At 34.3% G+C, this 71,546-nt stretch overlaps 6 protein-coding genes across 10 annotated transcripts; 2 read left to right on the top strand and 4 right to left on the bottom strand.

Moving 5' to 3' along the window:
• Window positions 1-1,648: 1,648 nt before the first annotated feature.
• Window positions 1,649-10,233, bottom strand: LOC145581603 (MACPF domain-containing protein At1g14780-like). The gene is made up of 8 exons (XM_081638616.1): window positions 9,871-10,233; window positions 9,249-9,490; window positions 4,397-4,598; window positions 4,212-4,286; window positions 3,207-3,390; window positions 2,719-2,888; window positions 2,546-2,610; window positions 1,649-2,456 (listed from the first exon to the last, which is right to left on the bottom strand). Exons 1-8 carry the CDS (start codon window positions 10,165-10,167, stop codon window positions 1,844-1,846), a joined length of 1,848 nt encoding a protein of 615 aa, XP_081494742.1. The 5' UTR covers window positions 10,168-10,233; the 3' UTR covers window positions 1,649-1,843.
• A 5,253-nt stretch (window positions 10,234-15,486) lies between these two features.
• LOC145582692 (uncharacterized) lies at window positions 15,487-25,395 on the top strand. Of its 4 annotated transcripts, none has more exons than XM_081639686.1 (11): window positions 15,487-15,765; window positions 16,398-16,454; window positions 16,565-16,638; window positions 17,162-17,989; window positions 18,181-18,274; window positions 18,362-18,472; window positions 18,574-19,284; window positions 19,387-21,621; window positions 21,703-21,769; window positions 23,402-23,550; window positions 24,505-25,395. In XM_081639686.1, exons 1-11 carry the CDS (start codon window positions 15,711-15,713, stop codon window positions 24,816-24,818), a joined length of 4,695 nt encoding a protein of 1,564 aa, XP_081495812.1. In that variant the 5' UTR covers window positions 15,487-15,710; the 3' UTR covers window positions 24,819-25,395. The 4 variants fall into 4 exon arrangements, with proteins under 4 accessions (XP_081495812.1, XP_081495813.1, XP_081495814.1 ...); XM_081639687.1 differs by having other exon boundaries at window positions 16,407-16,454; XM_081639688.1 differs by lacking the exon at window positions 16,398-16,454.
• Window positions 25,396-29,670: 4,275 nt separating this feature from the next.
• On the bottom strand, window positions 29,671-31,503 carry LOC145581604 (uncharacterized). The gene has a single exon (XM_081638617.1). It carries the CDS (start codon window positions 31,437-31,439, stop codon window positions 30,006-30,008), a length of 1,434 nt encoding a protein of 477 aa, XP_081494743.1. The 5' UTR covers window positions 31,440-31,503; the 3' UTR covers window positions 29,671-30,005.
• Window positions 31,504-32,179: 676 nt separating this feature from the next.
• On the bottom strand, window positions 32,180-35,540 carry LOC145581605 (uncharacterized). The gene is made up of 10 exons (XM_081638618.1): window positions 35,343-35,540; window positions 35,120-35,191; window positions 34,591-34,670; window positions 34,153-34,252; window positions 34,003-34,056; window positions 33,753-33,830; window positions 33,481-33,578; window positions 33,315-33,372; window positions 32,715-32,836; window positions 32,180-32,623 (listed from the first exon to the last, which is right to left on the bottom strand). The coding sequence occupies exons 1-10, from the start codon at window positions 35,409-35,411 to the stop codon at window positions 32,467-32,469; spliced, it is 888 nt and encodes a 295-aa protein (XP_081494744.1). The 5' UTR covers window positions 35,412-35,540; the 3' UTR covers window positions 32,180-32,466.
• Window positions 35,541-36,506: 966 nt separating this feature from the next.
• On the top strand, window positions 36,507-44,919 carry LOC145581607 (photosynthetic NDH subunit of lumenal location 5, chloroplastic-like). The gene is made up of 7 exons (XM_081638619.1): window positions 36,507-36,664; window positions 36,745-36,948; window positions 37,452-37,602; window positions 37,701-37,789; window positions 41,445-41,499; window positions 41,665-41,750; window positions 44,419-44,919. Exons 1-7 carry the CDS (start codon window positions 36,641-36,643, stop codon window positions 44,569-44,571), a joined length of 762 nt encoding a protein of 253 aa, XP_081494745.1. The 5' UTR covers window positions 36,507-36,640; the 3' UTR covers window positions 44,572-44,919.
• A 10,990-nt stretch (window positions 44,920-55,909) lies between these two features.
• Window positions 55,910-59,858, bottom strand: LOC145582693 (ACT domain-containing protein ACR4-like). Of its 2 annotated transcripts, XM_081639691.1 has the most exons (8): window positions 59,644-59,858; window positions 59,508-59,554; window positions 59,132-59,177; window positions 58,921-59,035; window positions 58,728-58,795; window positions 56,886-57,488; window positions 56,682-56,786; window positions 55,910-56,582 (listed from the first exon to the last, which is right to left on the bottom strand). In XM_081639691.1, exons 2-8 carry the CDS (start codon window positions 59,519-59,521, stop codon window positions 56,238-56,240), a joined length of 1,296 nt encoding a protein of 431 aa, XP_081495817.1. In that variant the 5' UTR covers window positions 59,522-59,554; window positions 59,644-59,858; the 3' UTR covers window positions 55,910-56,237. The 2 variants fall into 2 exon arrangements, with proteins under 2 accessions (XP_081495817.1, XP_081495816.1); XM_081639690.1 differs by lacking the exon at window positions 59,644-59,858 and having other exon boundaries at window positions 59,508-59,639.
• Between the last annotated feature and the right edge of the window lie 11,688 nt (window positions 59,859-71,546).

A 71,546-nucleotide genomic window follows, 5' to 3' on the forward strand; every position in this document is an offset into this window, starting at 1 on the left:
AAAACCCCTTTAATCCTTTATCACTCCCTCACAAAATCACAAGAAAAAACCAAAATCCTTTGAAAAAAACAAATAAAAAAAAAATCTAACCTTTTTGAAAAAAAATCCAAAAAAAAATTGATGATGGAACCTCCGTTCTTCAATGTTCACTACCAAACTCATACGCCACCGCAATTCCGCCGTGTTCCGGTGAATATGCGGCCAACCGCCGCCGCCCAAACGACGCCGTCTCGGCCGCGTAAGGTGATTTCTATCCCTATTCACGACGAGAATTCCTTGAGAAAAAGGTCCGATTCTGCAATCACGATCCAGAAAGTGTTTCGCGGGTTTCGGGTCAGGAAACCAGTCAAGAAGATTCTAGAACTGAAGGGAGAGGTTGATGCCGTGGAAAAGAAGCTTCAGGAGAGAGAAACTATGGCGGCGATTAAGAGGGATAGGATGGAGAGGTTGAAGGTTAATGAGAGTTTGATGGTTTTGTTGTTTAAGCTTGATTCTGTTCGAGGGTTTAATGATGAAATTAGGGTTTTAAGGAAGATGGTGATTCGGAAGGCGATTAGGTTGCAGGAATTGATTGATTCGGCAGTTGATGAAATTGCTGATGATAATTGTAAGGAAGATGGTGAGATTGTTGAGAAATCTGATGAAATTGTTGAGAAATCTGATGATGTTGTTGAGGATACGACGGAGATTCTCGATGATTCGAATGTGATGAATGTTGAAACTTCGCCGAGAGTAATCGATGAAACCCTAGAAAAATCCGAGGAAGTTTTTGAAGATGCTGATGATTTCACTGAGAGTTTGAGTAAAATGCAAGTTGAAGATTCGGAGAAATTGGAGGAAAATTCTGAGGTTGCTGTTGATGCAATGCAGGTTGAAACTGTTTCTGGTTCTGATGAGACTTGGGAATGTGTTTCTGGAGAAACAGAGGAGCATAAGTCGGGCGTTATCGAGGTGGGGAAAGAAGATGATCATGGAGATGTTAAGGAGGATTGCGAAGATGGGTGCAATTTGGCCGTGGTAGAGAAGGGAACGCCGCCTCCGAAGGAGGATTGGTTCGTTGTTAATGGTGATGAGGAGGAGAAAAGGAAGAAAGATAAGTTACTGGAGAAAATGGCAGCGGATAATGAGAGATTGGTGGCAATGGTGGCTGATTTGTGTCAGAAAAACGTCGTTCAAAGTCGATTGATCTGTTCATTGTCGCAGAGGGTTGAGCAATTGGAGAAGGCTATGAGTGAGAGGTTGAGGAAGAAGAAAAAGAAGAGTAATGCTACTACTCAAATTTAAGCTATTTTGTTGATACTAGGTCTAGTTTAACTATTAAGTGGATTATTGGAATGACTTTTTAATTGTTTAGTTAATTTTTTTTGCCAAGATTTAAGATAGTTTTTGCAAATTTGGGGTGATTGTTAGGTAGTGGTATGAACAATATTTGGTGGATGATTGAATGAATGAAAGAATTTGGTTTTTAGTTCAATTTCTTTTGTGCAATTGTGAATGAATTGTTGAAGTAGAATTTGATCTTAAGATTGATTTTTGCAATATATCAAAAGAAATAAACAATATAAGTATGTGGGGAAATCATCCCATTACAATGTTTAATTACTACTAAAAGAATACAATAGTGAATGACCTATATACAAAATATGTACAATTAAAAAAATCAATAGTATTTCCAAGTCTTGAATTATCTTTTGTACAAGTGAACTTTGCCATATTAATTGTGTATCTGCCGCAGAAGATTTGTTTTCCGACTCTCTTTCTTCAATAATAGATTTATATGTACGGAATACTATTTTAGAATGTCCTGAATAATGGCTTGTGTATGCCAGAATCCTTTCCTCAATCATGAGCATTTATTTAACAATGAAAACTTTACCTGCAAACTTATCTTGTTCTTCACCAAACCTAACCTAGCACCGGTAGCAATCCAATAACCGGGATTATCTTGAGGCCCTCTATATGTTTGAGTAGTATCTACAAACCGGAGACACTTCTGGTTTTGAACAGGAACTGGTGGTCCGGTGGGATAAAGGCTAGAATCGACAATTACCATTTGCTCTTTTTCTGCCTCTAAGCTCCCTGAACTTGATGGACTACTATACCTCATCAACTTTTGTGAAGTTGATTCTGAAGAACCTTGACACCACTCTGACTGAACTATCTCGAAATTCAACACCTTGGAGAATAGAAGTCGGAGATGGAGAACTTGCTTTGAGCCATGCTTTTTAGTATGAAGCTGAGCTCCGGTGACAATAAATACCACTTTTTCCTGCTCACTGATCCAGGATGGATCGTACTTAACAGGTGCTGTGCATACGTGTGAGAACTTTTTATGAACTGGTTCAGAATACCTATTATCTGCTATCTCATCTGATCCTCTCCAAAATAAGCCACTGTCAATTTTGTTTTGTAGCATCAGTGGCATGCTTGATAGATGTTGAAGATGTATTGCCAACCTGAAATGTTTCAGCTTTATGAATATAGTTTCCAAAGCTTAGCTAACAATCCTATTAGTCCACTATTAACATGCTAATTTCAGGCTAACCTGTCGCATTTCATGCCCTCAAGGTATAATCGCATTCCTGTAACAGGTTTGTTCTCAACATTGACCTGGTAAATTTCAATACCATTAATCAAAATGATCATAATGTACATGTCATACAAAAATTATATCTTCTTAAGTAGCAAATGTTAGCTGCAACATCATTAAGTTTATACCTTTGATGTATTTACGTGCAATTTTGGACCCATGATGTTGAAATGAAGAGTAGATGATGGAAGCGAAATATTTGTTGTTGGGGCTAATGGGAGATCGCTGTGTAAAGGCGCCCATATCCTGGCTGATTGGAAGTCCAGAAAATACTGTAAATCAGCAATTGGGGGTTTATCTGCACAAATTAAACCATATAAGTTCATAATAAATCAGGAAAGGATTGCTAGATCAAAATTATAAGGCATAAGTGTCTTTTTCTGATTTAAACTATAGTAAAATAACGAGTATAAAACGATAAAGAGATTGATCTTCCTGTCTTTTTGTCTAATATTGCGTTTTCAAGCATTTGCTTCTATTACTATCTCCAATTATCCAAGGATTTGAGTCAATAGCTAGACATCAAATCTTTGGTACTTTGAATTCAAAATAAAAGTATGTGTTGATTAAGAAACGGGGAAGAAATCCTGTGTGATCAGTTCAGAAATCGACTTACAACGAAGGTATAGATTGATAGCATGTGACAGGAAACCTTTCCCAGAAACACTTTTAAGTAGCGAAGTTATAGGGATAAAGCTAAAGTTAATTGCATCAGGCATTAATGGAACTGTTGGAAGCCATTCAATATGGCTGCTGAATGATGGATCACCCCCTCTTTTAGCACATATCACACTGATACCCTGCAATGGATGAGGCAAGGGTTATTCCTTTCCAAGACAAATCAAACAAAGTTTTTAAGTGAGTACGACCAAAAGTTCCTGTCAAGAGGATAGAAAATTGATGATTTGAGATGCATGTATTTTGAATAAAGTTATGCCCCATAAGTCAGAGACAAGGCTAAGAACCAAAGAAGGTGCGAAAGAAGGAGCAGGGGAGGCCATGCTTGAGGCCACAATTATGCTGAGGTTAAGTAGCAATATGTTAGAGATAATATCGGAAAATATATGTGTTATATATTTTCCGTATTGATCTTATTAGGAGAATAATATATTTAGGTTTATTATATGTTAAGATATTATTTAAGTATATCTTTTAGGAAGATTGTTTCCTATCTTATGTTCTTAGGTTTTGTATAAATACTCTACCTATTGATGAATAATGATCAAGCCATTCTATTCACTCTTCTCTATTAATTTGTCACAATAAGTCACTGGGAACGCAACAACACAGGTAGAAGCTAGCGCTTTCAAGCAATTCATGCCACCAGGCTTTAACCAATTCAACCAGTACCAGCAGCACAAACCTGCCTTGCTCGTTTTTGACAGAAAACTGTCAGGATTCTGCTACCCATGTTATTGTAAACTTACAGATTATTAGACGTAATTATCAGGAAAATTACCAATTTGGAATTAATTTTGTACTGTGATACTAATGAAAGAGCTCTTCCATTAAGAAATTGTTGTGACATTATTTTACCACAGTTACTTTTTCCATTGTAACAACTTAGCATAAAAGGAGTATGTAGTACTCATAAATAAATGGCTCCACAAACTTTACTTACATCTTTTGAGGTAATAGCTGAAAGGCTATCAGAAAGAGCTGCCTGCTGCTGATAGATATTGAATGCTGACGGTACCTGTAAATCAAAACTAACAAATCTGGTAAGAACATGATCGATTATGATGTAAACGAACTAACATGTCATTGGTAGTTTTAAGAATTAGAAAAAGATTGAAAATGGTTAACCTTTCTTCTTAGCACTTTAGTTTTGCGGTTATTAGGAGCAATGGGGCAAGTGCCTGTAAACAGCTGGTCTCCGAGCTCATACAAGTGCTTCCTGAGTTCTGATGATTCAAGCTTCGATGTTTTATCTTGCTTCACCAAAACCATGTCCTGCCCACCAATGCTTATTCCCACAATGACATGAGTCCCATACTTTTCAATAAATCTGCTTAAGGCCAAAGTTTATTACAATACATTATTGACTCAGCAAAAAAAATGAACAGAAGGAGCTTACCATTTATCAGGAGTATAGGAAAATGTATTATCTTGATATAGTTTTCCATACATATTACTTCATATAAGACAGCATTTAGGAAATTAGTACATCATAATAATATTCCAAGATAGAATTATGTTGAGCTGTATAGTTATTCAATGTTTTCTAATTGTCATATTATTTTACTACGAAAGGTTTTGTGAGCTTGTATAAATATGCTTATGATACGATCATCAATAACAAGAACACCCATCTCTTTTTTCTCTGTTGCTCGAGTTTTCTATTGAAGCAATTTTTGAGATGATAATGATGAGATAGCAAATGACAGTGAGAAGAACTAAAACTTTCAGAAGATGCCAGAAAGTCTGCAGATGTGTTGACAAAAAGTAATTTAACTGAAGACTCGAGCAAGGAAGATTGCGAGCAAATTGCCTTGCAGATTCAGACTTCAATCAGCTGTCAGATTCAGGGTGAAGAAACCAGTTCAAAAACCAGATCACGACGACAAAGAGCTTAGTGGTGGACTCCAGTCACTTTGTCCATATGACAGTGATGAAGACAATGATTAAGCGCGAAACTATGAGAACAGCTTACTTAATTAGTGATTTTAGGAAGCTTAGTTAGTTTCCTAATTGTAACAACTAACAAGCTAAGCATTATTATGTTGTACCCTTACCCTAAAGTTATCACAATCAAATCAGATAAGATCTTTGGGTCATATTTCAAAGATAAAGTCATAGCAGTATAGTACATATATGTATGCATCAAGCATCATCATGCACATGATAGGCTCAACTAATTCATTAATCTAGTTCATGAAATTAGTTGCATTATCAACATCAACTATTATGACAAGTCTCATCGTTCACTTTCTTCTCACCAATGATTGTAACACAACAGCCGCCGATAATAAAACAATAATCCATCCAATATTATGTATTTATGTGTTTCTTTTTCCCCCTCTTCTATTTGGATAGGAAAACCCCGAAATAATATTACTATGCGCGTAAGGAGATCGGATTTTTTTTGCTAATATCGGGTTAAACACACTTACCATCCCTATTATATACAAGTATAACATGTAACAGATTATAAAAGCATGAAACATGTTTATTATAAAAATGGTGACCAAGTCAATCCTTTTTGGTGATCTTCATTATTCTGATTTTATAAATAGTTTGACGTTAAGCAAAAATTGGCAAATATTGAAAGTCAATACACTGCACTCCAATTACATTAACCATATTCCTTTCTAACTTGAAGTATTTATAAAAGCTTCAATATAATATACCACACCAAAAAGATGACCAAGCCAAGAAGTAGCATGAAATTATTTTTATTGGTAAAAGTCCTTGAATCATTCTGTCTTCCTTAATACAGTACAGATTATTGCCTGGACTATTTTTTTCCAATTATATATTGAATAATAAAAATTATATGTTGTGTGAAGTTTGTTCCAATACAACGGCTTTGGTCAACTTTAACTTCTTAATCAAACCAAATAAAAAAATCTTGATTAATTGTAGACTAAACACTTCTTGCAAGTTAATTGAACAAATAATTAGATGTTACTCTATACTCCAGTCATTTTTGTTTGTATCACTCTAACTATTTTTGTCTCACGTTTATTTTATTATGAAATTGGAGAATCTATTATTACATACGAGTACTTCTTTTGGGGTTATTAATACTCCCTACGTCCTTTTATTAGAGTTCCTTTTCTCTTTATTATGTGAATAATAAATGTATAAATGTTAGATATGAGACTCTAATAAAAGGACGGAGGGAGTAACATATACATATAAAGTGCTTATAAGCCTTCAATATTCATAACTTATCTACCTTTTGTTTTTTTTTAAAAAAAATCAGATCTTGAAAAAAAAAATGGCCTTTTTAGACAGGAAGACAAATTCAGGAGTACTAATTGTCAAAAGTTACTTTAATTTTCACCAAAAACAGACTGAAAATAACATTTTAAAGGCTGTCAATTATTCACCAGATGTCCAAATGTATACAGCTAAATGACCAAAATCTAGGACAGAGTCAAATCAGTTAGGTTATTTTTAAAATAAAAATGATAGAAATCCATATGCTGTTTATGACTTTTCGATCAATACTACATGTTACTTAGCATTATTTATTGGAATTGAATAATAATGTAATTAATAAACATTTAACAATATTTCCTCTGTTTTTTTTATACTTGCAACACACCTTTTATTACGGTTATCGATGAGGTGATTAAACTAGGTAAACGAATGAATTAAGCTATGAAATTTAAACCGTAGCAACTTATCCCTTTCTTCTTATAGGTGTTAAAATTTTGTAAATTAATTTATTCATTTACCTAGTCTAATATCTTCCTTAACATGCGTGCCAAATGGGTGTGTTGCAACTAAATAAAAACGGAGGAAGTACATGATTACAGTCAAGCTGCCAAAAGCCGTATTTAACCTTCTATTAAAAACCGTCAAACCAAAATGCTTACTCTATATAAATAGCTAGTTACACATCTTAAATCAATATCAATATATACATTAAAACTCAATGGCAAGGACTGTAATCTTACCATGTGTCACCAATCTCGCCATGTGTCATTATGGCTTGACAAATCACGTGGTACACCAATGACATAACTTATGATACTTCATAATAAATTTGCATTTTAATTTAAATGAGTTATTCATGTTCATAAATTCTAAAATTTTAATTGTCAACTTATATGTGCATATTTTAACAACAATATGATTACAAAATTAAATTCATTTCTTTCAATTTATATAGGTTACATGTATTTAGAATATGTAATTAAAATGCATAGTAATTTTAAAGGTTTTTTCTTTTAACCACAAGATAGGTTTACTTTCTTCTTAAAAAAATACATATATGTTTACTTACTTTAATTGAAGGAATTTTTATGACAAATGAAAAATAATCTAATACTAAGCATAAATTTAGGTTGCTACATAATGAATAATGAATTTTAATGTATACTAATATTAGCAAAAATAAACAAGTGATCATTTCTATTGTACTTTATTTTATTATAATTTTTTATTTACAAACAATGACCCGAGACATCGTACGAGCCAAAAACTAGTTACATTTCTTAGAAGTTACACATTTTTTTTACATTGGTATTGAAAACAGACAAATTTCACTAGATGATAGCCCCTGCTTCATTATATAGTATCGTCAATAATCATCAATTAACTTCATATATACCCTACTATTATGTGTCAATTTGAAAAATCATCGCACTACGCATCATTATTCTACCTATCTCTTGCATCATTTATACATGAAAGACAATTCTCATAAATAAGTTAATAACGTTGTTATATAGTTTAACTAATATTTCTTTTTCTTTCGAATATTCCTAACTTTTAACTAACATGTTATAATCACCAAAATAAACTCAATTTGAAAAATACAAATAGTCGCTATCAGATCATTTTATATACTCATTACACTTTGCAACACGTAAATTAAAAAAATTATAGAATAGTATTAGTCATTGAAGACGCTAATTCATGGTACACATTGTAACACATAGTAATTTCATTATTTCAGGTTGATCCATGATTGAATTTTCTGACAGTATGTACTGATTATTAGAAAAATCCCATTTCTTTTCACATTATAATTTGACAGCCCTAACCACGCAAACAATTAAAAATTGAAAAAGACTAGCTGATTTCGGCCTAAAGACTACGTGTTTCCAAAGGAACATTTTCACATTGTAGATTTGTAATCGTTTTTTTTTTTTTTTTTGTCGTTGAGCAAATATCATATTCGTGGAACACACACCTGAAATTATTAATCAAGTTGTGAATGCTTTTTTTTTTTTGAGAAATTGTGAATGCATTATTAGTTAAGTCTTTGCTACAGAGATTTCGATATTCTGCCCCTAGTGATAAGCTGGGGCCTGGCCAAAATTCGTAACAGAATCGGGATTGTTTTGTATGTAATGAGAATATATACATATATATATATATATATATATATATATACACAATTAGAGTTGATCACTATTATGGTGACAATTTTTATCCGCAATATAAATAGCTAATATCATCCGTACACTATAGTATAAATGTTCTTTTAGTTCAAAATTAATGTCATAACTCTCTTAATTCCAACTCATTATAATAAATTTTACATTAAAAAAAAAAAAAAAAAAAAAACCTCAATAATAGTTAAGGGTTCGTTTGGCAGCTCTAAGCAACTAATTATTTCTTTTTTTTTTTTTTTTTGAAGGAAGCAACTAATTATTTCATCGTCATTCATAACTTATTTTATGTAATCGTATATTAGAAAATTTTTATCATAATCCATCACTAAAATACTATCAATTTTGGAACAAGATGCATGTGCGTAATTTATTAGCTTCTCTACCTTAATATAAGGATTAATAATTTAAGCTCAACCAAGCAAATTATGGTAATTTAAACTTATGTTTCTTTTATAAGGACATCTATATTAAACGGATAATTAATCAATTAAACATAACCAACATAGACCAAAAATTTGCTCCACCAGAACAGAAAGTGAGTAGAACTTAGGAAAACAGAGAGAGTATATACGAAAAACTCAAACCTTGCAATGGCAGGAGGATCCCAAGTAGAAGGGACATCATTGAGGACTTCATCAGAGAGTTGCAAAGGATAACGATCGATATGCATTTCGAACAAAACTATAGAGTAACCATCAAGCCCGAGAAGCTTTACATTAGCTGCATTTTTAGCCCATGAACTACTTTCGAACATGAACATTGAATTGAACAAACCCGATGGGATCTTCCCAGAAATCGCCGATATCCTGTTGAAGAACTCCGACATCTGCAATTGCATTCAACACAACTAAGCTAGCTAGTTATCGGACAATGATACATTGACACTAAACACTGTCGTAGCATTAAAATGTTACCTACCTTAGACGGTAAGTAAAAGTGTGTAACCCTCAGTGACAATCAAACACTTTTTATAATAGGTAAAAAAAACTAACAATAATCTCTATTCTCGAACATGAAATTTGACTTAGTAACCAAGTCATGTTTTACTTGAATCTTACCCCGTTTTCGATTATAAATAGTGTAAAAAGTCAAAGTAATGCATCTATTTAAAAAACAAAGATATAGATATAATCGACTTGAACTCAACTAGTATGCTCTACAAACATCTTCAACTAGAGATACGAAACAGAGATAATCTATATATACCTGATTGAAGTCAAGGATATCGGATTGATGGCGAGTATGATCACCCTTATCACATTTGATGTCAATGGAAACGGGTTGTTTTAAAGTGCCAAAACCAGGGACAAAAAGCTGCTTCTTTTGCTCTTCATTGAGTAAAACAATCCTTTGATTTCCTTTGCAATATTTGAGACGAAAATCTGATGTTAAATCAAAGCCTTTTCCAAGACTAGCTATTGATTTGTCTATAATACCCCCATCAGTCATTATATGCATCCTTAAACTCTCTATATTTGAGCTATTATTATTATTTTCTATCATTTTGTAATAAATTTAACTTAAGATTTATGAATATGGGTGTTTTTAGTTGGGATGAGGAGAGAGAAAAATAAATGAATGAATGAAGATGTCAAATAATTGAATAATTTATCAGGGTATAAATAGTCTCTTGATACCATGAATTTTTCAATTAATCTTAATTTTTATTTTTTAATAAGAGTTGAATTTTGTTGGTATAGTTGACCAAATATAAAGAAGCTAACAGGTTGTTTCTTGATATTTCTTACTTGTATTTCCTTTTTTTTTTTTTTTTTTTGTTTTAGAATTTAGGTTGTTATATATTTTGAATGTTTCTGGTTCTTTGGAAGTTTGTAGAGAGTCATGGTCATGGTCAAGTCCTCTAATCTCACTCCTCATTGATGAATGATGCTTGTTACTTAATGTTATGTATGAAATAATAGTACGTACCTTTACCAAGTTCATCAAGGTAAGGATGCAAAAATTCTTTAAAAAAAAAAATATTTCATCAATATATACATTTTATAAAAATATACTCTGTACTTCGTATTATACTTAATATGGGTTGTTAAAAGGACTACCAATATGATTTAAAGATCAAGTGTCAAGTTACGTTATTAAACCTTGTATCATCTTGTAAGACTTGATCTTTGATTCTTCATATATCGTCATTTATATCATTTATACATAATTCATTTTTGTACATAGTGATATATAGAATTAGAATTAAGAGGGAGAGAATTAATTAAAGGGTTAAGAGAAAGAGATTGCATAAGAAGGTATGACGAATTGGTGATATTGATTACTGATGCATGCAAACAGGTAAATAAGTTGTTAGCACCCTATTGCTTTGGGCCAATAGTAGCGGAATGCCTCTATAATGTAATTAATTTATGCAAAACTAATTAAACAACAAGTATTTTCAAAGATAAATCGAAGTTGAGGAAGAAGAAGATCATATCATTAACATTCAAGCAACTCAAAGGCAACACACAAAGTAAGATTTATGTATATTAATTAGATAAGTTCAAAGCAGATAATTTAGGGAGTGGATATAGAAATTATCACCTCCATCATAGACAAATTCCAATTGGAGCCAATAACAATTCAACATATATAACTTTCTTTATATCATTAAATTAGTATAACCATGCATTAAATTAAACTAATCTAAATCTATATGGTACAAGCTAGAGAGTAAAATCCTTTAAAAAAAAAAAAAAAAAAAAAAAAAAAAATAGCTTAGAGCTAAAGACTGAGCATTAAAGTTAACTAGGTTAGTTAAACCCAATGCATCCCAATGCATGCATGGCAATGCACCATTTTCAATTAATTACAATATTAATAAAATATGATGTCAAAAAAAAAAAAAAAAAAAAAAACAATATTAATAAAATTATAAAACACAATTTCCACTAACTCACCCTATATGCAAGTATTTACTTACAAAATAAAAAATTTGCAAGTATTAAAGTCGCTCGTGTCTTTTGGCCATATTTGCTACTAGTGCATAAGGCACCATGATCATTATCTAAGTCTCTTTTTTTATGGGGCAACATTGTGAAAAGTTTTACAACCCAAAATTTTAACATGTACGTACTTATATAGCAAGTGATGAATGAAGATGGTAGTGACTTGGGGTGGTCGTGATCAAGGGGTGAAAGTGATCAAAATTCTCACAAATGACATGATGAAAAAAAAAAAAAAAAAAAAAAATCCTCCCTTAAGTGCATCGATTTGACACACATATTTTAGGTCTTTTCAGGATGTGAGTTGAATGGTGTATATTTTGTATAAGTGGAGTTTAATTTATTGAAAATTAAATTTAATAGTGCTTAGGCTAGTCATACCTCACACCAACCATAAATTTAAATATGTTGTCACCTTCGTATGATAACTAGAATGCACTCGTGCCAGATGCACGAACGTATTAATTTGCAAAAGGGAACAATATTTTAATTTCTTTATTATTTCAATTGTACTCTTGTAAATATATCTTGTTGCTTAATTGGTGTAATTAAAGATAAAATTTTCTTTTTCATACTTGATTGTTATGTATGTTATCAAAAGTGTAAATATAATTTTGTATTCTAAATAATTATATAGATTTATTGCAGGAAATCTATGTCATAATTGTCATTAGTATGCTCATCAAAAACTTTCCGTGATGATGCTAAGGCTAGTCACACCGGCCGTAGTTTTCCGTATGCTCACAAACTCTAGTGATGTTGCTTAGACCAATCACACACTCAATGAGGAAGAAGAGGAGAAATAATGGATGACGATGAACGAAGAAATACAACACTTAAATTAATTTTTGGAGCTGAGAATGCACATCTTAAAACAAATTAAAGATTTTCTATTTATAGAGTGTCCTATTTGAATGGCAACAAGAAATTGACAGAGAAGAAAAGCATAAACTAATGTATTTAAGAAATATTGTAAATAATTTAATTTGTGCGGAAATTAGTGTTAGTAAAATTTGCATTCATTGTCAAGTTCGAACTATTACATATTTACATACACATTGATTAAATACCACTAGCAAAGTGCCTTAAAAAAAAACTACTACTAGCAAAGTAGCTTAGGGCCTGTTCTGTTCAGCTTAATTTCATTTCAGTTCAGTTCGGTTCAGTTCAGCTCCAATCAGTTCAGTTCACTTATTTTGCTAATTAATTTGTTTTATATGATTTAGCTAATGATATTGTTAATGACAATTTAGTTTAGGCATGCCTTTGGACCGATCTTTTTAAGTTCATCTTTATGTCTAATGATAATTAAAGCTAAATTTCATACTTTTTAATATATAATACAACATCAACAACAACAACATCAACAATAATAATGATAATAATAATAATAATATTCATTGTTCAAATGGTTATAATTTCACAGGCATTAATTAATATGATAATAAAAAATTTAAACAAACAAAAAAAATATTAGTGGATTCATTTTATTTTTCATAATTATTAGTGGATTAATATCATTAATGATCCATAGTTAAAAATCATTAATCCATCGTCAAATATTTCAGTTCAATTCAGTTCCGTTCAGTTCAGCTTCAATCAATTCAGTTCAATCCCAATCAGTTTAGCTCAGTTTTAATCAATTCAGTTCAGTTCAGTTTAGTTGTTTTCAGTAAATCGGAACATGCCCTTAGTCATTGTACATAGTGGCATATTTATGGTCGATTATGCTATGTCCATAATTCTTATGTCCGACTTGAATAGAAAAAATAAAGCCTGAAACATTACTCCTTATCGTCTTTAAACATTGTGAATATTCGTAATTATGTTACATGATCTCCATGATTAATGCATTTTGGGAAATTCTCAATGGTAACCCCCAACTTCTGTAACACTGAAATAGTAACCCTCTTTATTTTTAATTATACAAAATGACCCTCATTAAGAAATTTATCCTACTTATAACATTAATGAGTCTTATTTGGTTAAAAAATTAAACCATGGTTATATTTTTTTTTTTTTAAAAAAAAAAGAAAAACCAAAAAAAACCACCCAACCTACCACCTCCAGCAACCTTCACCATCAGCCTCTCCCATCCACCACCTCCATCCTCAGCCTCACCCAGTCGCCGCCTCAGAGCCACCAACCCCTCACCCCAACCCGACAACCCCACCAGACCCACGACACTTCCTCTTCTCCTTCGACCCATGACCCATAGTATGGTCACTCACCGGCTCGCCGTACCTCCATCTCTCTTTGTTGACGAGCCACCCGAATTCGAACACCCTCCCCAAACCCAGACCCGAAACCAAATCCCTCCTAACCCGAAACCGAATCCATCCTAACCCGAAATCGAAACCACCACCTTCAATCGAAATCGTGTCGGTGTTTGAACTGGTGTGCGGTGGTGGGTTTCGGTGTTGTCAGAGGACAGAGAGGGAGAGGCGGTGGTCGGGAAGCGTTCATGGGTCCTGGGTTAGGGTCGCCGGTAGTGAAGGAGGGTGGTGGTGGCTGGCAGGTTTAATTTGAAGGTGGTGGTGTGCGTGTGGGAGGGTGATTGGTGGGTTAATTTTTTTTTAAAGTTCTTTTTAAAAAAAACCTAACCATAGTTTAGTTTAAATTAACCATTTAGTGAAATAAGGTTATAAGTGAGAATAAATTTTTAATTAAGGTCATTTTGTACAATTAAAAAAAAATAGGGTCACCATTTCAGTGTTACACAAATTGGGGGTTACCATTGAGAATTTCCCATGCATTTTTTTACGAAGAAAAAGGAAATACTTATTAATTATAGTGGCTAAAATAGTCGATTAATATACGCTATAAATTTACATATCAATTGTAATGCCCCCTCAAATAACTTACAATATTATGCTTTAGGAGTTCCCCTTGTGAGAAGGGTATCCTAATGCCTTACCTTTATTTTTTTTTAAAAAAAATTAAAAATAAAAAAAAACCTTACAATACTAGGTTGGTCTTAAGCTTGCTTATTCAATAAAATGTAGCTCAAGTGTATTAAGGGCCTGTTCTCTTCGGCTTAATTTTAGTTCAATTTAGTTCAGTTCCTAATATCCTAATTTCCTTCTCTCATAAACAATTTATTTCAATTCAGTTCAGTTCAGTAAATCAGAACAAACCCTAATTATGTATTATAAGCACGCCAGTTTCACATATATGTTCTATGTGTAGAATGTTATTACTTTGTTACGCAATCACAATCCTAGTCTATCTCCTTTTAGAAATTTTATCATGCACGTATAGTCGGATACTCCCTCCGTTTCGTAATAATTGCAACACTTTAATTTTTGCACTATTCATATGTTTACTTTGTCTCTATTTTTATCAATTTATAAAAAAAACATGTATATTACCATGTAATATATTTTTGGATTAGTTTTTAGGTACATTTTCATTAGATCAAATTTTTGTGGACAAAGTTACACATCAGCATATGTGTCGGTCAAAGTGTTGTGATTATTATGAAACAAAAAGAGTACTACACTTAGTTATTATACTTTGAAAAAAGTATAATCGGGACTTCATTATTTGATTTCAAAAAAAAAAAAAAAATATCTATCAACACTTTCCACGCTTAGAAGGTGGAGATGAATAGATGATGACCACCTTGTTGGGCTTTAGTGACTAGCAACGATGATAGATAGATATAATCGGGCTAGCTAAATTTATGCGGTGGATTGGTCCAAAATTCTATGACTAGTAGACTACAAACAACAATAACAATGATATCATGAAAATCTTATTAAAAAAAAAAAAAAACCTTCAACAAAATCAAAATTATCGATTAGTAGCAAAGCAAGTAATTTTCGATTTTTGATTTGGCCGTTCTGACCACCCATACCCCTCTCTCGTCTCCTCACCCCTTTCTCGTCCTCTCTCTCTCCTCTCTTCCTTTGCGCTCTTCGTTCTTTCTCTCTCCTCTGCAAACAAACGCTCTCAACACTCTTCGAAACCCTAATCTCTCTCCTTCTTCCCTTCCTTCTCTCAAATCTTCTTCGCATATTTCTCTCCTCGAATCTCTCTGGTATTACCTCGAATTTATCGAATCTCAGCTTTCGATTTCGATCCCAATCCCTAACTATGGCCGACCGTAAGATTGATCTGCCTGACGATCTCCTTTTACCGACTCCCAAAGGTAAACCCTAACATTCCCCTCTTTTCATCGTCAATTTTGATTTTCGATGTTTTCTAGATTTGATTTTTGTTTTCGTTTCGAGTTTGTATTATATAATGTTAAATTAGGGCTTATCGATCTGAAAAACAATGAAATTTTCCTTTTTTCTTTGATTTTTGTTTCATTGCTATAGTTTTGGATCAGATTTTTCTTTTATTATCGCGCTAATGTTGCATAAATATACTAGTATGTTAATCCTTCTTTTTTTGTAATCTATCTGATTCCATGCTTTTTATTTTTTGTTTTATTATTGCTTTGCCAAAAGGTGCTTGTTTAGCTGAATGCTGTTGCTTGTGTAAGCATGTGTATTCCGTGGATTTCTATTAGTAGCTTTGAAATTTCTGGATTTGTTTCACTTAACAGTGTTTCGTATTCGATTTGTTTCCGAAACTTGTATATATGTAACTCAATTTACTTTATTGTAGAATGCAGTATGAAGTTAGCTAATATTGTAATGATTGCTTATATGTTTGTTGTGTGAAGTTAATGATTTATATTTGATACACCAAGCAAATTTGCCAGCTGGGTTTTCGGGTGATTGTGTGATTTTATGAGTTTTAACGTGTCTAATATGCTTACCATGTGTCTTGAAGCCTCTCTAGAATATGATGATGAAAAGGTCTCTATGGGATTCCTTGATGAGGTTAAAGGTATAGTTCATGGTAGTGATGGGTTTGGATTTAATTTACTCGCGATTAAGCTTCTTTTTCATTTTTTTTCAGTACCTTGTGTTTTAAGTAGTGTTTTTGAAATCATGCAGATCAAGCAGCGTCCGATAACAGCATTCCTTTGTCCCCACAATGGCTTTATGCTAAACCCAGCGATGCCAAGCCGGTATGGTTTTTGTTTATCATAAAGATCCAAGTTTTCCTCATTTCTTGTTTGAAAAGGGCATTGTGGGCCTTTGTGGCATCTCTATGTTTTGTCATAGAGGCATTTTGTTTCATTGCAGGATTAAGTGATTTATGCAAATCATGGATTTGTTTCTGTCCTATGGCTCAAATTATTCTCAATTTAATTGAATCCATTTTTTTAAAAGTTGACTTGTATTGTTGTTTTGTTGGTGTAATGTTTTTTTCTTGTCTTTGATTGGGTACTTAAGTTTACTTTACTTATCTGAGAACAAGATACACCTTTGTCATGTAGGGTTACGAAGTTTGCCTTATCAATGAGTTTATCTTACAACCTTTTGTGGCTGGCATTGCCTAGTCCTAGATACTGGGTATTCTTACTGGTTTAGGATCAAAAAGTTGCTAGGCTGTTGGTTGTTGGTGTAGTACTTTGCTATGGGAAAGACTAGTTTTGGTCAATTTTGATTGGGTTAACAGGAATATGTTGTTTCATCTACTTTTAACAGGATATCCGTGGCCCAAACACTCTGTCTCTTGGAAACTCCATGGATCCATCTCAGAAGGATAGTGACAAGAAGGACTGGAGGAAACTTGCTGCTGAGAATGAAAGCACTAGGCGTTGGCGTGAGGAAGAAAGGGAAACTGGGTTACTTGGTAGAAGGGATCGCAGGAAAACTGATCGCCGCGTTGAAAATGTTTCTGTGAGGGAAAATTCAGAGGCAAGAAACTCACCCTCTTCTGAGCGTTGGCATGATGCGGCCAATCGCAATTCTGCCCATGACACAAGGCGTGATAGCAAATGGTCTTCTAGGTGGGGCCCTGATGACAAGGAGAAGGATTCACGACCAGAGAGGAAAACAGATATTGAAAAGGAAGACACTCATAATGATGGTCAATCCACTGGGAGTGGCAATCGGGATGCTGAATCGCGTGATAAGTGGAGGCCTCGCCATAGAATGGAGCCTTCTTCTAATGCACCAACTCCATTCCGTGCTGCTCCTGGATTTGGTCCTGATAAAGGAAAGGTGGATGGTGCTAACATGGGATTTACTGTTGGAAGAGGGAGGTCAAATGGTGTACCTATTGTGAAGCCTGCACTGGGAAGTACAAGTGGCACTGTCAAAGTTGATAAGAATGAGCACATTCTTGGGAAACCAAATCTTGTGCCAGAGCAGTTTCATTACCCCAGGGCTAAACTTCTTGATATTTACCGGTCACAAAAGCTCAGTGGAACTTCTTTTTCCAAGCCTGATTCCATGGAAGAAGTGCCCTCCTTAACTCAGGGAGAGGCTGTTGAGCCATTGGCTTTTGTTGCACCAGATGCTGAGGAAGAGGTGAGAACTATAATTTATTTCTTTTAAATCCTTTAATGAATTATGGCATTTATTCCATTCATGGGTTATTATTCTATGCTGTTTATTATAACAGTCCCTTCTCATGAGAATTGTATGCATAGGTTTTTTTAGGAGTCTTGAATACGTCATACTGCTGGATGCTATTATTGATATTATTTGCTTAAACACAGGCACTACTTAAAGATATATGGAAGGGAAAAGTTACTGGCAGTGGGGCTTCATACAATCCATACAGACAGGGCAAGTTTTCTGAAGTTGCAACAGGTAATTCATTCACAATAACTTTGATTGTTATGAAAAAGGAACTGCATGAACTATCTTTTCCTGATGGTAGTAATATGTTTTTCCCAGGTATTGGCAACATGGATGCTCTTGATGAAGACCAGGATGCCCCTCCTCCAATTGCTGGGGAGGCTATCAGTTTCCATGATTCAGCAAGTGGTAAACCTCGGCAGGCTGATGGTGAGGATCCTCACTTTCATCTTCGTGTTATGACTTTATGTATCTTTCAAAAGAATATTGTTTGAATGTCATTTCTAATTAAATATTGCTACATGTTTCAGGGAAAAATGCTCAATATGCTGTAGAATTCAAAGGCTGGAGCATGGAATCCGAGGGACCAATGTCAACAGTCTCGAAAATTGCTGATGCAGCACAGACTGATGATGAAAATTACCAAATCACTCCCCTCAAAGCTGCTGAGATTGACCGTGCTACTTTTGATATTAGTTCTAACCTTCCCGATGATTCCAACTCATTGTTTTTGTCAGAATCTCTTGAAGATAGTCGGGGTAACAGTTTGTATGCCCAGAGTGAGAGAAATGGTAATCGCGTCAGTGATGGTGTACCACCTGAGGAGTTAAGCTTATATTACCGTGATCCTCAGGGAGAGATACAGGGTCCATTTCTTGGTGTTGACATCATCTCATGGTTTGAACAAGGATTTTTCGGCCTTGACTTACCAGTTCGCTTGGCAGATGCTTCAGAACATGCCCCCTTTCATGAGTTGGGTGATGTAATGCCACATTTGAATGCTCAGGAAGGGCTTGGTATCAATTCAGATTTAAGTTCTAAGATTGATAACCCTGGAGGGTCCACATCCACCTCAGAGATGAATGATGTGTCCGCTTTAAATAACCAAACTTGGCGGTTGTCAGAGTTGGACAATTATTCAAATCAACCAGCTCACACTCGAATGTTTGAGCATGATGTTTTAGCACAACATGCTTTTTCTGAAGGGAAAGGTTTCCATGATTCTTCTGCTCAAGATGAAGGTATTGTTTTAAGAATCGTCTTTCTGTGTTTAGTTGTTTATCACGTGTTTGTTGGTGAATGTGACTTTAAATGTTAACACCATCTCTTTGCTTGTGCTGCAGAGATTGTATTTCCTGGAAGACCTGGGACGGCTGGGAGTGGCGGTAACCCTGTTGGGAGACGTTTGAGAAGTGCCGATGGGCCTGTGACAAATCATGTTGGTTATCATACACATCCAAATGAAGCAAAAGAAACTGGCATGCCAATTCAGAAAGATGATAAGCTGCACCCTTTTGGATTGTTGTGGTCTGAACTTGAAAGTAATTCAAACAGGCAAGCCCAACCTTCAAGTATGCCCTCTACCATGGGTATGCCTGGTCATCTTATGGGTCATTCTCCTGGGAGGAATGCTCCTTTTGGCAGCCTTTCTGATCAAAATATTGAGGAATCGTGGCCTAATTTCTATGATAAAGGTCCTATTTCTAATTCAAACATGTTTGGGGACGCATTGGAGACCCAACATTTTTCTCACCTTGATCAAGAATCCAATCACCGTGAATTAGCTGAGCAGTTAATGTCGAGACAGCTTCAGCAGCAGCATATCCAACAGAGAAATATCTTGTCTCAACGGAATCACTTAAATGAGTCACCTCTAGAACAAGTCCCTGGCCGAGGATCACTTCATCACCAGTTGTCAAATCAATCTTTGTCTGAGGTTGAGCACATCTTGGCTCTCCAGCAACAGCGGCAGCTGGAGCTCCAACAACGGCAGCTGGAGATCCAACAACATCAAAGTCATCAATTGCAGCCACAGCAGCAGCAACAACAACAGCTTCAGCAAATTCTTTTGCAGGAGCAGCAGTCCCAGGCTAGGCAACTAATCCTTGAGCAGTTTATTCATGGTCGTGAGCCTGGCTTTGCTCAATCTCATATGGATCCTAGTTCAGGCTTGGATCAGATGTTGCTGAAGCAGCATCTTCTACGTGATTCCCAAACCCATTTGCATCAGCCTTCAAGGCACAATGATCCTTACTTGGAACAACTAATACAGGCGAAGTTAGGCCAAGTAACACATCATGATCGCCAGGCTGATCTCTTAGAACTGATGCAGCACACACGGCATGAACAATTTCGGTCTCAACAATTGCTGCAGCAGGAGCAATTACAGGCTCGGCAGATGTCAATTGGCCTCAGGCAGCAACTGGAACTGGGGGAGGGAAGATCAATTGGCTCAGTTTGGCCAGTGGAAGAAGCAGAGCAATTTCTTCGCAACCCTGTGGCCTCTCAACGAGCTCATTCTGCTGCGTTCAGCCCACCTCCGTTTAGCCCTCTAGACATGTTGCAGCAGCAGCAGCGAAGGGCACAGCAGGAGGAGCAGCAGCTAAGAGAAATGGAACGGAACATTCAAATGCAGGAGCGATTGAAAAGAGGGTTATATGATCCTGGGACATTACAATACGAACGTGCAATGTCTTTGCAAGGTGGAGGTCCTGGTGTTAACATGGAAATGGCTAATGCTATGGCTCGACTGCAGGGTTTGGATATTCAAGATCCTAACAATCATGTACGCTCTGCAGGTCAACTGGGCTCATTAGGTTCTGGCACCCATTCTCATCATCCTCATCACTCTTTTGTTCCTAATGAATTTAATGCTTCTCATTTTGATGGCGAGGGCCGCTGGCCTGACAGTGATAACCGTGTGTCAAATGATTGGATGGAATCCCATATCCAACAGCTGCATCTTAATGCTGAACAACAGAAGAGGGAGCAACAACTTGATGAAGATAACTCAAAGAGATTGCTCATGGAACTGCTGCATCAGAAATCTAACAATCAACCAACACAACCCCTAAGTTTGAATGAAGGTCCACCTTTGGAGAGAAGAACTCCTGCATTTTTTTCTGGGCCTAGCTCTAATGATCATTTGTTTAACCTTGCCCATGAGCGTGATGTTGGTTTAGCCAATCCTGCTGCTGTTCCATCCTTTGTCAATATGGCAGCTGAACAATCTCAGCTCCGACTAGCTGATGAGCAGGCTGGTGTTTTTGACAATAGTGGGAGATTGACTGGTCGATCTAACTCTGGAATAGTTATGGATGGAGATGCTTTATACACTGGAATCAGTAGAAGTTCTTCGCTGATGTACCCTAATTCTGATATGGGTGGCAACACTTATATTGATCGTGAATTCTCTGAGGTGGAGGGGAAGAAGTGGGATCCCAAAATTGAAGATATGGTGAAGGGTTCAATGATGGAGAATCCTGAGAATATTTCAAAGCAGCATGGAGTTACAGCATTGGATGGGAGGGAGATACCATCCAGTTCCATCAACAGGCAGAACTCAATTGGGGTTGCTGGTAAATTTTCTGAGATTTACTTCTACTAATGGTTGCAAAATTTTCGGAGTTGGAAATAATTGTGGTTTCTGTTGCTTGCAGCTGGACAAGGAGGATTCTACAATGATAAAATTGGGCGATCTAATTCCTTTACTGAGGAGGTTGATAGGTAATGAATCTGAATGGTTATTGTTACTGTTAGATGCTGGTGGAATTGTAATCACTGGATTTTTATGTATATATTGTTTTTGACGAAGATGGGAAGTAGATTACCAGGATCGCTATCATGATGCACTATGTGCCAGTCTTGGATCTGTGTTTTGGTTGGATTGCCATCCATGTTGTGAATGTGGTCACTTTGATGAATATTATGGTGTTCTCTTCAGAATTCTGCTTGGCCTGAACTCAGATGTTTAGGTGACACATTGGTAGTGATTGCTTAAAGAGGAGGGATACAATCTTGGATAATTTGTAGGGAAAACAATCCTTTTTTAAGTCAGTTTGCTTCATTAACATTACCACTACCATTTGACTGTTTTAGAGACCTAAAACATGAGGTAAAATCTGGAAATTCAGCCCCATTAGTGTGGGATGGAAAAGGGAAGGAAGTGTGTCTTTGGGGCTATTAATGGCGCCTGGGGAAATCATTAAATTGTAATATTTGTAAATAATTTTGTTAAAAAGATGGTTGCTAAAGAAATATTTAATATGTCGTTGTTTGTCGAAAGTGAGATGTGAATGGTGGTTACCCACAATTTTTCCTAAATTAAATAATCAAAGTTTGTTGCCATAGGAGAAGGTATGCAGAGCAAGGTCTTGCTCTGAAGTACAATTTGCTGGTTTAACTGTATATGACAAGGCAAGAGCTAAGAGGACACCAGAAGAGCTGATAATATTCAGGTGCTTTGGTAGATAAATATACAAATCAAATTGCTAATTAGGTTACCATGTGGTTTAGTTGGCAGTTGACCACAATGGAATCTACTGCATTAGTTTGTATCTTACAGTGAAGGGCATGTTAAACATACTGAAACTGTGTACATTTAAATGAGATTAGAGAAAAGAAATTGAAATAAGACTTTCATCTTCTGTTCTTTTGTCGTAAGAGCTTTCAACTGAATTTGCCTTTTCCTCTTGATGCTCTTAGCGTGCTTGATTCCTTTCATCCTCTTGCTCTTATATCTACTATTGCCATCTATAAGTTGCCTTTTCTATCTCTTTGTAACCTTAGTTCTAGCCCACATTTTGTTGTTTGGTTTTAGCAACCCTTGGATATCATTTTGATGTTTAGCTGACAAAAAATCATGGTGGCAAGTTGATTTCCATGATGCTTACCCCCCTATAGATGTTTACATAAGATTATCTAACTTAGAAGGGAAAAACTGTTTGGGGTCATGGTGGTGAGTTGAGCACAAAAATCTCTAATTCTCTAGGGTATGTGCAGCAATTATTTTATGGTCCTGGGCCCATACAACCTCTGTATTGGATCAGTAAAGTTCAGAGTTGTATTGCACTAGCTCCCCTTAACATTCCCAGACTGAATTTTCTTCCGAAAATGCTTTATTTCCCCTGAGACACACATATCCATTTATATGTGTTTCTGTGTGCAATCTTTGGGACCAGAAAAATGCTGTTTAGGGTTTTTGTATAATATTGATGTCTTTTTATGGTGTTATAGAAAAGAGGACTTGATTAATTGCTCTGCTTTTTAGTCAATCTGATTGTTTCTTTGTTCTATTAAACTCCTTTTAGCACTTAATGTTGAAGGTTTTTCCCCCTTAAATATGTATTTGTGATGCAGGATACCTACTGTTCTTTCCAGAGGTTCAGAAAATGTCTTGTTTAAACGTCCACCTGTATCTCGTCCTTTGTCATCTCAGGAGGGGATCTCTGATCTAACAATCGATGCTCCCACTAAAGGAATGAGCTCATCTATTGGAAATCCTGATGGTATGTATACTGTTGCACTTAATTAAGTTAATGAATTGGAATCTTGGAGATCTGTTTGAGTGGCTATGGTTTCCATGTTTGCTAATATTCTCTTTTGGCCTAAAACAGAGTATAAGCTTTTTATTAATCTTTCCTGGAATTTGGTTGGATGTTTAGGAGTTGTGCATGGGTAGAACAAGCAATTACAAGTGTTATCCTTTTGGGTTGGTGAGAATACTTTGGCAATTGTGTTCTTGGGTGCCCTTTTAATATTAAATTGGTTTTTTTTTTTTTTTTTTTTTCCTTTTTTTTTCCTTTTTTTTTTACACGAATTGACTTTTATGCCTCTCAAAGCACAACTGTTGACCATCAATATCATAAATTACATACAAGTATCACTAAAATTTATATATAGTTAACATTTTGAAACTATGCATTGAGACCAATTGAACAAAAGCTCACATGACTCCAATTGTCCTTGCAAAACCACAAAAGAAAGTGAAAGGAGAGTTTGTGAATAGTGTAAAATTACAAGGTGTGTAAACTAATAAAACGGATAATTATTTTAATTAAATGTGTGGGTGTCAACTAGATTAATTGGTAAAAAGCTTTGGGGGGTGGTACTCGTATCTTTGATTGATTATGATACACCAAAATCAAACTTTTAAAAGGAATGTTAGCGGGTACGTAGTACTCATATGCTGTATCCATTCACATCATTCTTTATAGGACATAGCAGATAAGTTCGAATAAATATTAGAGTACTTGTCTGTTTTCTTCCTCTCTAGTGTAGACAGTTAATTACTCCAGCTACAAACCAGAGCTTGATCAATACCCTGCTGATCATTTTATAATCCTGAGGATACATTTTCAGGTTATAGATGTTTATATTGAAGACACTGCATGGAGGATCTCTGTGCTTTTCTTTTTCTTTGTGTTAGTTTATACTGTGATGCTGATACATAGACATTTTAGGTGGAAGACGGGAAAACGCAGCTGCACAAGCTCCTGATACCTCTATCAAGAAGGATATGCGTTTCAGACGAACTAATTCTTGTAGCGACTCTGATGTTTCAGAGACATCATTCATAGACATGTTAAAGAGTAATGCTAAGAAGCTGCCTCAGCCTGATTCTCATGTGACAGGTGCCTCAGAATTGGCTGATGCCCAGGGTAAGAGTGGGAAGAAGAAAGGGAAAAAAGGAAGGCAGATTGATCCAGCACTTCTAGGCTTCAAGGTTACTAGCAACCGTATCATGATGGGCGAGATTCAAAGGATAGATGATTAGGTTTTTTTTTTTTTTTTTTTATGAATTCATTGCTGTACCTAATTTTTTTTTTCTTTAGGTCTTTTAAGAGGTGTACAGTTTTTTTTTGTAAAGCCCTTTTCCCTCTTATTGGGAATTCATTGATTTTCAGGCCAATTACCCTGTTTTACCTGTTCATGGAAGGGTTGATAGAAGAACTGATATAGTGTTTAGGCAAGCTTATGTATCTCGTGTAGTGTTCTTGTACATACTGAGCTGAGCTTTTTAAATGAATAGCAGTTGCAGAAAGAAAATTTATCAATTAGAAATCTTGGTTTTGGGATTCATGCATCCGCATCTCCCATCGACTAAGGGTGTTCAAACTACCTGTCCCTTTTGATTTGGCCTGTTGACCCGATTCAATTAGTCGGGTACTTCGCAAGTTTTGAAAAATATTTATCATGTCAATTGGTATGTGTTCGTTATTTCACTATTAGAAATTTGTTGAAATCGGGTCATGGGCTGGCAGTCGGGTACCTGAATCCTGGTATTTTTTTCTTTTTTCTTTTTTCTTTTTTTTTTTTTCAATTGTTTGCGATTCTTTAAGTGGGAATTGCATTTATACACATACCTCTGATGTTCATCAGCCGAATAATTAAATTCAAGTGTTTAATAATGATATCAATGGAAATTTCCTACTCCGTATTGATTATTAAAAATATCGTTCACATTAACATGTGTGCCGATCAAACCGAGTTACGTAAATAAAAACTCGACAATGGAATTTTTCGGATTGACTCATCTCAACTAATTCTTGTGTAGGATGACTTCAACATATAGACTAGACTGCACAATTGCACCATTATGAATGAACAAAATATGGTAAGTTTTTCTTGGTTTTTCAGGCTCCGATATAATACGTATCAAGCAAGGCATTGTTTGAGTTCTCAGTCACTTCAGTTGTCCTCCAATGGTGGTCATTGCAAGCCGTGTTTATGGGATGGATTATGCGTCTTGCCTCAGCTACAGTTCATAAGTTTTTCCTTTGGTTGTTTATGTATGTGGTTTGATGTAGTTGACTGTAATGTAGTGTTGTTTAGCTCTTATAGATTGTAATTTCTGCCTTTCATTATATGTACTCACTGTCAAAAAAAAAAAATCTCGCATCAACAAAATTAAATTGAGGCCCTTTATAGTTTACCTTGACGAGCTTCATCTGAACCTTATATCTGATAATATAAAGGGGAGAAGAGGAACTGCAAACTGTTAAAATAATTATGCAGTAAAATAAACTAAGGTACTAATACCATATACCAATGTAACGCACCTAAAATCATTAGAAGATAAGCCCTAAACAACACTTAATTATTTTTGACGGGAACGAAACTAACACTGTCACTCTTAAACAATAAAATAAGTTCTACTCTACCTCAAATTTTTGTAGATGAGTGTGAAAATAAGAGATAAACCTAAAGAAACGAAGGAAGCAAGGAAGAAAATCCCCCAATCCTTGTCAACCCCAACTTCCGACTCCGCGATGATTGTAAAGATGATTTTGTCAACCGTTAGGAAGACGTAGAACCACCAAAATGTCCAGAACTCCATGATCGAGAATGAGACTAATAGCAGTGATTAGAGTGTTAGAGAGAGAAAGAGATGAGAGCAAAATGGAAGGGAAGGGAGTTGTATTTCACTGAATTAATAATAACATCATTACAATGTCAGGCTAAATAAATAGCTCTCTTAATTACAACTCAGCAAATTAGTTACTCCGTACTCCCTCATATATTCCCTTTGCCCACTGCCCAAAATAACCAACTAAAGGCGTCAACAAAAGAAATACAGTAGTCCATAAAATAAAATAATAATTAAAAAAAAAAAACAAGGGTACTTTCTTTCATAAAAATTTTAAACTTTCACCGACATATAATTTTAGATAACTTAATACTTTCTTTTTTAAATACTTGCTCCACTTTTCTTTTTCGTTCGTTTTTAAATACTTGTTCCATTTTCTTATTTGGAAAACTTTTACAATATTTAATTAATTTCTCTCACTTAGTGAACCCAACATAAATCATATTTTATTAATTTCATATTCTCTTTCATCCAATTCTCTGCACTACATTAGCTTTATATAATTTTTTATTCTTCCACCAACCCCACTACATCCATATTTTATTACTTTCTTCAATTTCTTCTAAAACTCCACGCATGGAGAAATGGAACAAGTATTTAAAAACGGAGGGAGTAGTAATGTTAAGCGCTGCATATAAGCATTTAATATACTTCATTTTTTTAGTATTAAAGTTGGGAATTTATCAACAATTCACGAGTAAATCGGTGTAATAAATGTTTATTTATTGTCAATTCTTCCAATTTTTAACTTCTTATATACAACCCTATATTTTTTTCCTTAATTTACATCTTTATTATATAAGTGAATAAGTGAAGGGAGAAGAAAGACTAAAATATTGGTGTCCAATTTAAAGATAACCCAAATTACCCCTTTACTTTATGTTAATATTAATTTATTTAAAACAGGGATTATAATTGATACTTCCTCCGTTATTTTCACTTGATCTGTTTCTTTTATTATCCTTTTCAATGCAAAATTTTAACAATCAATCACTTTAATTCTCAATAAGTAAAAATTATATATTATGATAGTACTTATTGAGACTAATGTAAAAAGATCTCACATAAATATGTTTTTTCTTAGATATTATTCATAAAAGACGGTAAAAAAAAGATGGTGAATAATGTAATAGTTAAAGCGGGTCAAGTAAAAAAGAACGGAAAAAGTATTAGTTAAACAAAGACCCAAAAGCATAGTAATTCGTATCCACCTATTATACAAGAATACAAAGTAAAGCCAAGTTTCAAATAGAGTTTTGTTTTGAATAGAAAGCACATAAGCGTACAACGGACCACAAATTGATTAAGTTTATCATACTTTGAGTTAATAATAAGTACTCGTAATTAATATCCTAGACAAGACGTTTAATTGGGCATTCATTAGCTTCAATTCATTTGGCATACATTAATGCAGTGGAGGTTAATAGACCTCTTAACAACCTCAACTCTTACACACTTTCTAAAAAGAACTCCTATTGTTTCTGAAAACAGAATACTCCTCGGGTTATTAGGGTAATAATATCAAGATGTCTTAGATGCTAAATCCAATAGATGTCCAAATGTCCTTCGGCTCCGCCTAGCAAGGGTATGTCCGAGGGCTCTTCCTTGATGTCCGAAAGCTCGCCCTGCACAAGAGAGAAGGTTAGCTGCCCCGGGAGTGTGACCCAGGAAAGCCCCTCCGATGCTTATGTCAGCAAACGTACTTTTTAGAGAGAGAAAGTAGAGAGAGAATACTTAGAGAGAGAAGAGGACAGAATTAGGAAAAAGTTACCATCATTAATGATTGAAGAGCTATTTATAGTTGTAATTTCTAGTGGTAGAAGTTGTACTTAATTGGACTGATTAAGGGAAAATATGTACTTTGCAATGATTGATGATGGGCTGAATCATAGAAGGGTATTTCGTAATTTTAGGTCACTGGATTTAGGACAATGGACTTGGCCCAAACACCTACTAATAATTCTAGAGTCAAAGTAAGGAAATTACATAAGAATCATCATTTGAGCATTATCCTTGGACAAATTTTTATATATTCTTTTTTTTTTTCATTTAAAAAAAAATATGTAAAGAAAATAAAATGCATGAATTTCCAAATGCACATCTTTATATATGATCAAATTCAAGCATCAAACTAAAAAATGAGTTTTTTTTTTTTTTTTTTGGACCCAAAAATCTCTTCCAAATAGCTCCTAAGTTTTTTACAAGGATCAAACAACTATTTTTGCTTCTTGCTTCTCAGTGGTTTATGCGGGGTCAACAAGCTCAGGATTTCCACAACCGTCCTTTCTCGGGGGATCTTCGGCCTAGGATACCTAGTTCAGGTATGGTGGCCACTCTTTGTGGGGAGATTGCTTCAGAATTTGATATCTGTTTGATTTTTGATGGGGTTTGGTCGTCCTTGGACAATTCGGCTGGTGCGGGTTGGATTTTTCGAGATTGTGATTCGCCTGTAGTGCGAGGAGGGGGTGCCCGTGCTTCTTTCTCCTCTTCAGCTCTCCATTCTGAGTTACAGGCTTGTTACTGGGGGTTAAGACATGTATGCGCAAGGGGTTTTCGTAGAATCCTCATTTTCTCTGATTGCGAATCTCTTTGTATGACGTTGGCCCGGAAACAACGTGACGACATTTCTCTCTGCTAGTTAATTCAGGATATTCGGGCTCTTTTGGCTACTGTTGAGGCCTGCAAGATTCAGAAAGTTCCAAGGCAATGGGTATCTCCAGCGCATTGGTTGGCTGGGAAGGCTCGTGTTCGGGAGTTTCTTTTTTGGTCTTTTTAAGTTGTTTGTTTTTCCTTTCTTAGTTCTTACTGTCAAAAAAAAAAAAACAACTATTTTTGCTCCAAAAACTCCTAATTAAACACCCCTATAGCTCTTTAGTTGTTTATATTCTATCCATTTCTTAATAATCGCAATACTTTGACTGACACACATGCAAATACTCATATTTGACCAATAATATTTATAATTATGTGTAATTAAAAAGTATATAAGGTTAATATAATGAAAACATACATCAAAACTAATCTAAAAATATTTTACATGACTTTTATTTTATTTTATAATATTGGTAAAATGTATAGTCAAAATAAGCATATGAATAGTGTAAAGATCAAACTGTTGTGATTATGATGAAACGGAGGAAGTACTTTATAAACAACTAATGACTATTTACCTAACACTTTTACATAAATAGTTAATTACGATTAGCTAGTTAAAAACTTAAAACAACCAATGTAGCATAATGCCAAATATGACCTTTAGCTTTTTGGTTATTTTATACACTAAAAGAACTTTAACTAGGAACTACTAAACACTTTTACACAAACATTTAATTACAATCAGCTAAATACTAGAAGAGCTTTATGGTTATTTACTAAACACTTTTACACAAATATTTAATTACAATCAGCTAGTCAAAATAGTCAATGCAAACAACTAACTTGTCACAACAAATAGGACTTAAGGTATAGCTTTGGAAAAATGAGAATTACTGGGGTGTTAGCGTGTTACACAAGTACCAAACAAGGCCAATGGCCAATGAATCGACATTGTTTCTTTGTATCCTCACCTAGAAGGTTTGCACACGAAATTAAAACTTAAGCTTTCTTATAATTTTCTTGTATCTTTTTTACCAAATACTCCTCCAAAGCAGCTCCCGCCTCAATTATCTTTGTATGAGGTTTTATATCAACCTTAACCACCTCATCCAACAATCCATCCAATCTTTCCATCTCCTCTGCCTGAGCAATTCGCGGTATGACTTCTTGCCAAGTACCACTATATGGTGCTTCACCATGTTTAAGAAGCTCTCCAAGCACCTCAAAAGCCTCTTCTATCCTACCGACATTACACAAACCTTTAATCAAAGAATGTGTGATTGAAAAATGTGGAGAACAACCTTTCGAGATCATTTCCTCCAAGTACTTCTTCGCTTCATCATACATCCCTTGATCAACCAAACCACCAACCAATGTTCGATAGGACACCAAATTTGGCAAACATCCATTCGAATACATATCATCCAAAATCTTGATGGCCTCGTGTGCACGCCCCTCTCTACACAAACCCAACATAACCGTGTTATAATGTATTATATTTGGATTACACCCTTTAACTTTCATCCTACATAGCAACTTATAAGCCTCCTTAAGCTTCTTCTTCCTACACAAACTATTCAACAAACTAGTATAGCTCAAAGTATCGGGCACGAAACCCTTATTAAGCATATCATCCAACAAATCCATAGCTTTAGTCACCTGACTCTTCCTACACAATGCCTGCATCAAAATCCTGTAAGATTCAACATCAGGCAAAACTTCTCTCTTAAGCATTTCATTGAACAGCTTATAGGCAACACTTAATTCATCATTACCACAAAATGCCCTCATCAAAATGTTGTAAGATTTCACATTTGGGGTCACTTCATACTTACTTGCAATCCTAAAAAGATCAAAAGCAGGCCTAAGAAAATTCCTTTGTGATACAAGAATAGCAAGAACATGATTTAGGTGTTTCGAGGTCGGCTGACAATCATACTCTACGATGCTATAGAACATCTTAAGGGCCTTTTCAGGCATCTGGGCATCGCCATAAATGCAAATTAAGCTCGAAAATAAACCTGGGGTAGTGGGATAACGAAGGCGTTTGAGCTCAAGAAGAAGCTTTTCCATGAGAGAGAATTGGCGGGCATTTCCTAATTTGAGAATTAGAGTGTGATAAGTGGAGTAAGAATGACAAAAATTGGGTTGACGAGAAGCTAAATCGAAGATTTCTTTGGCTAAAAGAGGGTCTGATTGAGAGGAAATTAGCTTTTGGACTCGACTTGGGGAAGCAATTAGGGTTCTTGAGAATAATTGTATGGCATTTTGGGTTTCTGGGTTGTTTCTTATTTGTTTCTGTTGTTGTAATGATTGTGGTTTTTGTGGATTGATTGAAGAAGAAGAGTAGAAGAAGAGATTATTGAGAAGAGAGAGATTACCAGTGTTGCGTAAAACAGAGTTGCATGATGATTGCAGAGTAGAACGATGCATTTTTTTGGGGAGCTTAATTTTAATTTCTGTTGCTGGGCGATCTACAAGTAATTCATAATCCTATATTGAGTTTGTTTTCGGGACAATTATGAGTGGTTTGAGGGACCGTAACGGGTGGTTTATTTGATAAATAGACGCGTAGTAGATATAGATTAAAAATCTTGGATTGTTCGGTTAAACTAGGATATTGGCACTTTTTTGTAAAGGTGTCAAAAGCACACCCAATTCGACCCGAAACTGATCCGTAAAATATCTGATTCAAAATTAGAATCGCGTGAACATAACAATTTAGTATGACTTATCTTTAAAAATAGACCCGACCCGACCTGACCATATCAGACCCGATCAATTCATCCGAATTGACACCCCTACTTCTTTGTAGCCCTTTTCGGTGAGAAATTTAAAATAAGTTCATTTTAGATGTAATTTAAAAACAAGTTTCAATAAAGGTCCAAAAAGTTTAAAGATAGTGAAAAGATGAATGAAGGTTCGAACACAATATTATCTTCAATAGTTTAAGCATCAAACGAGCGAAATACTTTATTTTAATGTATTCATTTGACATTAAACAAGCAAAATTCAAAATAAAATAAATTTGGCTCTTAGCTCCTTTTTTTTTAAGATTTTGCTCGATTTAACTCATTTTGTGATTTTGGATTGTTGGAATTCAATAAAAACAGCTCGACTATTAAATAGGCGGAACTCGAAATCAATTGAATTTAGCTCAAACAAGCAGAACTCGAAATCCATTGAATATGGCTCATGATCTACAAAGTACTCTCATCATAATTAATGTTTTACACGGCTTATATTCAATCCTTGAGAGTCTAAACATTTCGCATAATTTCAAGAACATATAAGCTAATAATAGCAAATCCTAACAGTGCTGATTGAAAACACTACTAAAGAGCGGAGTAAAAGCAACAATAATATCAAGCTGAGCTTGATCTTGAACTTCAAACCTAGCATTCAGGGATTTTAAGCCCTCTGTAGCTCCAAGAAAACGTATAGACACCTTGACTAAGCTTTAGGAAGAAATCCAATGGCCTGGGAACAGCTTCATGATTGTTCCACCCATTATCCAATTCAACTCCGAAGCTGTCATGTTTGTTTGCTTAGCAATTAGAGTCACGGCTTCTCTTGCTTCTTTGTAACCACATTCGGAAACCACAAATGGAAAATCACTGCAATTGATAAATTGTTACTGAAACTTAGACTGCTTTGATGGTTTCTAACCGCATCCATTTATCTAGCATGATCAGAAACAGATTATACCTGCCCCACATAATTCTATTAGCACCAAAGCTCGAGATGATTTGAGAGAATGGAGAAGACAAGTCCTGGTATGGAAATGCCTCTCTCGAAATCCTGAACAAGACACTGAATTTTACATGAACCTGATAATTTGACAAATTTCAGACTGAAGAGTCAAACAAATAATTATGAGCAATGAAAATGCCATATGTTTATCACTCCATACATTTCAACAATCAGAACAAACTTTTCATTGAAATCACTAGAATGTCAACAGAGAATATTAGAATCTGAGCAATTTTTGTAGTGGTTAACTAGCAGATGATGGTTGTGTTAGTATGCTTCTTGATCTAGAATGAAGTGCAATTTTTGTGTTAACAGTAAAGCTATGTTAACCTCGCTTGCTCGTGTCCAAGTGTCAGACTTGAGTGTTATAAAAATAATTCAATATTGTTGGTTTGGAATGAAGTGCAAGTTTCCATATATAAGATCTAAATTTAATTATTGGGGTATGATGGGTACTTGAGGTGAAATGAAAGTTTAAGTAACATAACAAAACACCTATGTATTGTTTAAGAACATAGTAGACCATATTTTCATATAAAACTACCCAAATTTCACCTGGGGAAATTGAGATAACTTCAACAGATTTGAGAAGGCCAAACTTTCATCGTCATTACTGCAATACAAACACAAAAAGTCCAGGTTTTAGCAAGCAAAAAAAAAAAAAAAAAGGAAAAAGAAAAAAAAGGAAGATAGTTGTGAAGAAATGTATCGATAACTTTACGTTGGTGGCTTGCAGAAACCCATATGATCTATTAGCACAGGAGTTGTGGGGTATTCTGTACACAATTCCTCAATCTCAGAAAAATGCAGATTTAGACCCTGAAAGATCAACATTGAGTAAATAGATGTCAGTATGTCACAAATTTTAAATAAGTTCATATCTTGCTGTTGCAAATAAAGACAACTATGTCCACAAAGATGTGAAGTAGCATGAGGATGATGAGATTAATGACAAAGGGAGAAAAAAGGGAATTAAAAGTCGAGTAGTAAGACCTTCATACACATGAAGCCTACTGGTACACCAAGCTCTCCAGCCTTTGAAAACAGTGCCTTTCCTATCTTGTTTGTCATCTGCAGAACAGCAGAAGTCAGCAATTAAAACATCTCATATTATGATTCATGTAACATAGATATTACTAAGTACTTTCGTACTACATAGTAGTAAAGGAATCAAACTGATAAGTACTCAAGTACAGGGAAAAACATCAAAGATAATGATATGATAAGCTGAGAAGACGGATACCTTCTGACCAGATGGCCATAGATAAGGATTGAAACGAACTGCACAATATCCATCCTGACAAAGAAATGGCATTTTGTAAAAGGGGCAACCGGACAACTAAAAGTTTAAACCATGGTACAGCACTATCAGATCATCAGGTAGATCAGTCACCTTGGAAACAAGATTCTCGAGTTGTTCAATCCCACTTCCGTCATCTGCAGGATTTGCAAGGCAACAGCCAGCAAATTTGGTGGGGTATTTCTTCAAAATGCTGAACAAAAGTTAGCAAAACGCTGGTCAATGAGAGGAAAATGAAAATAGAGTAATAACAGCCATTCCATTGGTTAAACTTAACTAAATCATATCAATACAAGTTTGGTACTTGGTTGAAATGACAAGATTATGCTGCATATACAGAAGTTTTCTAATCCTCAGAATTTTTATAATCTCACTCATTATAGGACTTTGTTACTCTACTGGTTATGCTAGATTGCTAATTAGTATTCACTATGCTGCATCAATGAATGCCTGAAGTTGCAATTTTAGGCTTCAATTTTCAATCCGATCATCCTAAGCTGATGTTTAACATCTAAATAGATTTACACAGACCTTGTAACATAAGAATGATCAAATTTGTGGTTAATTGGCTGCACAATCAAAGCACCATCTACAACTGCTTCATCCATACACTGTCAAAACCAAAGTATAAAATCTGTCACCACTTTCATCTAAACAAACAACTAAAAAAAGAAAAAGGGGTATGCAACAACTCTTGCTTAACAATTTAAAGAAGCTAAATTTTAGCAAAGGCGTGAAATTGAATAGACTAGGTCTAATTTATGTAACACAATTTACTGATAAGTGGGGTGACATTTCCTATATGAGACAGTCTCATACAAGAATTTGCTTCCCACAATTTTACCAAAATCTCAAAACTTTCATAATCTACATTCTTTGCAAATATTATACCCACTCAAAGGATAAGCTATGATCAAAATATTGTATGGATGTCAACTAGCTTAGTTGGTTATAATCTTCGGGATGGTACCAAAACCCGAAATTGAATTGATCAAAACGACAAAACATCACAAATTATGTAAGCAGTCATTGATTGAAGTACATAACCTGGGAATTGTACCTCAAGCAAGAATTGAGCATGTCCAGGTAAGGTGGGTTCTTGGCCTGGGAAATAAGGGTATTTCTCTGCAGCCTTTTTCAGTAAAGAAATTATATACAATTAATAAAAAAAAATTTTTAAAAAAAAAAAAAAAAAAAAAAAAAAAAAACATTAAGATTAAACCATTGAAATTATCTGAAAAATAATGAAGAAAATTCAGGACAATTAAAAAAAAGAGATTGACCTCTTGTGGAGAAGCCCAAACATGAAGGTGGGAATCAATGATTTTAGGAACATGAGCAACAGAGGACATTTTGGCTGCAAATACTTGAAAATGACAAGAATTGGGAAGTGAGTGAGGTCTTAGTTTTGAGGTGAGGCCAATTGAGTTTGATTTTGTTGCTTGAATGTATTAAAATACAAGGTTGCAGTCTCAATGCCATTTTTAAGTGTTATAAGAGTATTTGATATTGCTGGTCGTTGATAAGGGCATGTAAAGTGACCAACGGCCTCAAAATTTGATACGGAGTATTCATTTCGTGTTTAGTCACACTCTTTATGCTTTACCGATTGTTAACTTGTGAAAGCCACCATTAAATGTTACTCCGTATTATAGAGTATGATACTTAATGAAATACATTTTATAAGTGAAATTATGCAACTTTTTACTCAAAATAAGGATACTTAATCACTATGTCATAACTTTTTAATTGTAACTATTAAACATTGTATTACTTTTAACCAATAACTTAGAAAAATTAAGGGAGGTCGGGCCTCAACCCGCTGCAATGAAGGTTCGCCCTTGAGCACAGGACCTCCAAAAGGTTTAGATGGAGTTCAAAATACATATTTAGAAAGTAGCACATTAACTCTTGTTAGGAACCTTTTCATTTTTGGAGAGCAAGACATGAGTTGTAGGCTTGAACATTTTAGTGCGCTTATTTTTTTTTTTTTTCTCACCCACTTCCCAATTTTTGTACTCATTTTCCATCACATTTTATAAATAAAATTATGTAAGTACGAGTAAATTTGTATCAATAAAGCCAAATGTTCTTTAGTTAAAATAAAAACTACTAGTATTTTATTCTACAAAATCAATAACTTCATACACCAATAACCCTCATAGAGTCATAATGATTAAAATCAACAATAATACTTCGTAATTATAATTTCAAATACGTAAAATTCGAGTGAATTGAAATAATCGACAACCCTTGATTAGGGTTTGTTTCGATTTATTTAACTGAATAGAGATGAAATTAATTGTTTATGAGAGAAGGAAATTAAAAACTTAATTGGACTGAATTGAATAAGAGCTAATTAAACAGAACAGGCAAATATTGTTCCATAATCTAGTATTAAATCTCCCTCCGATTCGGAAGATATTTTTCAGAAGGAACAAACTACTTTAGTCCTCAACATTGCCATTTGCCGTTACCATTACACCCTTACCAAATCTCTCCTTTTCTCTCTCCTCCTCTTCGTCACTGTTTTACTCGCACTGTCTAAATCCCATTTTCATACCTCGAGCTTCATCCATCAATGGCGGCTTCTTTCGCAATCCAAGTATAAACCCTAGAAATTTCTTGTTCTTCTTTCCGATGATTAATTTAAATTTCTCATTGATTGATTCTTGATTTTTTCAGGCAAATGTTACTTCAATCTCCGGCAAAAGAGACCTAGTTCCGATTAATTCCGCCGTCAATTCCGTCGTTCGGAGTTCTCTCAAACTCCCAAGAATTTCTCTGTCGTCTTCTAACTCCATCGGTCACGTGTCCCTCACATGCTCTTCTCCTCCTTCTCTTCGCCGGAAACCTGCTTTTCTTACCACTGTTCGAGCTTCTGCTGAGGTGAGCTTCTTCTTTTTATTCTTTTGTCGTAATGTTCTTCTTCAATTGATGAATTTCTTGAGAGTTGGTTGAATTTATTTAGGTTAAATTATGATTGTTTTAGTGTTTCATATCGTCAAGAATTAATAGTCACATATACTATTTGAATTAATAGTCACATATACTATTTCGAGATGTTTGTAACAAAAATTGTTGCGTCGTGTTCTTGATAATCAATACATTCATCGGTTTCAAAATGTGAGTGGTTCTAAACAATTTTTCTAATAATGTAATTTTAATTGAAATGAATTCTTACTATTTGCAGTGGAAGAGGTAATGTTTTATGATTGATTTCCCAATAATTTCCCTACATTGATTTGAAAATGGCGAAACTGCGAAAGTATATACTACAGTGTCTTACAGTAAAATCATGATATATGGTTGATATGAGGTTTTGGAAAATGCGGCAAATAGGAGAATTTAATTGTTTATGAGATGATGTTATATGATACTCTAATTTGCAGGAGACTCCATTGCAATCAAATGTGACGAATAAATTGTATTTCGATATCAGCATTGGGAATCCAGTAGGGAAGTTGGTTGGTAGGATTGTGATTGGTCTCTTTGGTGAAGATGTGCCTCAAACTACTGAGAATTTCAGAGCTCTTTGCACAGGTGCATCTTTTGAAGCAGATCCTTGAATTACATTTGGTTGGTTGAGATTAAAACTTAGTGTGTTTAAAACTTAGTAATTGTGTTTCTTTGTCTTTCAGGTGAGAAGGGCTTTGGTTACAAGGGTTCCTCGTTTCACCGTGTTATCAAGGATTTCATGATTCAGGGAGGAGATTTTGATAAAGGAAATGTATGTAAAGTTGTAAACTTAATCTCAGCTTCCACGATTTTATAATCTTCCATGGCTTTTCTTCACATGCTCTGCACATAACAGAAATCTATTTTTAGAATAAGGATTTATTTGGTATTATTGTGATATGGTCATCTCTGCTAATGGGGGGATTATGGGGTCGACAGTTGTTCTATATAATATGCATATCTATGGTGGTCTGCAATATTACTTAAGTATGAAATTTATTTACTGGAGGAAGAAAAAAAAAATCTAAATTAGTAATTGAACCTTCCATTATAGCCTCTTAGCTGCATATTCAGAATCTTAGAAAATTATTGCCCACTTCTTCATAGCACATGAGCAAGTAGCACCTTCAGATGTGAGCTAATTTTGATGGAATAAAAAAGAGTAATAAACAGGTTTTGTTGATTGACATCATAAAGCTTTAAGGTTAATAGGTTTTGGTATAACTTTAGACATTACTGTGAACTTTTTCAAGGGAAGCAGTGTACTTGTGGTCTTCAAGGATTTGAAGATCAAGACAGTTTCTAGAGCTCTAATATAGGGACTTTTGAAATCTGTAAATTTGGCATAATTCTCTGGAACTATAACAATATGTCCTTCCTCTTTACAAGTATAACCACAATCACGTGCTTGCTCTCTCCATTAGAGATGATATTTGTCATGCAAAACAAAGGAAGCCCTTCTTGAGAGTGATGCTGCCACTGGTCCAATGCTATGGCATTTCCTGGTGTTATTTGTGGCAATGAATAAACTAGTTGCTGGAAGGTTCATGATTGAAGTAGTATGGTGTTCTGGTACAAAGACCCAAATAATTGCGGTTCATAAAAAACCTGTAGGTCCTCTTTAAGGGGCTCTTATTTTGGGAGGCTTGATTAATATTGTTGTCAAGATTTGTCACAATGGTTGTGGACTTTGTAGCCATTGGGCCATAGCTTCCTAAGCGGAAGAGGATCTACATATTTCTCTGAGTCTAGTTTATAGTCAGGTAGGCTCTGTTTTCTGGTAATTAGTTTTGCCAAGGATTTCATGGGCATGGTTTCAAGGCTTGTAGACACTGCATAGCTAATAATCTTCTTTGGTTGTGCGTAGCTAATAATCTTTTCTTCTCAAAGTGCCTTAAATTTATGTGCTCATGTGCTCTTATTAATTGTTTGTTAGAGAATGGCTTCTACAGCTCTGCAATAATCTGATTGTTCTAAGGGATAATATATGTAAAAAGGACTTCTGATTGTTCTAAACCTAATACTCTCTCATTCCTTTTATATCATGAAGCAATATATGTACAAAATCTTTTCTCACTTGTATCTTTTTTTAGTGTAATAACTAATACGAAATAAATGTTAGTTTATTGTTTTCTTTGATCACATGTACTGTTGGACAAACAAAAAAATAAGAAACTACCAATGTTTTATAGGGTATAACTTCCCTTCATCAATGTTTCAATTCCTTATTTAGACCTTTGTATAGCTAAAGGCCTAACGTTTAGTACATCTTCCGGTGTTATCTATGATCTTGTGTATTGTTGGATGAACAAGAATAAAAGAAATCTCCAAGGGTCTTTAGGGCATAGCTTCCCCTCATCAATGTTTCAATTCCTTATTAGACCTTTGTATAGCTGAAGTTTTGTACTTCTTTCGTTCCTATTTATTTGTCCCATTTCCTTTTTAATTAATTTTTCTCTACTTTATCTCGAGTTGGGTCCCACACTCATCTACTCATTATTATCCTCTTTACCTTTTTACTCACCTAAAATCTTGTATTCTTATGTAAAATTTAATGGCATATGTATAAAGGGAGAGAGTGAGTTTTAGGTTTAGAACAATACATGATGCTTCTTGTTTTTTGTGCATATATTGCTTCATGATAGCTTGAAGGCACCCATTATTTGTCCCTGTCCCTTTTTTACTTTTGGGTGACACCCCTATGTGTCATTTTAATAAAATAAAATAAAAGAGAGAACATTATGGAGTATTATGGACTTCAAGCAACCAAAGTGGTCATGGTGATTAAGATTTCTTGTCCAATTATATTTTCCTAAAATTAATCTGCTTAAAATGTGATGTGTAACTTTAGAAATGGATCTTTTGGAAGCTTGAAGCCTGTTCAAGTCATTGTGTAACTTATGGCCCAGGACTCCCGAAATCCGCAGAGTACTTGGGCTGTTGTAGAAGTCCTCATGAACTTGGTTTACGGAGTATTATTGTCACAGACTTGTTTTTTTTCAAAGGCTTAAAGTCTTATATGGGCTCACAGTTGCAGGCAACTTCTAGGATGCATTGTATCACTAGAAACTTTTTGTCAGATATCTATCTTGACATTTGCAGAGATCTAACTGACATTTATGAGAATGATCAGTAGGTTCTTAAGAGATATGCTTGGGATACTTCAGTTTATGTTGAGACAAATATGAAGTATCTACCCCTTGTCACCCAAGCGGAGGGGATCTGACAAGTTGGGGAATCAAGATTCTAAGCTCCCTTCATCCCTTTTAGTTAGCTATGTTTAACTATCACTTTGCTATTGATATGGGTTATGTATATAGTCTATTGATACGGGTAGACTGACCAGATATTAGTTGGATTTAAACCATGTTCAATTAGTGGCCAATCCCTTATGTAGAGTTGATTGTTGAGAAGAAGCAATTATGTGGGCATATAGCTCTGCCAATCAACCTATTGAATCATATTTTTGTGTACCTTCACGCATGCTGGTGCACTACAACTGCGGTATAGTTAAATTTTTCTGTAGATTAGCTGCGGGTTTTCACCTGAAACCTGAAGTCCCTTGCCTTACTACATTGTTAAGATTTCAGGATAATCGGTAGGTGTGTAAGGATATATAAGAGTATTGGAAGGATTGTGAATTGACTCCTCACTGGAAATTGTGTGGAGGAATGAATTGAAACCTTATTTTTGGGAGACAAGAACTTGAAACTCACCTCTTGAACTGCTAGACCTTTTCATATTTACCACTGGACCAACCCATCTAATGATCTTGACTGTAGGTGGCCAATAATCCCTTCCCCCCCCCCCCCCCCCCCCCCCCGGTTAACCAATAATCCTTTGGGTACCTTGCTTGGTATATTGAGTGAAACTTTGATGTTTTGAGCGTTTTTGTCATTGAATGCATTTTTTAAGGAGATGTAGACCTCGTCATACAGTATGGAAGAATAGCCTTCCCCCCTTGGACTCAGGAGCGCAAAGTAATAATATTGACATTACTTAATTTTACATTGTAATGTTGCTCTAACAACCAATATTTTTGTAGAGGTGGATTGATGCGATGGCTGAGGGACATCTCGTTCATATTTTACTTCACCGTATACTTTCTTAGTAACTTTAAGTTGGCAGTCACCTATCATAAAGTAATGATGCTTTCTATCATGAGGACTAAATTACAGCTTTATAAGTAAGCGTATCTTAGTTCATGATGACCCACTTTATGGCTGAATGCTTACTGTAAGAGATCTTTGTTCAATTGTTCTCTTTATTATTTGCATGGCACTATTGCAGTATAGCCTATATTTCCTCTGTATGGAGCCTACTGAGAATAGTTTGTGGTTAATTATTAGCAGTCATTCGTTTTTCTGCATGAACTCTGAATGTGGATCTATTTATTTATATATTTTTATATATTAATTTTATTGCAGGGAACTGGAGGTAAAAGCATCTATGGCCGTACATTTAAGGATGAAAACTTCAAGCGTAAGTTGACAGTGGTTTAGGACTATAATTTTGAAGTATTTCTTGATTTAAGCTGTAGTGCTGTACGGGAAATTCTCAGCTTTTACAAGTTATGGTTTTGAAGTTCTTGCTGTGCTATGTCATATCTCATGAATATGTTGTGATTTGTTTTTGGAATTTCTGCAGTGTCTCACACTGGTCCTGGAATTGTTAGCATGGCCAATGCAGGCCCCAATACTAATGGCAGCCAATTTTTTATATGCACTGCTAAGGTACTATATACCTTTGATATTTACATATTAAAATTTTTTGATCCAGCAATCTCTTTTGGCTACTAATAACATGGTTATTAACAAAAAATAATTTCAATCACCTCATTTGAATCCATGAATATCTATTGATGTTCTTCCCCAAGTGTCTCAATTGTCAGTTGGTATCCTGCCAACCCCTGGGTCGGGAAAAGTCAAAGTTGGAACCATTTACTCCAAATGGCATTATCCAACTTTGGTTTGCTGACAATAATTTCAGATTTTCAGATGTGACAATTTGTATCTAAGGTTAAATCTGTAATTAAGGTTTGATTGGTCTTTGAAATTAGTTTTTTTGTTTAGGACTTAGGGGCACCTTCTCCATGGCTTACTATAGCTTTGAATATTCAGTTCTGCCTTATTATTCAAACACATAGGTCAGATGGAAATGCATACCTCGTAATTCATAACAGCTAAGTAATTTCAACCGGAAAAAAAAAAAAATTATATATATATATATATATATATATATATATATATATATATATATATATATATATATATATATATATATATATATATATATGGAACTACAAACTAATTTTTGTAGATGATATACATGTCATGTAGTGAAGTAATTGATCTATAAATTTTCTTTTATAAATGTACTTTTTCTGTTTTTTAAGTTGCATCACTTTCCTAAAAAAGAAGTTTTAAATTAGTTGCATCACTTTCCTTTTTAACTAATTAATTCTCTCTCTCTCTTTCCCACCATATGGGCCCCATTTATTTTTTCTCCTACTCTAAAAATTGTCTAGGCCGTGAAATCAAAAGTGATGCAACAAAAAAAAATGAAGTATATATTTTTAAAATGGAAAAATTATTGAAATTTGATAAGTTTGAATAAGAAAATTAGTGTGTGCATCTTGAGTTTGTAAAACAATTTTATTAAACCGATTCATTTACTTGGGGAGAGAAAGGCGGAGTGGCCCGGAAAAGGGTTTGTGGAAAGATGAACTATTGAAGGTATGAAGCCATAAAGGTGAACATGATTCTGGATTTATGGTTGTAACCTTTGTATTTTAATAATAATAATTAAGGGGAAAAAATAGGAGGTTGAGTCTAGACTTTCTCCTTGCAAGCCTTGTTTGAAGGCAATAATTCATGCCTCAAAAACTTTTGGGGTCACCACTACCACTGAAACCACCCCGAGAGAACTCAAGGCATCACTGGGAGGTGTATTTGAATTAGGCAAATATTAATGAGAAGACTCAATATTATGGTTCTACAACCCAACCATTAAGGACTTTGGGTTCAGAAAAGCCCGTAGGGACCCTATCAAGTTAAATTTGCTGGAGTAATTAATTCACACCCCATAGACGCTTACAGATCTAGCGCTTAAACTTAATGGTGCTATAGGGAAAGCTCTTTGGGTCATACTACACGATAAGAATGGTGTAGAAATGAAACACCATATTGAGGCATACTTGAATTCTGGAAGCCAGCAGGAATTGTTCATTAGACATGGTAAGGGTCCTGTAACCCAAGGCATACTGAATTCTGGAAACCATATTGAGGCATACTGGAATTCTGAAAACACCAGAGTGAGGCATACTAGTTCCTGATATACAGTGGAAGCTTCCTGTGATCACTAGAGGCTCTGTGCCATCATGTATCATAGTATGTTCTCTAGTTATTGACAAGGCTTAGAGTTAAGTGTTCCCAGCATTGATTTCCGTCAAAAAAAAAAAAAGTGTTCCCGGCATTGATAAAGCCTCAAGAAGTTGCCTACGTACTAATGTACTATGGTGCATTGACATTGTAGTCGGCAAGTCGCACTTCAAGAAATCGCAGTCCAATGCCTTTTGATATTACCTAACCTTACCCCATGTATGGCTAAAGAGTCCTTTCTTGCTACTAATGTTTAGCGCCAATGGATTATTTACCATAGCTTTCCTTTCATATAACAGCAGGATCACTAGGAAACCATCAGCTTTGCTTCACTTGTGTATGACTATGCATATGTAGGCTAAATGTCTTGTGAAATCCTCTGTTTTATAGCACAGCTGAGTAAGGTTTTAATTTATAGACCGTGGAGTCTACAGGTGCATGCTTCCATGTTTGTAATGTTGAACTCTTTTTGTTCATAATTGCAAATTTTTTGGGACACATGGGTGGATTTGGGCGTGTTTTCGGAAGATGAGGGGCCTTTTGCAGAGTTGGTGAAAAATATTCATAACATAGCCTTTGTGAACCACACATTTCTCCTATATCTGCAGTTCCTGGTAATCTTGCTGCTGAAAAGTACTAGTTATCAATTATCACCTGGGGACATACTAAATTTAGCTTTGTTCATTTTGTAATGTTGTGTTAGCCTCAGTGTCTCAATATCTAGAGCAATCTCTCCTATAGGTATTTCATTCTTCTGATAATCTAACAGTTGCAAGTTTAGCATCTTTGCACCAGCCCCCAAGGGGTTAGGTGCATTATGTAGCAGATGGAGCAAGTCCTTTGATCAAAGATACTTATGTGGAGTTGGAGAGTAGTTTTTGCCTTATCTACTTGATTTTTACTGCCATACCCCTGTAATTGTAGATTTGTAGCTGACAAACACTGCTCTTCCTGTGCTTTCCAAGCTTTGAGATCAGAGATGTGTTACTTTTTGTACTAATTTTGATTTATCTACTGGCAGACTCCATGGCTGGATCAGAGGCATGTAGTCTTTGGACAGGTTCTGGAAGGCATGGATGTAGTTAGGCTCATTGAATCACAGGAGACAGACAGAGGTGACCGTCCAAGGAAGAGGGTTGTCATCAGTGATTGTGGAGAGCTTCCAGCAGTATGATGCATGAATTTGTGGTGTCTGAATGATATACCTCTTGCTGCAGGCTTCAGTTTTGCCATTTCTTTTACATTAGAAGGCTTTATTCTTTACATGATTAGCCTATTAGTGCACGTCTCTCTATTCCTTAGTTTTTGCCGGTATAGAGAATTCAGTAAGTTTAGACATCTTGGCTGATGTATCAGGCACTAGAGAGCGTACACTACATTTTAGCCATCTTATAGTGATCTTTTTGGTGGATTAATATTGTGTACTGATGTCCATATTGCTGTTGTAAAATGTTTACTTGGTGATCTACAAATGATGCAGATTGCACTTTTAGAAATTTCCTGTTCTCTATTTTTTTTTTCCCACAGACAGTAACAGGTGCTTCCAGACGGCAATTGATGAATGCATAACTAGATAGTTTCGTGATTATATCTATCTAGGCTGCTGGTTGAGGAGTTTATCTTTGGGATATTTTTTATTTTTTAGGGTAATACCAAACAGGTACTGTATGTTCCGCATATACTATGGAATTAAAATACAGCACCTACCTATAGACTATAGTAAAACCTTAGATTGGGCCTCTATCTGGTCAGATGGTCAATGTCCTACTAATTCATCATTTCATCAAAGTTCATTTTTTATTTTTTATTTTCTATTATCATTTTTGGAAAGTAGTGGCAATATGAATAATGATAATGTACGAAGTAAAAAAAAAAAAAAAAGAAAAAAAAAAAGAAAACATGTTAATTCAAGTGTGATTGACAAAAGCACAAAACTATCTCCTTTTTTAAAAATAATTTATTTTTCTCTTTCAAATCCTACTCCATCGGGCCGTTGTAGCTTGTAAGATAATAAGATATGTAACATATTATCTGCCAAAAAAAGTAACAGTTTAACTTATACATTACTCCCTTGTTTCTTTTTACTGGCCCCATGTAATCAAATTTTACTATAGAAAATGATCAAATAACACAATAAAATTATATTGCATCTGTTTTACAATTGAAGCAATGTTTCGTCTTTACTACTTTGTCAAACTACAACTTTAAGCAGTAATTTTTGTATATATCTAATAGTAAAAATAATTAGAAAACTTATATTTTGAAAATATATATCGAAAGCAATTCAACTATTACATATTAGTACTATTAATAAGAGAAAAGTGTTGGCAAAGTGATATACTTCCTCCGTTTTTTTATTATTGCACCATAGGGGTTGGGTTCAAATATTTTGGTAGTGGAAAAAAGTAAGAGAAAGAAAGGTAAAAATACAAAATTGCCCATGTGACATATTGATAAATTAAAAAGCAAGTGTGAAAAAGTAAGGGTATGTTGGGTATTTGTAGTGTGAACACAAATATTTTTTTCCAAAGAGAAAATGGTGCAATATTTGTGAAATTTCCTAAAAAGACAAGTAGTGTAATAATAAAAGAACGAAGGAAGTATAAATAACGTAAAAAGTCAAACAATGCATGTATTGTGAAATGGAGATAATATGATATGAATTCCAAAAAGGACAAACCAATTTGAAATTTAGAATTCACGAATCTTCCCTCCCATTGTCTTGGTGGTGATTGTGGGGATGTCAGATCCTCCAACAATTGGGAGTCGTCTTCTAACATAACTACACTTTTAAGTACCCTTCCTTCATTCATTCATTCAAGTTGGTGAATGTAGGCCATCTTTTGAGCTGTCTATCCTTATAATAAAACTAGTAAATACTAAGCTGAAGCCCACTATAAGAATGTAGGCCCACCCATTTGATCTGATTCAGGATTCTTGAAAGTGGCTTTTTCTTTTGTTTTTGCACATTTTAATGTTATTAATTAATTTATTATGGTAGAGATCTATCACTACACACTAGTTAACAAAAAAAAACATATTTTAGGCACGTGATCCAAAGAGAGAGAGCATGACATGCCAATATTACTCGTAGTATTCTATTTAACTACTAACGTTTAACAATGAGTGATAAATATGTCGGTATTTGAAAAAATAGCGGCAAATTCAAATATAAGATGGCCTTAATTGAAATCGATATTAGTTTATATATATCATAGTTTCATTTTCATGTAGTGAATTTTTACATCTTTGATCGACAGGTATGCTATGAGATTGTCGCATTATCTAAATTTTTGTTCTCAAAAAGACGATAGGTACATTTATCTAACACAGAAAAAATATCTTATTCCTTTCTCCAAACACCATTACCTCATTTATATCTACTCCATTAACATCATAGACACTTGCCAATAGAACATATCTATATGAAATGTGAAACAACCAACTTGATAGAAAAAAATTAAATGATTATTGAAGGCTCAAATTATTTTTTATAGTCTATTTTGATAATAGTCCACTCACATGGATGAACTGTAATCTTGAGCCGTTACTTTCATGTGCTAAGATTAAAAGTACATAACAACTAATTTAGTTAGTTAAAATATTAAGGTCATATACAAACCTAAATAAATCTTAATCATCAATATCATTCATATCGATATTAATTTTTAGAATAATAAATTTTGATAATTTTATTTTTTTAAAAAAAAAAGATATTAAATGTTAAATTAAACACTAACAAGAGTAAAATGTCAATTAAAAAAAAATACAAAACGAGTATGTTACATTTAAATTAGGGGTGAGCGAAAATTCCGGGTACCCGCTATTGGAACCGGAACCGGTTAGAAACCGGTGGATCCGAAATTGGAATTGGATCCGGTGATTCCAATTTCGGGTAATATTTTAAAGACCCAGTTGGGTACCCGGTTATCCAACATGTATTGAACTAAATATATGTACAAAAAACAAAAATATGTTGAATATAACTAAATAATAATAATAATAATAATAATAATAATAATAATAATAATAATAATATTTAACATAAATAAAATAGCTTAATGCATATAAAAATATAAAATGCTAAAAGTAAAAATAAACCAAAAAAAATATTATGATTTGTATTATATTTTAACATTTATGTATATAAGTGAATACCCGGAATCAGAACCTATATCCGGTGGAACCAATTCTAATTCCTAAGTTTTAGGACTCAGTTATACCGGTTTCAATTTCGATTCTAAATTTTAAAACTTGGTCCCAACTAATTCTGAATCCTAAAATTCTAACCGGCTATCCAATTTACTCACCCTTAATTGAAATACTCAATTGTGGGTGAAAAGAAGTCCACAATTCCACATGATTGAAACTAATAATGTCTAATGCTATGAGCCTATGAGTCTCTAGTACATTTATAGCATGGTGATCTAGCACTTAATGAAAGAATCAGGGAAGAGCTAACCAGTATATAATTCTATAATTATTGCAAAGACAAAAGTCAGAACACGTGCTTCGAAGAAGATTGAATGGATTTTTTTGGCGGGCCCATGATTCCAAACAGCTTGTATTAATTAATTTAAAAGAACAATTAAAGAAATAATACACTGTAATATGGGGTAGTCCAAAATTGACAATTAAAGCCCGCCCATTATTTCAGAAACCCGGATTGTCGGGCATATCGAGAGTGATGCAGAAACTGACACGCGTACTGAGATGTTTGCTGGTATTAAAGATGGGCATCGTGTCGTGATGGGCCATCGGCTGTACATAGGGGTGGCAAGTGCCTGGTGGGCCGTGCCGTGCCGAGCAACGGGCCGCCCCGATTTTTCTAGTTTTTTTTTACTTTTTTTTAAATTTAAAAAAATCGATATATATATTTTTTTTGAACAACTTTAAAAATGAGTATACTTAAATAATTTTATTAATTTATGTTTATGTTTTAGTATTATTATATTACTCCGTATTATTTAGCAAAACGCAACAATGCATATAATTAAAAAATTTACGAGTGCGATAAGCCGATAAATAAAAAATTGATGAATAACTTATTTTATTATATGTCGGTACGATAAATTGATAATACAATAATTTATAATGATGATTAAAAATCGTCAATAATTGGTGAATAACTTAATTTTATAGCTTATTTTATTATACGGAATATGGGCTTAGATAATACAAAAATTGTACAATAACTTTGCACGGGTCGTGCTGTGCTTGGCGGGCCGCGTGCCGTGCTATGGGTCGTGCCACGAGCCGAGTGTTCGTGCCGCCTATCAGGTTCGTGCCGTGCCTGTTTTTCAAATATTTGTTCACGGCCCACAAGTGGGCCACCGTGCCGGGCCGTGCCTCTAACGTGCTCGTGTCGATTTTGTGCCGGGCTCGTGCCACCCGCATGCCGGCGCAGCCCATGCCCACCTCTAGCTAGTATCGTCTTCATACATTTTTTAATTTTTTTTTTTTTTGGAAAGGATCATCTTCAGACAGACTTCCAACTGTTTGATTGTGTGAATCAGCTTTTCCACCAAATAGTCTGGCCACTAGACAAAGATTCTTGTCGGTAGACTTTTTATTACTTCTCTAGTATAGCCCTGTTATTTTGAGTTGTTATGGTATGCTGTGATCTGTTCTACTCTGTCAAAATTTATTCTGCTTTGCTAAGTAATAATAATTTGTTCTGCTGATATCTGTTCTACTCTACTGACATCGATTCTGCTGAAATTTGCTCTGCTTTACTCAAAAGCTCAAGAGAATAGGACATATTACTAATTTACTCCGTCTGTCTATTTAGTAAGGACATCCTAAATACTCTCCCTGACCTATACTAAAGTGTATATCTATTACGATTTGTATGGTATTTAGAATTTTATGCAATTTCGTTGATATACTGTACATTGGAATACACCTTAATGTCTAACCTTGTCAAATTTGAAAATGTTCTCACAATGCTAAACTCAAAGGCTATTCATGCTTTTGTATCAGTTTTATGAATGTTTTTTCTAAAATGAAGTGAATGCAAGGGGAGTTTCCAGAGTTATAAAAGTCGGTTTGAAATTATAACAGGTTTTGCTGGTCTTTTAAAGCCTCGAGAATGAGTTTTGGTGCAAATATATGGCTATTTCGATAGTCCACAACATTTGTAGTCAAGAGTTGGTTGCTAGAGTTGCAATCACAAAGGGGCTCCAGCCTCCAGGGGTTCCGATAATAAAAGAACAAACGCATTGCAAGCATGTAGCTTAGATACACTCCTGTAGCATTCTTATAACTGAAACTTAGATACTTCCAAAAATTATTGACTAATATGCATGCATGATTAAGAATCTTAACAAAACCTAACAACATTAATTTGATTTTTTTAAAAAAAAAAATTATTATCCATACATTACTTCTTTTTTCCTTTTTTTTTTTTTTTTTTTTTTTTTTTTGAGGAATTATTCATGCATTACTTAGTTTAATTTAAATCAAGTTTCATATTTTTGGTTGACGATTTCCGTAGTAAACCTAATAAACTGAAAGTAAAGTACAGAATACTGAAAATGATAAATGAAGCTAGAAAATTTTCAATTAAATGGGTAAAACATTTAATCATCCAATCAATAATATAATGCGTAGTGACTTGTTTACCCAATCCTTCCAGAATGATCACCCAGCCGCCCACTTGTAAGCATCGGATAAGCTCGTGATGACATGCACACTTTGCTTAGTATGAGATCATGCAACGCTTAATAGAATATATAGTCTTGTAGAGTTGTAGCAATTGTATTTTAGTAATTTTAAAAAACCAATTGATTGAATTTAATTTTAAATCTTGTTTTCAAGATATAGCATAGGTTGGTGTCAATTATTTTAAATTAAATAGGTATTATGATATACTTTCCTCTGTTTTTTTTAGTTGACACCTTTCTAATATCACGCTTGCCAACACATGTTTTTAACGATAAATATCTCTAATTATCAACATTTTAAAATTATAAAAAGTAGATATTAATAAATTATACATTGAAACGATTCACAAAAAATCCCACATGAATATGTTTTATCATACCTATAAACCACAAAAGCGAGTCAAAGCGTGTTGTGTGAATAGCGTAAAAGTCAAATGATGTCAACTAAAAAAAATTGAAGAAGTATACAGTTTTTAGATTTTATTTGGTTCTGATTTTGTGTTAAACTATTTTACTTTATCAATTATTTTTTTCAATGTACTTTTATTACTTTTTCTCTATACTTTTTTGTATACGCAATGTAAATTTACCTTTTTAATGTAGTTTTATTACTTCTTATTATGTTTATTAATTCCCGTGAAAATTGTCCATAAAGGATGGAGGAAGTACTAAAAGTACATTGGAAAGGTAAATTTACATTTGATATGCAAAAAAGTAGAGAGAGAAAGTTTTTTTTTCCTTTTTTTTTTTTACAATAGCAAAGGAAAACAAACTAAACTACAAATAAGTAGAAAAGGTAATCTGACATTTTCTCACAATGTCATCCGCCCTTTGAACCTGATCCCTACGAACTTTTAAAATTGTGCACCTTTGGAACAAAGCCCCTACCTCCCTTATCTCTTTTAGTATATCCAGGTTATCAAAATTTCCTTGCCTAGATTATCCTGTAAGTTATCCAGAAGGGAGATGGAATCAGATAAGATAAGGATCCCTTGCCTACCTTTAGTTCGAGCCCATTTCATTGCTTCAAGGCAAGTCCAAGCCTCACAATGGAGGGCGGACGAAGCTGCTCCATGCTTCCCACCTTCATCCATGCCATAGCCTTGAAGGTTAGACTTAACAACCCAACCAATCCCCGCTCTTGTAGTTTTCTTATCCAAGGAGCCATTAACTTCCACAATGAAATCATCAAACCCGACCTTTTCTTTCCCTAAATGTACATGGTTGAAACCTGGGGGAAAGATTGGGGTATCCCTACTATTGGCCTCCATATCATTAGTTGAGCTCCCTTGATGTTTAAAGATCTCATGGTCTTTCATTGCTAGATTTACGAATTCCACCACTAAACCTTCCGGCCCTCTAGCTCCCTTGAAACATCTTTCATTTCTTGACTTCCACAGCCCCCATAATGTTGCAATAAACAAAGCACAACGGTTACTATGCTTATCATCCTCGCTACAAAAAATCAGGATATAGTGCTGAATCCATCTTTTCAAAGAACTGGATCCAAGAGAGCCATGGCAAATAGTAAGGGGGCCATTCTCCCAAACTTCCTTTGCCAGATAACATAACCTAAAGAGGTGTTGGCTATCCTCCAAGTCCACCCCGCAGTGGTCACAAACCTCATCAACTTGTATCCCCCTTCTAGCCAAATTGACCTTGATTGCAATACATCATGAAAGAGCCTCCACAGAAAAAGCTTCCACTTTGGCTGAATATCCATTCTCCAAATTAGCCTTACAAACTCTTGATCCCTGGCCAAGAAAATGGCTTTTTCTAGCCCCAAATCTTTAGACAAGTAGTAGTAACCAGTTTTAACCGTATACCTACCCGAAGGATGATATTTCCAGTAAAGGAAATCATCCTCACTTGAATGTGGAAGCTCCATTGAAAGTTTGGATTTTGCACCATCCCAGTCGAAGCATTCCCTAATCTTCCCTGCTTTCTAAGAGCCAATATATCAATTAATAAAATCCTTCACTTTCCAGTTCAAGGCAGCCCTTAGGGTTTGGCTTGAGTTTACTAAAGGTGTCGAGAGAGAAAGTAATAAAAGTACATTGAAAAGCAAATTTTACATGGAAAAGTTAAATTTGCACAAATATTGTTGTAAATTTGAGGGAATTTTGATTATAAATTAATATTAATGGTACTTGAAAAAAGCAAATGAGACTATCATTTTGGGACTTAAAATTAGTCATAAGAGACTATCAATAAGGGACGGAGGGAGCTTTACTCATACTTTTACCTTAGTGAAACCACCAACATTATTTCGAGCACATAAAGAATATGTAGTTAGATACTCAGATTCATTCCAATATCGAGTTTTAGAACATTAATTTTTTATATTTAATTTTGAGGGTTGTTAAATATCGCCCTCGAATGTCTAATTAACGCCCGCAAAATAAAATTAAATTACATATTTATCCTTATAATAACGATTATAAAAATAATTAATTTTATCTCATTTACCGTTCTCTCTAGTGGTCAACGGCCACCAATGCTCATCGAACAACCACCTCTTCCACCATGAGTTTCAAAATTAAAGAAATTTTTTAAATTTTGCAAAATCAAATTCATTAGATCTTATGGACAACGACGAAATACAAGATACACAACCTTAGACGCTCGCTGAAGGGTCATCGAACCGTACGAAATCAGTACGTTGCGATAATTTTTTTTTAAAAAATCGAAACCTAGGAAACGCCTAGTTTTTTAGAATACCCTAGGCTGAAACGCCTAGTTTTTTCGTTTCAACCTAGGGTATTCTAAAAAACTAGGCGTTTCAGCCTAGGCTATTCTAAAAAACTAGGCGTTTCAGCCTAGGCTATTCTAAAAAACTAGGCGTTTCAGCCTAGGGTATTCTAAAAAACCAAACGTTTCACCTCAAACGCCGAGATTTTTCATACAACCACATGATTGATCGCACGAACTAGACGTTTTAGCCTAGGACGTGCGAAAAATTTAGGCGTTTGCCACGAATTCAAAAAAATTAAAAAAAACACACATTTTTCTCCGCCGGCGACCGACTTCCCTTTGTCCTTACTCGTGATAACCGCGGGTGTGTAAATCGTGAAACCGGAGGTAAGGAGTTGGTGGTTAAAAGAGGAGGAGGAGGAGGATGAGGTGGTGGTGGTGGTGGTGGGTAGTATGAAGAGGGGGGTAAATTGAAAGGGTAAATTTGTAATTTTAGTTTATTTTGCGGGCGTTAGTTAGATATTCGAGGGCGACGTTTAGCTTTCCACTTAATGTTTATATAAGCTAAATATATTTATGTTTTATTATGATGTGTTTTGGACGCAGTACGGATTATCTTATTTTATTACACTATTTAAAATAAAAATAAAGGGTTGTTCTACCTTTTTTTTTTAAAAAAAAATAAAAAATTTATTGTGGTTGGTACATTAGTGCATCAATCTGAAAAAGCAATGATGTACCAAATAAAAAAAGTCTTCCAAATGTGGAGGACATCTTTAATTTTGGTCAAATTCTGGAATCCAAATTGGCCACTTTCGGTTATTTGGATGGGACTCCATTTAACCTCAGACTGAAAACTTTAAAAATAAATCAGTTTTAATTTTTTACTACCTCCGTTACAGGTTATGTGCAACGATTAAATATTTTTTCTCTCTACTTTATGTCAAATCGTTGCACATAACCTGTAACGGAGGTAGTATTTTTTGTAAGGAAGAAAATGGAAGTAATTAACAAGCTCAGTGATTTTTTTTTTTTTTTTTTTTTGGAATCTTTATCAGTATTAGGCCTATTAGCACAGTTTGCTGCACTATTTGGATTGCTGACTCGTTGCTTTGCTCGTCATCACATCCATGATTCTTGTCATCATTGCTTCTAAATTTCCAGTCAAAGTGTATGTAATGTATTAACGTTGTATACCATACTTTGCTAATGCACGAGGGAATACCAAACGAAGCTTGGTCTAATACATTTTAGATTTTCAACCATAAGTTGAAGGTTTAATCTCTATTAATAACAATTTAAAAATAGATTCTCTTACTTTTTTCCCACTCTCCCAAATTATCTAGCCCATTTACTCGGGCAAGGTTCATTAAACAATGAGATTTTCTAGTATGGAAGAGCCCTTCATCATCTTACCTACAAAAAATAATAATAATAATAAAAAATAAAAATTCATGAAGGAATATACGAAGTATTTTTATTTTTTAAAACAAATATATTAAGTATCTAAGAGTAGATTTTAATTTACCTTCAAAGGAATTTAATATTTTCGGCAAATTTGTATACTCCCTCCGTTTTGTTTTGGAAAATGATAAACATAACCCTAAGGGCTATGTATGAGAAGCTAAAAAAAAAAAAAGGAAATATTAAGGATAAATTAGCATTAATTACACCGATGTGCGCGTGTTTTTGTCATAATTTCCCAACTTAATTCCATTTTAGGAAATATATTAAATGCTTATATATAGCCCTAAGGGCTACATATATCATTACCCTTTTATTATTATTATTATTATTATTATTATTATTCTTATTTGCATCACTTGGGAATGCACAAAGTTTTAGGAGACTTATATAATAATGTGAGTGAGTGAATAAATTATTATAGTAAAAGTAAGACGTGGACCATGAAAGAGAAAGTATGTGAGAGATGATAGATATTTTTATTATTTATTTAAGTGGGGATCATGAAAGATAAAGAAATGGTAAAATAATTTGAATAGGGTTTAAAGTAAGAGAGAGAATATAATACAAAGTTACCAAATATAGAAGTGATGCATTTATTTTAAAAAAAAAAAAAAAAGGAAAGTGATGCAAATAAAAAAAAACGGAGAGAGTACTTTTTTTTTTAATTTTTTTATTTTTTAATATAAGTTTAGATAATGCTCTAGTCTAACTAGGGTCCCCAAGGGCCCATAGAAGCACCTCAATGTTGATGGAAGACACCTTTATAGAAAGGGTAATAGTGTAATAGACTATGTTGATTTTCTGAGCCATTTTACACAAACTTATTCGGATATCGATCCATTTATAGATAGTAAACTTTTTTTTTTTTTTTTTTTTTTTTTTAATTCTGACAAGTTATGGTTTAATTTTGAGAGAAAATCATCCTAACTTCTTATTTACCTTTTCTGTAAAGAAAAATGTCTTGGTATTTTAAGTATGATATGGACGAAAATGCTTCAAATTGAAAGATTATAGTGCAGGATTTCAAAATGTTTCTGTAAAATTGTTCAAAACTCTTGTGGAGTTGGAGTTTGTGTCTAGGTGTCTTGGGGTAATAAGTAGTTGTCTCGTAAAATATTTTTTAATTGAATTACTATTACAAAATTTTATTTTATTTGGATCTACATTAGTGTATATTTTCAAAATATCAACCTTTTATACATTTGCTTTTAAATAATTAGATACTTTGTATACTTAGTTTTAGTTGTGTATTACTGCATCAAACATAAAAGTCAACAGAACATAAAACAATTTTACAACCAAAAAAAAAAAAACATACACACACAATGGTAGTACTGAGTAATTGTTAAAGGTCATTAAAGCCATTTTGTATAAATTGATTATCTTGAACATGCCTTGTGAATCATCCTGATACTGTGGCAAACAAGTCCTGTGGTCACTATGGTTGGTTTGTGATGAAACTAGAAAGTACTGGCACTGCTATTAATCAAATACAGTACTGTATTTAATATGTTTTCAAACAAAAGGTCAACTTTTCGAATTTGTTGGGGTTGGAGTAGATTCCTGATTCAATATTCAGATTCCCATGACAAAAAATCAATCCAAAGAACAGCATCTCCAACAGTCAATAATTCCCTCCCCCCCAAAAAAAAAGGACATGCAAATAAAAAAAATCAAATCCAAAACTTAAGACACAGAAATGAGGTTGACATAAAATAATTTGTATTTACAGTGTTCCTTCCTATTTAAAGGAAGTGAAGATGACAGAATTTACAATATAGTACTATTCTGCAAGAAGCCTTTACAGGATAAGTATGTGGACTGCAATTAAAAAAAAAAGCTTTTGTGGCTGAACCAAAGATTTTAACAGAAGATCAGTTTAAAAAGCTTTTTCTACTGAATTGTTTGCCTTTTTTGGTCAAACCTAATTGAATTTTGTGCCCAAATTACCTAAAAAAGAGACATATACAGTGGGCTAATCACTAATTTGCTTACTACTTCACCAACAAACTGCTTAAGAGTATGACTTTATGAGCCCTAAGTTGTATAGGAATTTTTCTGATCTTGATTTGAACAGATTTCCTAGGGAAAATCTTCCTGTTTCTTGAGGAGGCGATTTTGAGTACTCGTCTTCTTTTACTTGGAGAATTGTCAGCCCGATCTCTTTACGAACTGCTTCAATTGTTTCGGGTTTCACCGGATTTCCTGAGGAATCCATCACGTAGAATACGTTCACAGCTTGAGACCCTCGAGTAGTTACCTCAGCTCGGGTGACTGACAGGCCATTCTCTCTGAATATTCGCGTTACATCAGTGAGCAGCCCAACTCTATCATCACTACATAGTTCCAATCTGATACCCTGCACAAGAAGGTATTCAACATATCCTTAGCACAAGGCAGAAAAAAAAAAAAAAAAAAAGCGAGGGTAAGAGAGATAGGATGCTGTATAAACTCTTACCTCAGAAGTTCGTCTACTTATGGCAGCCTCTAGGCAATTTATTAGCCGTTGCCTCTCTGCTTCTGAGCTAATAGGACATCCATCAGTGTGCCTAATGTAATATTCCTGCTGAATGAAAGGAATTCAATAAATACCCAATCAATTAAGCAAAAATCATAAGCAAAACAATGATCTTCGTAACAAAGAATATGTCACACAAATTACCTGACTGGCTTCTGGGGTTTCGGCTATGAGAGTGGCATGGTAAACCACATACTGCATATCTGTCAAAGTGCAAACTGTATCGAAAAGCAGTTTGGGTCTATCAGGACAGCGCAAGTTTACAACGGTGTACCCCCTCTCCAAGCAATTATCCACAGTTACAAGTGGTTTTATAGAGTGACCAGACCCAGGATTTACACCATTCAAGTTCATCATATCGTAATCACGGTCTGCATACATCATCTGATGTAACCTCCTCTCAGTATGAGTGCCTCCAACTGAGACTAAAGTATTAGTAGTCCTTTTGTTACGATCCTCCATAAGCACTGCCAGCAATAGGTTTTCAATCTTAGTAAGATGATCAGGATCATAGATAGCCGACCCTGTTGCTTCATCAGTGATATACACAACTGATGCCATTCTTGTACTGTGAGTCCAGACTTCGGCTGCTACCACATTGCATTTATGGTCTGTAAGGACCGCAAAGATCTCTGAGAGCAAGCCTGGCCTATCCCTTCCTGTCAGCTCTATGGTTGTGTGCTCCACAGCAGCTTGCACGCCCACAGATCTCCTTGATCGAAAGCTACGTGCTCTTGGCCCTAGTGACTGTCATGTTACAATCAGTTAGCTACTTGAGGATGAGGACTAGAATTCAACAAGGGGACCAGCAAAATACTTAGAAATTTTTTAGTGCATATACTCCGTACAACTTATGCTATAATGATATATCGACTCATCCAACTCTTCAACTTAGATTAGAACTAAAAAAAACCCATTTCAAATACTTGATACTCCGACATGCTCACGGGCACTATACACTTAAACTAGGTCATATAACACATAAATTCCAGAAATCCTCATTAAATTGACAATGACAGAACAACATGTTACTTGTACAAATATTGCAAGAATAAAGTAGTGTATTTTTCTTGCATCTTTGAATATATGGTTTTCCCCACAAAAGATTGGAAACATACTAGTACATGGTCCAAATTGTAGGACACAATCATGTGGAAAAATGGCTAATTTAGCCAAGAATGTGGGAACGCCACACACTTTGTCCACTGCATTCAAGTGATTCAACAATCTTCCTTCAACCCACAACACCCCCTCCAAAAAAAAAAAAAAAAAAAAAAAAAACTGTACTATTCTTTCACAAAGCAGTCTACTCAGTGCTGAACCCTACACAAATCACATCCAACCAAAAAAAAAAAACACAGGAGATCACATGCAACCCACTGAAGATAAAAATTTACTAGCTGGATTTCAGACTTGTAAAACCTTTTAACCACTTAATTAGGAGAACCAGGGCTCCACCATTATTTCAATTATTGAACACAAACTTTGCATCATGTGAAACTAGACCCAAAACCTCCATTTGGGACCATAATCCATAAACCCAACCTTCATTTATACACGTACTATACGAGGTAAATAGTTGTCACATTCAATACTGTAAGTGCGCAAATTATTTTTGGCACTCCCACTGTGAGAACACAATTTATTATGCTACTTTCACAAAGAGGATTACCCAAATCAGTTTCCACAAGTTGCACTAGTAATGTGACAATTAAATCGAGTCTATGCATTTATAAACCATGCACTACTATAGTACACCGTATAAGCTATTAACAGCAAATAAAAATGTTACACTAATCTACTATGGACTGACCTAGTTATAGTTTTACTTTTACACAGTACATGTTTCTGATTATTTGGATATCTAGGCAATTCAATGTCTACTACAGTACTCTTCATGTTCAATTTTCAATAGGTAAGTGTTACTTAATTAAATCCAATCAAAATGACTCTTCAAAAGTGGCTCAATTTCCAAGATAATTTTACCTGTTGAATTTTTTCGGCTACATCATCTTGATATAGCTTATTCCCATGTTGATCCGTGACATGAAACACTATAAAACAAATAATTATACTTATAATCAGAAAGAGAAAAAATAAAAAGATTAGCATCATAATTAATCAATTTAGATAAAATTTTAATACAAGTATAAGATTAGCATCATAATTAATCACTAACCATCCATAAACCACTCTCCATCTGAAGAAATATAAGCCCTTCTGATGATTAGGTTCATGTCATTTAGAACTTGAACTACCTCCAACAAACTACCCCTCTTATTAGCACTATCTACCTACAAAATCCCAACAACATCACCAAAAAAATTAATGAGAAAATTGATAAATTTTAAGAAAATCCAATTGAATTTCAATAAAAAGTGAGGAATTACCTTAATCAAAGTGGCATTTCTACTTGATGAATTATCCACCGTAACCCTGAAATCAGCAAACAAGAAGACTTAAAACCCAAATTCATCAATTCGACCATTACTTGAGAAAATAAATTCAAACCATTTCAATTAAAAACCCAAAAATCAATCAAAATTGATCGTTTCTTAAATAAAATGAATCAAATCCATTTCAATTTAACACCCCAAAATCAATCAATTTGATCAATTCTTGAGAAATTCAATTAAACCCATTTCAATTCAGCACCAAAAAAACCCAAAAATCAATCAAATTCACTCATTTCTCGAGAAATTGAATCAAACCCATTTCAATCAAAGCACAAAAAAATCATAAAATCAAAAGGAAAAAGATAAAAACCTTGGTGGGTTCATACGCAAGACCAACTTTTGAAATTCCTCGTCCACCTTAAGAGAAGACGTCCAAAATTCCATTTATAAAATCAACTCAGAAAAAAAAAAAAAAAAAAAAAAAAAAAAAAAAAAAAAAAAACCACCTAACAATTTTGAGTTGCTCTGTTTTAGGTACTCTGTTTTATCTCCTCTGTTTTTTTTTCTACCCAAGGTTTTAATCTTTTACTGAGAGAGTGTGTATAAGTGAGTATAATTTTCCTTTATTTTTTAATTTTTCTAAGGTGGGTGAAGAGTAGAGTTTGTGTGAGAGAGAGAGGAGAGAGAAAGAAGGGGTGTTTGGCTTTTGAGTTTGGCGAAGAGTTTTGGGAAAAAATTGTAAATTAAAGGAGAGAGAAAATGAGAGCCAAAGAGAGGGAGACGCATCCAAGCTTGTTGATGGTTAAAAAAGGGGACCCACAATCTTACAATCTTTGATAGGCCTGTACAAAACTATCCGAGAATCCGAAAATCCGATTATCCGATCCGCAACCGATCCGAATTTTCCTTTCGGATCGGATATTCGATCCGAATTTTCATTTCGGATCGGATATTCGATCCGAATTTTCATTTCGGATCGGATATCCGATCCGAAAAAGTGGATATCGAATGCGGATTTGGATATTAATTTTCATAATTTCGGATATCCGATATCCGAAAGATATCCGAAATATAAAGCCTAAAATAGTGAAATATATATATAATTTTTAAATTGTTCATATAAAACTAACCCTGTATTATTAACTTATTGTAATATTCTTAATATATTTGATGATAATATTAATTGCAAAAGGACTACTATTTTTGTTAAAATATTTTGTACAACTTAGCGATAAAAAAACGGTAAAATTAGTGAAATTCATAAAGTAATCATAACAATTTTACTAAATATTGGATAATGGATATCCGAAGCATTCGATCCGAAAATTTTGGATATCCGAATATCGGATATCCAAATTTTTCAAATCGGATTTGGATATCAATTTTTGATATCCGAGTCTTCGGATATCCGATCCGTGCACAGGCCTAATCTTTGATACTCATATAATAACACTTGGTCTTTGTTTCTTTGATTTATGTGAAAATTACATGCTCCTCATGCCTCCTATCAAGGCGGCTTCTCTCGTCATTAGTCAATTCCTCCACTCTTTTCTCCCTATTCACATTCTTTTAATACCCCCCAATTTAATAGATTAGTGGTTATCTAGTCAATGCTAAGATCACACACACAAAATAAATATATAAATTAATTAATTAAAAAATAAATTTATGTAGGTTATTAAAATAAAAAAAAACCACATCACAATGACATCCTGAATAAAAAAAGTTACGTTTTATTTAGATAAACCGTTATTATTAATGAGTTGTTTTACATGTAATTGAACTTATTTAGGCCTTTAGGGTAAGGCTTATTCATATAAAGAGTGTCAGAACGCCGTAACAAAACCATAACGGTTCAGTAGGGTAAGGCTCATTCCAATAAAGAGTGCAAGAAGTCTATAACGAAACTATAACGGTTCATTAGTCATTATATGAAACGTGAAAAGTAGAGTGCTGATCCAAACATTACTTCCTCGTTACCATAGGTTCATTAGTGTTAGGATTTGGGAAGTAATTATTCTCGTGTTTTGTGTCATTCACTTATGCATAAATGTATAATTATGTATAACTATTGATGATTTTTCAGCTTTTCACATTATTGATTTAATTCATACTCCATATTTTGATATATTGTGATTTCTTACCATATTATACGATCGAATTAAATTTTTCATAGGTCATGCATACGTGTATTGATTTATGTAATTTCAATATCTGTTCATTGAGATTGTTATTATATATAATTATTTCAATATGATATTGTTATCTATATTGTTTATATATGATTAAATTAGTATGTGTGAAATATCCAACCGTGATAGCCTAATGTGAATAATATCAATCAATTTGTTAATGTGGAATTTAGACTGACAATTCTGATATGGACCTGATTATCTGACCCGAATTAGCTCAAAAACAATGACCTAAATTGACCTTAAACCCGAAATTTATTAGGCCCATACCCCGAATTGAAGTGGAATTGGCCTGATACCCAAAGTGACCCAACCCAAGAATATCTGACCCGAAGTTAACTTGACGCCCTAAGTATCCTGACTCAAAATCGACCCAACACCTGAACTTGACCCGATACTTGAAGTGACCCAGCCCAATTTTAACCCCGAATTAATTGACTCGGACAAACCTGATACTCGAAGTGACCCGACCTAAAATATCCCATACATAAAATGACTCAAACCAAAAATAAATGAGTAAGCTCATACCCAAAATGGATATGCGCATCAAGGGCCAACAACTGTCCTCACAGACCAATGCGCCGAGAAAACTTCCCGGGAGGTCAACCATCCCAAGACTACTTCCAACCAAACACGCTTAACTATGGAGTATCTTGGCATATGGGTTTCCTGAAAGGATGATGCATCTTGTTGATATGAGTAGTATATCAAATCCTTTTAAAGCAATCATGAGAGTATTACATTATCAGTCAAAGTTTTACATCGACATACGTGTCTATTTAAAACAAAGAACTTAAATGAAAAAAGAGGGACTATTTTAGTTAATAAATTTTTTGATTTGAAATTAACCCGAAGTACCGACCTGAAATGGAATGACCTGAACACAACCTGATTCGGTCCGATCTTGATCCAACCAGAACATGACCTGACATATAGACACCAAAATTGACCTGACTCAAAACGACCCAACGTGAACTTGACCTTGCCCGAAGTGTTGACCCAAAACCCGACCCATCTCGAGTATCTTTTAATACAAATTCAACCCAAAATCCGAAATGACCTGCTCGAACGTCTCGATTATCATGTCTAATGTGAATACATCTAAATGAAAAGATTTATTGCAAAGTTATTCATCATTAACTCATATATACAAGTATACAACAAATAAAACCATGTCAAAAAAAAAAAAAAAAAAAAAACCGAATGAAAAAAAAAATCATCATTTCTTGATTTTTATTTACCACAATTCTGAAGAAAAAAAATGGTAACATTGTTACAAGATCACAAAGGATTATTTAAGATTATCACATTTTTCACATATATGATATGTACAATGACGAAATTACTCTATTCATATTAATTTCAAATTAAGGGCCTGGTCACATTTATTGAATTGAGCTGAGCTGAACTGAACTGATTGGAGCTAAACTGAAATGAATTGAGCTGAAATGAATATTTTATAAGAGAAAAAAAATTAGGAGCTAAATTGAACTGATTGGAGCTGAATTGAACTGAAATTAAAATGAAGTGAACAGGCCCTAAACGAGGACAAAGTGAAATAAACAAACTATTATTAATAGACGACACAAAATATACCATAGTTATTTTTTATTTTTTATTTTTTTTTCAAATCCCAACAATCCATTTGGATGGACTTGTTAAAGTAGCCGATTTAATTAGGATCATGACGGAAAAACTTGTGTGGACCGGTTAATAATCGCGCATCTGACATTATATTGATCATGGTATTATTAAGTGAACAATCCATTAAGCAATTACAATTGAAAAGATAAAATATAAATATCTTGGACCTTATTAAGCTAACATTGTACTTCATATTAAATTATTTTACCAAAAAAAAAAAATGTACAAATAAAATTAATTTACAAAAAATGAGCTCAACAAATTTTAATAAAGGTAAATTATAATGAATAATGAATATATGAGTTCATCAAAAACTAAAATAAATTCAAATATATTATTTTAGTTAAGTTTAAATAAGTAAAAATCAATCAAATTAAACGTTCCCTTAAACCTTAACAAATTATACATACAAGTGTAGTCAAAATTCTACAAATGTATAGTATATTCATATGAAATCTAGTACTAGTGTTGAAATAATACACCCTCTATCCAATAATTTATCCTCAAAATTATTAGAAGCAGTAACATCTATCTTTGTCCGACTTTATCCATTCCAACTTTCTTCCATTCATATAATCACATCACGTTTAATTCGCCCATTTTGCGTCTTCACTTTTGCTCGTACATGGCGTACATGCATGTAATATTAGATTTCTTTTTGTAAAAATGCCAACAAATTATCGAAGTTCCAAGAAACAAAACATTATTTTGTTTATTAAAAAAAACTAAAAAGTATTTGTCGACTTTTGTTTGTTGTATTCTCACCCATAATTTACATCGAAGAAAATCTAAGTGAATCTTCTAGCTTTACCATTGGTATAAAGGGTAGAGTGGGTACCTCTTATCTTTACTTATTCTCTTTCCAAATCCAGCAGGATTCTGCCCTTGCTAAAAGCCTGATTCTTTTTACTATATGCCTTCACTCTCGATTCAGCATATATAAGAGCTGTTACCAATCTTGGCTTTTAAAATTTTTAACCAATGAGGGCTTGGTGTAGTTGCCAATTAAAATCGAGGGTCTATATTCCGTTTTTTTTAAGTGTTACACTTTAACCGATACATAATTTTAGATAATTTAAATAAATAAGATGGATTCCATAAATGAGGTAGTTGGGGTATTAAAAAGTCGTATAAAAAAAGATAGTAGGGTTGATAGTTTATTAAAATGTAATGAATGCATGAGAGGAATAAAAATAGTTGTGGGTGTGGGTGGAGACCATGAGAGGAGAAAGATTAATATTAAAATGTAGGTTTTTGTCAAAAAAAGAAAAAAAGTGTAACACTTAGGGTGCATTCTATTCACCTGATTTTTACTTATCTCAACTTAGCCCTTATTAGAACTTATTTTAGTTATAAATTGAATTTAGGTAGCTCTGATTAACCCTTATCACTACTTATCTAAATTTATTTTTCCTTAATTTATTTTATCTGAACTTATTAATTAACCTTATATGAACTTATTTTTCTTGAAATAAGTGAAAATAAGGTGAACATAATATGGCCTAAGGCGTGTTCTATTCACCTGATTTTTACTCATCTGAACTTAACATTTTTGAACTTATTTGAGTTTAATTTAACTTATTTGAACTTATTAAAACTTTTTTTTACTAGTTATAATTTGAACTTGGTCAACACTTATCAGAACTTATTTTTATCCTTAAAATAACAATCGTACTTGGTAAGTGTAACATACACTTAAAAAACCCGAAGGGAGTACTATAATTTGGCACAGGTTTAAATGTCTCTTTCTCCATTAGTCTCTAATTAAGGGTCTGTTCTTTTCAGCTTAATTTCAATTCAATTCTTAATTCCCTTCTCTCATAAATAATTCATTTTAGTTCAATTCAGCTTATTAGCTTAGTTCAGCTCCAATCAGTTCAGCTCAGTTCATAAATCAGAACAGGCCGCCCTAAGTGATATCTTCCAGCTCGTTTAGGAATAATAAAAAGAAAAAAAAAGGTTTTTCTTTTGTATTATTACTCCGTATTACTTAATTTAATATAATATTATGTAGGGATACGCCATATGTTTCATATTCTTTCCTTTGTTTAAGGAGTATAAAATTGTTTCAACTTTGCAAAGCAATAATTATGATTAAGTATGCCCCATTGCTCATGATCTAATGATGAAAGTTGTACAAGTACATAATTTAGGAACTATATACTTCGTATAATATATAGCAATTAGCATTACTTTGGAGTAAATAGATTTACAATTGTTTCAATTTAATAATCTTGCATTATCCCGACAGGTATGTTATCTGATGAATATCATTCATAGTTTCACACAGTGGTCACTAGGGGTGAGCGTAACAGGATATCCTGTGAAAATCTTAAGATCTGAAACCGAAAATTGTTGCAACAGGTTCCTAAAAATAGGAACTAGAATCGGAACCTGTTCAACAGGTTCCTAAAAATTGGGAACCGGAACGGAACCTGCAGGTTCCGGTTCCGGAACAGGGTTGTAGACACCCAAATGTGTCTCCCCAAAACCAAACCCAGTGATGAATACCTTTTGCGTCGAATGATTATCAAACGAGGTGAAAGTGTGAAAGGTCAGGTGTTGCGGTTGGTTTTTATTAAAAATTCTTTCTTTCTGTTTTCAAAAAACAACTCTATTTTATGAAAACAGCCAATCCAGTTTAGTTTGGTCCACTACAAGGTTCCAATAATAGTGTAGTTAGATGGGACTTGCAAAGAGCTTTCCAACGATATATTATAAGCCCAATTCCGATGAATAATGAGGAAGTTATGACCAAAATACTAAACTGGGCCCGGTTTGATCTTTACTTACGGCCCAATGATCTAGGGGAGGGCCCGATGTTAATTATTATTCCTAAAGTTATTAGAATTAATTATAGTCTTCTATGATTCTCTAGAGGGTTCTTTTAAATCCTAATAGAATTAGAATTAATAATTAGATTTTGATAAGTTTTACTTGGAATAAAATATTATTTTATGAAAAATACGATTTCAGTTTTCATACGGACTTTACAAATCGATTTTGATTGATAAGTGGACTCCGTGTTTGAAAGCGCGTAGGAATCCAGGCTGTCGCCAAACGACAAGCATGTCGCCACGCGACAAGCCTTGTCGCCCAAGTTACAGAGCTTGTCGCCAAACGACAGGGTTGTCGCTACGCGACAAGCCTTGTCGCCACACGACAAGGTCGGTTTTGCAGCGACAACGTGGAGTTTTATTCCTTATCAAATTCTACCTATTTCCGAACTGTTTTGTTATAAATAGGGTCCTGAACCTCCGTTTTTATTCATCTACAATTATCAATTCTCATCATCAATCGTAAATTCTCTCTATGCTCTCATCTCTCTAGCTTTTCACAAACACAATTCCGCATACACGAGATCTAGAAACACCTAGCCAAGTTCGAAGTTGCCTTCGCCCTAGACGTGAAAGGTTATAATTTCTGAGGGTTTGGTCCCTAATCTCTATTTCAATTATCTGATTTGATTGTTTGATTTTATATTTTCCTTGAACTTACTAACGCGTGTATTTTGTTATTAGAAAGAGGTACGAGGCATCAAAGTATGTAATCTTATTGCTTTATTCTTGTAGAAAACATGTTTAAATTTGTTTAATTCCTAGTATCATGTTAGGATGTTATTATTGCTTTCTAGTATCATGTTTAGGGTGCTTCCTATGCTTTCTAATATCATATCAATATCATGTTAGTATCATGCTAGGGCTAAATCTTTGATCTTTATTGTTTAGTGACATGCTAGGATTTGTTATTAACCTTGTTAGCATCATGCATAGGATCTTGCTATTAATATTATGCTTTAACATGATTATTTTAATTATGATTGTTTTTATGATTATAATTATGATGATTATTATGTTGCTTGATGTTTATTTATTGTTATTGCTTGATCACGCCTTTTATGCATGTTTAAAGGGAATTTGTACTTGTAATTACGCTTAATAAGATAATTAATAATCTTGTTTAGGGTTAATATGATTATAATTCAAGTGATCGCCAATAATAGTTTTATTTGTGCATTAAATTCAACCAACATAGATAAGCAGGTTTAGGGTTAATCTATTGTTTGCATGCTAGTCAGAAAGCGCACATGAATACGAGAAGAATGAAGTAGAGGCCTATTATTAGGGCAGGTTCAATCTCTTTTAGGTTGGATTTGTACCTTCATCCCCGAACCCTATTTGGTTCAAGACCTTTTGGAGTTAACGATCTCCTGGATTGTTAAGGGGTGTAATCTTCACCCCGTGAACGGTTTACAGGTTCCTAAAACTTGTTGGCGACTCTTTTGCTCTAGCTTCCTTCCCTTTGAATGCCACCATGCTTAAGTGTATGATCACAGTGGGGTTCAAGCTTGGGGTTAATGCTTGAAATATTCCCTACAAGGGTACCCTGTCTTTCAAAGTAAGCTTAATAGTTACCTGATTGTCTAGAATATTTAATACAAAATTACAAAATACTTATATCAATACCATTAATTAAACCATTAAGAGTAAGATGAAAAATGAATAAGAGGAGGGAGAAAGGTAGGTGATGACTTTTATTCAATTTTGATATAAGGCTTTTATATTTGGGCTTAAATGATAGGTTCCGGTTTCATGTAACCTATAGGGAACCTATACTAACAGGGTACCCTATAGGTTCCGGGTCCAAAATTTTATTACCCGGAACCTGTTCCAACAGGTTCCCATTTTTATTACCCAAAATCGGAACCTGATCTACAGGTTTCGGTTCTGGAACCTGCGGTTCCGAGAAGGTTCTGGTTCCAGGTCAGGGTACCCTGAATTTTTGCTCACCCCTAGCGGTCACGTCTAATTGTGTGCACCACAAACTATTAGATGAAACCAGTTATCACACACCGATCGTCCTGCTATAGTGCTATCTAGTACTGTAACAATTTCTACACTAAGGGCCTATTCTGATCAGATTAATTTCAGTTCAGTTCAATTCAGTTTAGTTCAGCTCTAATAAGTTCAGTTCAGTTCAGTTTATGTCTAATGATATTGCTAATGATATGAAGCCAAATTTCATACTTTTAAGCTTCTATCACAACAACGACAATAATAATAATTGGAATAATAAAGAGATTGGTAGACGGTTGGCTCTGTTTAAATTCGTTCTAGTTTTTTTATTTTTATTTTTATTTTTTATTTTTTATTTTATTTTTTTTTATTTTTATTACTTTTTAATTTTGAAAACTTTTTACAAAGTGTTTTGTGTTCTTTTGTCATTTTAAATTTTATTTTTTTTAATTATATCGTATATGTTTTTAAAATGTTTTGGGGTTCCATGGATATATTTTTCATAAATATTTTAATTATATAGCATATTTTTCTTAAATATTTTAATATTTATATTTGTATACACACATATATATATAATAATAAATATTCAAAGATCATTAATCCGTAGTTAAAAATCACTAATTAATAAGTTCAGTTCAGTTCAACTCTAATAAGTTCTGTTCAGTTCAGCTCAGTTCAGTCAATCAGAACAGAACCTAACAGTGCAACAGTGCTGCCGCTTTATTGCTAGATTATAAAGAGTCGAGATATTATTATATACACCCGGGTGTCGTACACCCATGGGTATTTTATACTCATTTTGATGATTGTTTTTCATTTAATCATCAAATGAAGAGCAAAAACTAACCTTAGCTTGTGTTAGTTAGGTGTACGGTACACCCGAATGTATATAACAAATCCCTCCCTACCTTATAAAAAGTGGAAGAATACTCTTATAAATAGTGTTCTTCCAATTATATCCTTCAAAATGTATATTTACATATTCACCCTCTTTAATAGTTCATCAATCTTTTCCAATTTCTTGCTCTTAAACTAACGCCCTTTTCTCTATCATTCTCTGCCTCTCTCCTCAATTAAAGCGACCTATGAGTTCTCCATTAAAGCGCAAACTAGGCTTTCTCTCCTCCATTGCTTCAGGTTATAAGGTTAGGTGATTTTTATAAAAAAATTATTGAATAGCAATTTCTCATTCTAGGCAGATTGTTAAATTTATGAAGGATATCAAAATTAAATTCGTCAAGGGTTATTTGCGATTTAAGTACAAGCAATGGGTTCTGGTAAAAACGAGAAATCGGCAAAATTCTCAATTAATGTTATTCCAAATTCTCAAAAAATATGTCTTAAATGTTGGTTTTTTTCTATATAATTAAAAAGTAGGGGTTTTCATTTTTTGGGGGTTTTTAATTTTTTGTTGATGGGCTGATTAATGCTTGTTGTGAACTTGTGCAGGAAAATGTTGTTGGAAGCAAAATATCTGAAATTTTGAGCATAAAAAATGACTTAGGAAAGCTGGAGAATGTGACAGTTTAAGAACTTAGAACTGCATTAAGGTGACTTCTTGTTGGATATACAATATGTTTTTGTAAATCCTTAAACAAAAATTTGGTAACTTTATGTTTGAGGTTGGTTGTACTCCTTCTGCCTTGAATTAATAGTTGTGTTGGCCTATTGGGATAGATACCCTTCTTATTGCTTTCCATATAATTGAAGAATGTATGTTAGTTGCAATGAGATAAATGTTAGTTTTCATCTTCTAGACCAAACCTGGGCTGAAGGAGTATATGAGTCATAGTATGAGGAAGAATATAATCAATATTTGTTGGCTTTGGATAACATGTGGAAAGTTATATAATGTGTGCTTAGAATTTATTTGCTACCGAAGTTTCATATAGAATGATAGTTCAAGTGAATATATGTGCTGGAACAATCTAATTGACTTGATCACATACATTTAAAGTAAGCTCTGCTTCTCTAAACCTATCATGATATTTCCATAAATCAATTTAATCAGCACAATTTTGCATTTACAAGAACTCTAGGTTTTTTCAAGACATATATCAAGTTTGTTATTTCTCTGCTTTCAAGGTGTAAAGACGAGTATACTAAAAATTGAATATTAATTGTCTGGATCATATTGTGTTGGCTTTATTTGGATTGTTGCTAAATGTTTTTGAAGTGATTTTCTTGAATTGCAGAAGTTAATATATATTTTTTAAATTAAACATATTTTCCAAGTTTTATAAGGCCTCTTAATTTGGTGATCAAGCATTTGCTTATAGAATTATGGGTTGTTGACTAAATATGCCCCTGGCTTGTACTTATATGGCAATTCAATTTTTTTTTAAAAAGTGAAGGAAATAATGTATAGTTTGTGTAATCTAATTGTTTATGTTGTAAAAGCATAGGAAGAGGTAAATATGCTATATGCATGCTATTTGGAGACACCCGTTATAGTTTAAATGAGCTCAAGATTATTAGTGGAGTTGTCAGATGAATATAATATTGGAAATGTGCTTGAGTGGCTCGAGTGGTGTTTGAAGATGATCAACAAGACTGAGATAATGGATATTGCAGTGATTATTATTGCGTGGTTGATATAAAATAGCAGAAATAATGTACGTGGGGCCTTCTCTTCATCCAGCTGAAGTTGAACTTGTAGAATGCAGCGTTTTGGGAAGCGAAGGAAGCAAAGGAGGGCACTTATTTAGTGCCACTACTTTCGTCTAAATATCTCTTGTTCTCCTTGTTAATCTATGCACAATATACCTTTAATTTGTAGTAAACTAGGTTCAAATGAATCATGTTCTGGTTTACTGGAAACAAAAATAGAGGTCTATTTTATCCCACGTGTATTTAACTTGTGTTAGTGGCTTATGTACTGTGCTGCTTACAATCTCTCATCTTAGCTTATTGTCACGACTCATGTCCCACACCCTTGATAGCGTCAACGCGGTCGTATGGGCAGTAGGCAACAACTTGGGCCAAGGGAGATGCCCATGGGTGCTAGTGAGCACCTTCCCCCTATAGAGCTTTATTTAGCACCTCTGCTGGCATACTAGCGAACACCGCCTTGATAGTAACACAATAATGGGTCATTTGGGAGACCAAATGGAATCCAAATGAGCCCAAACTTGGTGGTCCACCTTTTTGGACCCAAGGAACACAATGGTGCAGCCAGATTTTCAAGGAGAAGACCAGAACCTCCCAGAATACGCTAGGAGACTCGGGATGCGTCCGGAAGCTTCTAGAAGTTTCTAGGTTTCTCTTGTACATACTTGTAATCTCTAGAGTAGTGTGAAATACTCCAGAAAGATGTACATATGAGTATGAAATCAGAAATGTATAGAAGGCTCTAGAAAAGTTAGCTTCTAGGACCCTCCAATTGAGGAGGTTAGAAGGATCTAGAGTAGAACATTCTAGTCACCTGGAAGGCCTATAAATAGGGACCTTCCCCTCATTTTGCAATCCATCCAAGCATTTGTAAACACTCTCTCTCAAGCAATACAAGTTCTCTTAACCTTATTCTCTCTTGTGCTTACTTACTCGCTTACTTTAGCTTTCGTTGTTTTACTTGCTATAAGCATTACTCGGGGTAAACCTTGACTAGCAACCTTGGGGAAGGAAGTTAGTGGGTGCGCGTGCACAAGACTAAGGGATCAGTCAGCACGTGACAACGTGGTATCATAGCATCAACGGTCGTGTGGGGCGACGTTCTATTGGCTTAGCTAGCATTGTAACCTACGAAAGAGGAGTAAGTGCTAGGACGATGGGCAA

Source organism: Chenopodium album, chromosome 15 (genome assembly GCF_948465745.1).
Source record: "Chenopodium album chromosome 15, dcCheAlbu1.1, whole genome shotgun sequence".
NCBI lineage: Eukaryota > Viridiplantae > Streptophyta > Magnoliopsida > Caryophyllales > Amaranthaceae > Chenopodium > Chenopodium album.

Bases quoted from the DNA above. Each gene is read 5' to 3' on its own strand.
- LOC145582692 (XM_081639686.1), top strand. From the start codon at position 15,711: ATGGCCGACCGTAAGATTGATCTGCCTGACGATCTCCTTTTACCGACT. The intron at 15,766-16,397 runs GTAAACCCTAAC...TGTGTCTTGAAG, and splicing joins CCTTTTACCGACTCCCAAAG to CCTCTCTAGAATATGATGAT. The intron at 18,275-18,361 runs GTAATTCATTCA...TGTTTTTCCCAG, and splicing joins GTTTTCTGAAGTTGCAACAG to GTATTGGCAACATGGATGCT.
- LOC145581605 (XM_081638618.1), bottom strand. From the start codon at position 35,411: ATGTCCTCTGTTGCTCATGTTCCTAAAATCATTGATTCCCACCTTCAT. The intron at 34,057-34,152 runs GTGACTGATCTA...TTTCTTTGTCAG, and splicing joins TCGAGAATCTTGTTTCCAAG to GATGGATATTGTGCAGTTCG. The intron at 33,579-33,752 runs GTCTTACTACTC...TTGATCTTTCAG, and splicing joins TAGGCTTCATGTGTATGAAG to GGTCTAAATCTGCATTTTTC.
- LOC145582693 (XM_081639690.1), bottom strand. From the start codon at position 59,581: ATGGAATTTTGGACGTCTTCTCTTAAGGTGGACGAGGAATTTCAAAAG. The intron at 57,489-58,727 runs GTAAAATTATCT...GTAACATGACAG, and splicing joins TAGCCGAAAAAATTCAACAG to TCACTAGGGCCAAGAGCACG. The intron at 56,583-56,681 runs GTAAGAGTTTAT...CTTCTTGTGCAG, and splicing joins TAAGTAGACGAACTTCTGAG to GGTATCAGATTGGAACTATG.
- LOC145581603 (XM_081638616.1), bottom strand. From the start codon at position 10,167: ATGATAGAAAATAATAATAATAGCTCAAATATAGAGAGTTTAAGGATG. The intron at 3,391-4,211 runs GTAAGTAAAGTT...CATCCATTGCAG, and splicing joins CAGCTATTACCTCAAAAGAT to GGTATCAGTGTGATATGTGC. The intron at 2,457-2,545 runs GTTAGCCTGAAA...GAAACATTTCAG, and splicing joins GAGGGCATGAAATGCGACAG to GTTGGCAATACATCTTCAAC.
- LOC145581607 (XM_081638619.1), top strand. From the start codon at position 36,641: ATGGCGGCTTCTTTCGCAATCCAA. The intron at 37,790-41,444 runs GTATGTAAAGTT...ATTTTATTGCAG, and splicing joins GAGATTTTGATAAAGGAAAT to GGAACTGGAGGTAAAAGCAT. The intron at 41,751-44,418 runs GTACTATATACC...ATCTACTGGCAG, and splicing joins TTTTTATATGCACTGCTAAG to ACTCCATGGCTGGATCAGAG.
- LOC145581604 (XM_081638617.1), bottom strand. From the start codon at position 31,439: ATGCATCGTTCTACTCTGCAATCATCATGCAACTCTGTTTTACGCAAC.